Below are 72,089 nucleotides of genomic sequence, written 5' to 3'. Positions count from 1 at the left end.
CACGGTTCCCTCACATGACCATCCCTTCCCTGTCTGACAGGGACATGCTTATCAATGGCCCCTACTATCTGCTCCTTGAAAAAGTTCCACATTTCGACCGTGCCCTTCCCTGCCAGCATATGCTCCCAACTTATGCTCCTCAGTTCCTGCCTGACAGCATCATATCTACCCTTCCCCCAATTGTAAACTTGGTGTAAGTGTGGGTCTGTGTTACTGGGTATCAGTGTATGTCTTTGTTCCTTGGTGTCAGTGTCTGACTTTGTTACTTGGTGCAAATGTGTGTCTTTGTTACTGGGTGTCAGTGTTTGTCTGTGTTACTTGGTGTAAGTGTGTGTCTTTGTTACTTGGTGTCCGTGTGTGTCTGTGTTACTGGGTGTCAGTGCATGTCTTTGTTACTTGGTGTCAGTGTATGTCAAAATACTTGGTGTAAGTGTTTGTCTTTGTTGCTTGGTGTCAGTGTGTGTCTGTGTTACTGGGTATCAGTGTATGTCTTTGTGACTTGGTATCAGTGTATGACTTTGTGACTTGGTGTCAGTGTATGTCTTTGTTACTGGGTGTCACTGTGTGTCTGCGATATTTGGTGTCAGTGCATGTCTTTGTTACTGTTTATTAGTGTTTCTCTGTGTTACTGGGTGTCAGTGTGTGTTTGTTTGTGTTACTGGGTGTCAGTGTATGTCTTTGTTACTTGGTGTAAGTGTGTGTCTGTGTTACTGGGTATCAGTGTCTGTCTTTGTTACTTGGTGTAAGTGTGTGTCTTTGTTACTTGGTGTAAGTGTCTGTCTTTGTTACTTGGTGTAAGTGTGTGTCTGTGTTACTTGGTGTAGGTGTGTGTCTGTGTTCCTGGGTATCAGTGCATGTCTTTGTTACTTGGTGTCAGTGTATGTCTGTGTTACTTGGTGTAAGTGTGGGTCTGTGTTACTGGGTATCAGTGTATGTCTTTGTTCCTTGGTGTCAGTGTCTGACTTTGTTACTTGGTGCAAATGTGTGTCTTTGTTACTGGGTGTCAGTGTTTGTCTGTGTTACTTGGTGTAAGTGTGTGTCTTTGTTACTTGGTGTCCGTGTGTGTCTGTGTTACTGGGTGTCAGTGCATGTCTTTGTTACTTGGTGTCAGTGTATGTCAAAATACTTGGTGTAAGTGTTTGTCTTTGTTACTTGGTGTCAGTGTGTGTCTGTGTTACTGGGTATCAGTGTATGTCTTTGTGACTTGGTATCAGTGTATGACTTTGTGACTTGGTGTCAGTGTATGTCTTTGTTACTGGGTGTCACTGTGTGTCTGCGATATTTGGTGTCAGTGCATGTCTTTGTTACTGTTTATTAGTGTTTCTCTGTGTTACTGGGTGTCAGTGTGTGTTTGTTTGTGTTACTGGGTGTCAGTGTATGTCTTTGTTACTTGGTGTAAGTGTGTGTCTGTGTTACTGGGTATCAGTGTCTGTCTTTGTTACTTGGTGTAAGTGTGTGTCTTTGTTACTTGGTGTAAGTGTCTGTCTTTGTTACTTGGTGTAAGTGTGTGTCTGTGTTACTTGGTGTAGGTGTGTGTCTGTGTTCCTGGGTATCAGTGTATGTCTTTGTTACTTGGTGTCAGTGTATGTCTGTGTTACTTGGTGTAAGTGTGTGTCTGTGTTACTGGGTATCAGTGTATGTCTTTGTTACTTGGTGTCAGTGTGTGTCTGCGTTACTTGGTGTAAGTGTGTGTCTGTGTTCCTGGGTATCAGTGTATGTCTTTGTTACTTGGTGTCAGTGTATGTCTGTGTTACTTGGTGTAAGTGTGTGTCTTTGTTACTGGGTGTCAGTGTGTGTCTGTGTTACTTGGTGTAAGTGTGTGTCTTTGTTACTTGGTGTCCGTGCGTGTCTGTGTTACTGGGTGTCAGTGCATGTCTTTGTTACTTGGTGTCAGTGTATATCTGTGTTACTTGTTGTAAGTGTGTGTCTTTGTTACTTGATGTAATTGAATGTCTTTGTTACTTGTTGTCAGTGTATGTCTGTGTTACTTGGTGCAAGTGTATGTCTTTGTTTCTTGTTGCCAGTGTGTGTCTGTGTTACTGGGTGTCAGAGTATGTCTGTTACTTGGTGTAAGTGAGTGTCTGTGCTACTTGGTATCAGTGTATGTCTTTGTGACTTGGTGTCAGTGTATGTCTTTGGTACTGGGTGTCAGTGTGTGTCTTTGTGACTTGGTATCAGTGTATGTCTTTGTTACTTGGTGTAAGTGTGTGTCTGTGTTACTGGGTATCAGTGTATGTCTTTGTTACTTGGTGTCAGTGTATGGCAAAATAATTGGTGCAAGTGGATGTCTTTGTTACTTGGTGTAATTGTCTGTCTTTGTTACTTGGTGTAAGTGGATGTCTTTGTTACTTGGTGTCAGTGTACGTCTTTGTTACTGGGTGTCAGTGTGCGTCTGTGTTTCTGGGTATCAGTGTATGTCTTTGTGACTTGGTATCAGTGTGTGACTGTGTTACTTGGTGTCAGTGTATGTCTTTGTTACAGTTTATTAGTGTTTCTCTGTTTTACTGGGTGTCCGTGTGTGTCTTTGTTTCTTGGTGTAAGTGTGTGTCTTTGTTACTTGGTGTAATTGTATGTCTTTGATACTTGGTGTCAGTGTATGTCTGTGTTACTTGGTGTTAGTGAATGTCTTTGTTACTTGGTGCAAGTGTGTGTCTGTGTTACTTGGTGGAAGTGTGTGTCTGTGTTCCCGGGTATCAGTGTATGTCTTTGTTACTTGGTGTAAGTGTATGTCTTTGTTACTTGGTGTAAGTGTGTGGATGTGTTACTTGGTGTAAGTGTGTGTCTGTGTTCCTGGGTATCAGTGTATTTCTTTGTTACTTGGTGTCAGTGTATGTCTGTGTTACTTGATGTAAGTGTGTGTCTTTGTTACTGGGTGTCAGTGTGTGTCTGTGTTACTTGGTGTAAGTGTGTGTCTTTGTTACTTGGTGTCCGTGTGTGTCTGTGTTACTGGGTGTCAGTGCATGTCTTTGTTACTTGGTGTCAGTGTATGTCTGTGTTACTTGGTGTAAGTGTGTGTCTGTGTTACTGGGTGTCAGTGTATGTCTGTGTTACTTGGTGTAAGTGTGTGTCTGTGTTACTGGGTGTCAGTGTATGTCTGTGTTACTTGGTGTAAGTGTGTGTCTGTGCTACTGGGTATCGGTGTATGTCTTTGTGACTTGGTGTCAGTGTATGTCTTTGTTACTGGGTGTCAGTGTGTGTCTTTGTGACTTGGTGTCAGTGTATGTCTTTGTTACTTGGTGTAAGTGTGTGTCTGTGTTACTGGGTATCAGTGTATGTATTTGTTACTTGGTGTCAGTGTATGGCAAAATATTTGGTGCAAGTGGATATCTTTGTTACTTGGTGTAATTGTCTGTCTTTGTTACTTGGTGTAACTGTATGTCTTTGTTACTTGGTGTCAGTGTATGTCTTTGTTACTGGGTGTCAGTGTGTGTCTGTGTTTCTGGGTATCAGTGTATGTCTTTGTGACTTGGTATCAGTGTATGTCTTTGTGACTTGGTGTCAGTGTATGTCTTTTTTACAGGGTGCCAGTGTGTGACTGTGTTACTTGGTGTCAGTGTATGTCTTTGTTACTGTTTATTAGTGTTTCTCTGTGTTACTGGGTGTCCGTGTGTGTTTTTTTGTGTTATTGGGTGTCAGTGTATGTCTTTGTTACTTGGTGTAAGTGTGTGTCTTTGTTACTTGGGGTAATTGCATGTCTTTGATACTTGGTGTCAGTGTATGTCTGTGTTACTTGGTGTTAGTGTATGTCTTTGTTACTTGGTGCAAGTGTGTGTCTGTGTTACTTGGTGTAAGTGTGTGTCTGTGTTCCTGGGTATCAGTGTATGTCTTTGTTACTTGGTGTCAGTGTATGTCTGTGTTACTTGGTGTAAGTGTGTGTCTGTGTTCCTGGGTATCAGTGTATGTCTTTGTTACTTCTTGTCAGTGTATGTCTGTGTTACTTGTTGTAAGTGTGTGTCTGTGTTACTGGGTGTCAGTGTGTGTCTGTGTTACTTGGTGTAAGTGTGTGTCTTTGTTACTTGGTGTCCGTGTGTGTCTGTGTTACTGGGTGTCAGTGCATGTCTTTGTTACTTGGTGTCAGTGTATATCTGTGTTACTTGTTGTAAGTGAGTGTCTTTGTTACTTGGTGTAATTGTATGTCTTTGTTACTTTCTGTCAGTGTATGTCTGTGTTACTTGGTGTAAGTGTATGTCTTTGTTACTTGGTGTAAGTGTGTGTCTGTGTTACTGGCTGTCAGTGTATGTCTTTGTTACCGGGTGTCAGTGTATGTCTTTGTTACTTGGTGTAAGTGTGTGTCTGTGTTACTGGGTGTCAGTGTGTGTCTGTGTTACTTGGTGTAAGTGTGTGTCTTTGTTACTTGGTGTCCGTGCGTGTCTGTGTTACTGGGTGTCAGTGCATGTCATTGTTACTTGGTGTCAGTGTATATCTGTGTTACTTGTTGTATGTGTGTGTCTTTGTTACTTGGTGTAATTGAATGTCTTTGTTACTTGTTGTCAGTGTATGTCTGTGTTACTTGGTGTAAGTGTATGTCTTTGTTTCTTGTTGCAAGTGTGTGTCTGTGTTACTGGGTGTCAGAGTATGTCTGTTACTTGGTGTAAGTGTGTGTCTGTGCTACTTGGTATCAGTGTATGTCTTTGTGACTTGGTGTCAGTGTATGTCTTTGTTACTGGGTGTCAGTGTGTGTCTTTGTGACTTGGTGTCAGTGTATGTCTTTGTTACTTGGTGTAAGTGTGTGTCAGTGTTACTGGGTATCAGTGTATGTCTTTGTTACTTGGTGTCAGTGTATGGCAAAATATTTGGTGCAAGTGGATGTCTTTGTTACTTGGTGTAATTGTCTGTCTTTGTTACTTGGTGTAAGTGGATGTCTTTGTTACTTGGTGTCAGTGTACGTCTTTGTTACTGGGTGTCAGTGTGTATCTGTGTTTCTGGGTATCAGTGTATGTCTTTGTGACTTGGTATCAGTGTGTGACTGTGTTACTTGGTGTCAGTGTATGTCTTTGTTACTGTTTATTAGTGTTTCTCTGTTTTACTGGGTGTCCGTGTGTGTCTTTGTTTCTTGGTGTAAGTGTGTGTCTTTGTTACTTGGTGTAATTGTATGTCTTTGATACTTGGTGTCAGTGTATGTCTGTGTTACTTGGTGTTAGTGTATGTCTTTGTTACTTGGTGCAAGTGTGTGTCTGTGTTACTTGGTGGAAGTGTGTGTCTGTGTTCCCGGGTATCAGTGTATGTCTTTGTTACTTGGTGTAAGTGGATGTCTTTGTTACTTGGTGTAAGTGTGTGGCTGTGTTACTTGGTGTAAGTGTGTGTCTGTGTTCCTGGGTATCAGTGTATTTCTTTGTTACTTGGTGTCAGTGTATGTCTGTGTTACTTGGTGTAAGTGTGTGTCTTTGTTACTGGGTGTCAGTGTGTGTCTGTGTTACTTGGTGTAAGTGTGTGTCTTTGTTACTTGGTGTCCGTGTGTGTCTGTGTTACTGGGTGTCAGTGCATGTCTTTGTTACTTGGTGTCAGTGTATATCTGTGTTACTTGTTGTAAGTGTGTGTCTTTGTTACTTGGTGTAATTGAATGTCTTTGTTACTTGTTGTCAGTGTATGTCTGTGTTACTTGGTGCAAGTGTATGTCTTTGTTTCTTGGTGTAAGTGTGTGTCTGTGTTACTGGGTGACAGTGTATGTCTGTGTTACTTGGTGTAAGTGTATGTCTGTGCTACTGGTTATCAGTGTATGTCTTTGTGACTTGGTGTCAGTGTATGTCGTTGTTACTGGGTGTCAGTGTGTGTCTTTGTGACTTGGTGTCAGTGTATGTCTTTGTTACTTGGTGTAAGTGTGTGTCTGTGTTACTGGGTATCAGTGTATGTCTTTGTTACTTGGTGTCAGTGTATGGCAAAATATTTGGTGCAAGTGGATGTCTTTGTTACTTGGTGTAATTGTCTGTCTTTGTTACTTGGTGTAACTGTATGTCTTTGTTACTTGGTGTCAGTGTATGTCTCTGTTACTGGGTGTCAGTGTGTGTCTGTGTTTCTGGGTATCAGTGTATGTCTTTGTGACTTGGTATCAGTGTATGTCTTTGTGACTTGGTGTCAGTGTATGTCTTTGTTACAGGGTGCCAGTGTGTGACTGTGTTACTTGGTGTCAGTGTATGTCTTTGTTACTGTTTATTAGTGTTTCTCTGTGTTACTGGGTGTCCGTGTGTGTTTTTTTGTGTTATTGGGTGTCAGTGTATGTCTTTGTTACTTGGTGTAAGTGTGTGTCTTTGTTACTTGGGGTAATTGCATGTCTTTGATACTTGGTGTCAGTGTATGTCTGTGTTACTTGGTGTTAGTCTATGTCTTTGTTACTTGGTGCAAGTGTTTGTCTGTGTTACTTGGTGTAAGTGTGTGTCTGTGTTCCTGGGTATCAGTGTATGTCTTTGTTACTTCTTGTCAGTGTATGTCTGTGTTACTTGTTGTAAGTGTGTATCTGTGTTACTGGGTGTCAGTGTGTGTCTGTGTTACTTGGTGTAAGTGTGTGTCTTTGTTACTTGGTGTCCGTGTGTGTCTGTGTTACTGGTTGTCAGTGCATGTCTTTGTTACTTGGTGTCAGTGTATATCTGTGTTACTTGGTGTAAGTGAGTGTCTTTGTTACTTGGTGTAATTGTATGTCTTTGTTACTTGCTGTCAGTGTATGTCTGTGTTACTTGGTGTAAGTGTATGTCTTTGTTACTTGGTGTAAGTGTGTGTCTGTGTTACTGGGTGTCAGTGTATGTCTTTGTTACCGGGTGTCAGTGTATGTCTTTGTTACTTGGTGTAAGTGTGTGTCTGTGTTACTGGGTATCAGTGTCTGTCTTTGTTACTTGGTGTAAGTGTGTTTCTGTGTTACTGAGTATCAGTGTATGTCTTTGTTACTTGGTGTCAGTGTATGTCTGTGTTACTTGGTGCAAGTGTGTGTCTGTGTTACTTGGTGTAAGTGTGTGTCTGTGTTCCTGGGTATCAATGTATGTCTTTGTTACTTGGTTTAAGTGTGTGTCTGTTTTACTTGGTGTAAGTGTGTGTCTGTGTTCCTGGGTATCAGTGTATGTCTTTGTTACTTGGTGTCAGTGTATGTCTGTGTTACTTGGTGTAAGTGTGTGTCTTTGTTACTGGGTGTCAGTGTGTGTCTGTGTTACTTGGTGTTAGTGCGTGTCTTTGTTACTTGGTGTCCGTGTGTGTCTGTGTTACTGGGTGTCAGTGCATGTCTTTGTTACTTGGTGTCAGTGTATATCTGTGTTACTTGTTGTAAGTGTGTGTCTTTGTTACTTGGTGTAATAGAATGTCTTTGTTACTTGTTGTCAGTGTATGTCTGTGTTACTTGATGTCAGTGTATGTCTTTGTTTCTTGGTGTAAGTGTGTGTCTGTGTTACTGGGTGTCAGTGTATGTCTGTGTTACTTGGTGTAAGTGTGTGTCTGTGCTACTGGGTATCAGTGTATGTCTTTGTGACTTGGTGTCAGTGTCTGTCTTTGTTACTGGGTGTCAGTGTGTGTCTTTGTGACTTGGTGTCAGTGTATGTCTTTGTTACTTGGTGTAAGTGCGTGTCTGTGTTTCTGGGTATCAGTGTATGTCTTTGTGACTTGGTATCAGTGTATGTCTTTGTGACTTGGTGTCAGTGTATGTCTTTGTTACAGCGTGTCAGTGTGTGACTGTGTTACTTGGTGTCAGTGTATGTCTTTGTTACTGTTTATTAGTGTTTCTCTGTGTTACTGGGTGTCCGTGTGTGTTTTTTTGTGTTACGGGGTGTCAGTGTATGTCTTTGTGACTTGGTGTAAGTGTGAGTCTTTGTTACTTGGTGTAATTGAATGTCTTTGATACTTGGTGTCAGTGTAAGTCTGTGTTACTTGGTGTTAGTGTATGTCTTTGTTACTTGGTGCAAGTGTGTGTCTGTGTTACTTGGTGCAAGTGTGTGTCTGTGTTCCTGGGTATCAGTGTATGTCTTTGTTACTTGGTGTCAGTGTATGTCTGTGTTACTTGGTGTAAGTGTGTGTCTGTGATCCTGGTTATCAGTGTATGACTTTGTTACTTCTTGTCAGTGTATGTCTGTGTTACTTGTTTTAAGTGTGTGTCTGTGTTACTGGGTGTCAGTGTGTGTCTGTGTTACTTGGTGTAAGTGTGTGTCTTTGTTACTTGGTGTCCGTGTGTGTCTGTGTTACTGGGTGTCAGTGCATGTCTTTGTTACTTGGTGTCAGTGTATATCTGTGTTACTTGGTGTAAGTGAGTGTCTTTGTTACTTGGTGTAATTGTATGTATTTGTTACTTGCTGTCAGTGTATGTCTTTGTTACTTGGTGTAAGTGTATGTCTTTGTTACTTGGTGTAAGTGTGTGTCTGTGTTACTGGGTGTCAGTGTATGTCTTTGTTACCGGGTGTCAGTGTATGTCTTTGTTGCTTGGTGTAAGTGTGTGTCTGTGTTACTGGGTATCAGTGTCTGTCTTTGTTACTTGGTGTAAGTGTGTTTCTGTGTTACTGATTATCAGTGTATGTCTTTGTTACTTGGTGTCAGTGTATGTCTGTGTTACTTGGTGCAATTGTCTGTCTTTGTTACTTGGTGTAAGTGTATGTCTTTGTTACTTGGTGTCAGTGTATGTCTTTGTTACTTGGTTTCAGTGTGTGTCTGTGTTACTGGGTATCAGTGTATCTCTTTGTGACTTGGTATCAGTGTATGTCTTTGTGACTTGGTGTCAGTGTATGTCTTTGTTACTGGGTGTCAGTGTGTGATTGTGTTACCTGGTGTCAGTGTATGTCTTTGTTACTGTTTATTCGTGTTTCTCTGTGTTACTGGGTGTCCGTGTGTTTTTTTGTGTTACTGGGTGTCAGTGTATGTCTTTGTTACTTGGTGTAAGTTTGTGTCTGTGTTACTGGGTATCAGTGTCTGTCTTTGTTACTTGGTGTAAGTGTGTGTCTTTGTTACTTCGTGTAATTGTATGTCTTTGATACTTGGTGTCAGTGTATGTCTGCGTTACTTGGCGTTAGTGTATGTCTTTGTTACTTGGTGCAAGTGTGTGTCTGTGTTACTTGGTGTAACTGTGTGTCTGTGTTCCTGGGTATCAGTGCATGTCTTTGTTACTTGGTGTCAGTGTATGTCTGTGTTACTTGGTGTAAGTGTGTGTCTGTGTTACTGGGTATCAGTGTATGTCTTTGTTACTTGGTGTCAGTGCATGTCTGTGTTACTTGTTGTAAGTGTGTGTCTGTGTTACTGGGTGTCAGTGTGTGTCTGTGTTACCTGGTGGAAGTGTGTGTCTTTGTTACTTGCTGTCAGTGTATGTCTGTGTTACTTGGTGTAAGTGTATGTCTTTGTTACTTTGTGTAAGTGTGAGTCTGTGTTACTTGGTGTAAATGTTTGTCTGTGTTACTGGGTGTCAGTGTATGTCTTTGTTACCGGGTGTCAGTGGATGTCTTTGTTACTTGGTGTAAGTGTGTGTCTGTGTAACTGGGTGTCCGTGTCTGTCTTTGTTACTTGGTGTAAGTGTGTTTCTGTGTTACTGAGTATCAGTGTATGTCTTTGTTACTTGGTGACAGTGTATGGCTGTGTTACTTGGTGTAAGTGTGTGTCTGTGTTACTGGGTATCAGTGCATGTCTTTGTGATTTGGTATCAGTGTATGTCTTTGTTAATGGGTGTCAGAGTGTGTCTTTGTGACTTGGTGTCAGTGTATGTCTTTGTTACTTGTTGTAAGTGTGTGTCTGTGTTACTGGGTATCATTGTATGTCTTTGTTACTTGGTGTCAGTGTATGTCAAAATACTTGGTGTAAGTGTATGTCTTTGTTACTTGGTGTAATTGTCTGTCTTTGTTACTTGGTGTAATTGTATGTCTTTGTGACTTGGTGTAAGTGTGTCTCTTTCTTACTTGTTGTTAGTGTATGTCTTTGTTACTTGGTGTCAGTGTGTGTCTTTGTTACTTGGTGTCAGTGTGTGTCTGTGTTACTGGGTATCAGTGTATGTCTTTGTGACTTGGTATCAGTGTATGTCTGTGTTACTGGTTGTCAGCGTGTGTCTGTGTTACTGGGTATCAGTGTATTTCTTTGTGACTTGGTATCAGCGTATGTCTTTGTTACTGGGTGTCAGTGTGTGTCTGTGTTACTGGGTATCAGTGTATGTCTTTGTGACTTGGTATCAGAGTATGTCTTTGTTACTGGGTGTCAGTGTGTGTCTGTGTTCCTGGGTATCAGTGTATGTCTTTGTGACTTGGTGTCAGTTTATATCTTTGTTACTGGGTGTCAGTGTGTGTCTTTGTGACTTGGTGTCAGTGTATGTCTGTGTTACTGTTTATTAGTGTTTCTCTGTGTTACTGGGTGTCAGTGTGTGTTTGTTTGTGTTACTGGGTGTCAGTGTATGTCTTTGTTACTTGGTGTAAGTGTGTGTCTGTGTTTCTGGGTATCAGTGTCTGTCTTTGTTACTTGGTGTCAGTTTATGTCTGTGTTAGTTGGTGTAAGTGAATGTCTTTGTTACTTGGTGTAAGTGTGTGTCTGTGTTACTTGGTGTAAGTGTGTGTCTGTGTTCCTGGGTATCATTGTATGTCTTTGTTACTTGGTGTCAGTGTATGTCTGTGTTCCTGGGTATCAGTGTATCTCTTTGTTACTTGGTGTCAGTGTATGTCTTTGTGACTTGGTGTAAGTGTGTGTCTTTGTTACTTGGTGTAATTGTATGTCTTTGTTACTTGGTGTCAGTGTATGTCTGTGTTCCTGGGTATCAGTGTATCTCTTTGTTACTTGGTGTCAGTGTATGTCTTTGTGACTTGGTATCAGTGTATGTCATTGTTACCGGGTGTCAGTGTGTGTCTGTGTTACTTGGTGTAAGTGTATGTCTTTGTTACTTGGTGTCGGTGTGTCTGTGTTACTGGGTGTCAGTGTATGTCTTTGTTACTTGGTGTCAGTGTATGTCTTTGTTACTTGGTGTAAGTGTGTGTCTGTGTTACTGGGTATCAGTGTCTGTCTTTGTTACTTGGTGTAAGTGTGTGTCAGTGTTACAGGGTATCAGTGCATGTCTTTGTTACTTGGTGTCAGTGTATGTCTGTGTTACTTGGTGTAAGTGTGTGTCTGTGTTAATGGGTATCATGTATGTCTTTGTTACTTGGTGTCAGTGTATGTCAAAATACTTGGTGTAATTGTCTGTCTTTGTTACTTGGTGTAAGTGTATGTCTTTGTTACTTGGTGTCAGTGTATGTCTTTGTTACTTGGTGTCAGTGTGTGTCTGTGTTACTGGGTATCAGTGTATGTCTTTGTGACTTGGTATCAGTGTATGTCTTTGTGACTTGGTGTCAGTGTATGTCTTTGTTAATGGGTGTCAGTGTGTGAATGTGTTAGTTGGTGTCAGTGTATGTCTTTGTTACTGTTTATTAGTGTTTCTCGGTGTTACAGGGTGTCAGTGTGTGTTTGTTTGTGTTACTGGGTGTCAGTGTATGTCTTTGTGACTTGGTGTCAGTGCATGTCTTTGTTACTGGGTGTCAGTGTCTGTCTTTGTTACTTGGTGTCAGTGCATGTCATTGTTATTTGGTGTAAGTGTGTGTCTTTGTTACTTGGTGTAATTGTATGTCTTTGTTACTTGGTGTCAGTGTATGTCTGTGTTACTTGGTGTAAGTGTATGTCTTTGTTACTTGGTTTAAGTGTGTGTCTGTGTTCCTGGGTATCAGTGTATCTCTTTGTTACTTGGTGTCAGTGTATGTCTTTGTGACTTGGTATCAGTGTATGTCACTGTTACCGGGTGTCAGTGTGTGTCTGTGTTACTTGTTGTAAGTGTATGTCTTTGTTACTTGGTGTCCGTGTGTGTCTGTGTTACTGGGTGTCAGTGTATGTCTTTGTTACTTGGTGTCAGTGTATGTCTTTGTTACTTGGTGTAAGTGTGTGTCTGTGTTACTGGGTATCAGTGTCTGTCTTTGTTACTTGGTGTAAGTGTGTGTCAGTGTTACAGGGTATCAGTGCATGTCTTTGTTACTTGGTGTAAGTGTGTGTCTGTGTTAATGGGTATCATGTATGTCTTTGTTACTTGGTGTCAGTGTATGTCAAAATACTTGGTGTAATTGTCTGTCTTTGTTACTTGGTGTAAGTGTATGTCTTTGTGACTTGGTATCAGTGTATGTCTTTGTGACTTGGTGTCAGTGTATGTCTTTGTTAATGGGTGTCAGTGTGTGAATGTGTTAGTTGGTGTCAGTGTATGTCTTTGTTACTGTTTATTAGTGTTTCTCGGTGTTACAGGGTGTCAGTGTGTGTTTGTTTGTGTTACTGGGTGTCAGTGTATGTCTTTGTGACTTGGTGTCAGTGCATGTCTTTGTTACTGGGTGTCAGTGTCTGTCTTTGTTACTTGGTGTCAGTGCATGTCATTGTTATTTGGTATAAGTGTGTGTCTTTGTTACATGGTGTAATTGTATGTCTTTGTTACTTGGTGTCAGTGTATGTCTGTGTTACTTGGTGTAAGTGTATGTCTTTGTTACTTGGTTTAAGTGTGTGTCTGTGTTCCTGGGTATCAGTGTATCTCTTTGTTACTTGGTGTCAGTGTATGTCTTTGTGACTTGGTATCAGTGTATGTCATTGTTACCGGGTGTCAGTGTGTGTCTGTGTTACTTGGTGTAAGTGTATGTCTTTGTTACTTGGTGTCCGTGTGTGTCTGTGTTACTGGGTGTCAGTGTATGTCTTTGTTACTTGGTGTCAGTGTATGTCTTTGTTACTTGGTGTAAGTGTGTGTATGTGTTACTGGGTATCAGTGTCTGTCTTTGTTACTTGGTGTAAGTGTGTGTCAGTGTTACAGGGTATCAGTGCATGTCTTTGTTACTTGGTGTCAGTGTATGTCTGTGTTACTTGGTGTAAGTGTGTGTCTGTGTGAATGGGTATCATGTATGTCTTTGTTACTTGGTGTCAGTGTATGTCAACATACTTGGTGTAATTGTCTGTCTTTGTTACTTGTTGTAAGTGTATGTCTTTGTTACTAGGTGTCAGTGTATGTCTTTGTTACTTGGTGTCAGTGTGTGTCTGTGTTACTGGGTATCAGTGTATGTCTTTGTGACTAGGTATCAGTGTATGTCTTTGTGAATTGGTGTCAGTGTATGTCTTTGTTACTGGTTGTCAGTGTGTGAATGTGTTAGTTGGTGTCAGTGTATGTCTTTGTTACTGTTTATTACTGTTTCTCTGTGTTACAGGGTGTCAGTGTGTGTTTGTTTGTGTTACTGGGTGTCAGTGTATGTCTTTGTGACTTGGTGTCAGTGCATGTCTTTGTTACTGGATGTCAGTGTATGTCATTGTTATTTGGTGTCAGTGTGTGTCTGCGTTACTGGGTATCAGTGTATGTCTTTGTTACTTGGTGTCAGTGTATGTCATTGTTACTTGGTGTAAGTGTGTGTCTGCGTTACTGGGTATCAGTGTATGTCTTTGTTACTTGGTGTCAGTGTATGTCAAAATACTTCGTGTCAGTGTATGTCTTTGTTACTGGGTGTCAGTGTATGTCTTTGTGACTTGGTGTCAGTGCATGTCTTTGTTAATGGGTGTCAGTGTCTGTCTTTGTTACTTGGTGTCAGTGCATGTCATTGTTATTTGGTGTAAGTGTGTGTCTTTGTTACTTGGTGTAATTGTATGTCTTTGTTACTTGGTGTCAGTGCATGTCTGTGTTACTTGGTGTAAGTGTATGTCTTTGTTACTTGGTTTAAGTGTGTGTCTGTGTTCCTGGGTATCAGTGTATCTCTTTGTTACTTGGTGTCAGTGTATGTCTTTGTGACTTGGTATCAGTGTATGTCATTGTTACCGGGTGTCAGTGTGTGTCTGTGTTACTTGGTGTAAGTGTATGTCTTTGTTACTTGGTGTCCGTGTGTGTCTGTGTTACTGGGTGTCAGTGTATGTCTTTGTTACTTGGTGTCAGTGTATGTCTTTGTTACTTGGTGTAAGTGTGTGTCTGTGTTACTGGGTATCAGTGTCTGTCTTTGTTACTTGGTGTAAGTGTGTGTCAGTGTTACAGGGTATCAGTGCATGTCTTTGTTACTTGGTGTCAGTGTAAGTCTGTGTTACTTGGTGTAAGTGTGTGTCTGTGTGAATGGGTATCATGTATGTCTTTGTTACTTGGTGTCAGTGCATGTCAACATACTTGGTGTAATTGTCTGTCTTTGTTACTTGTTGTAAGTGTATGTCTTTGTTACTAGCTGTCAGTGTATGTCTTTGTTACTTGGTGTCAGTGTGTGTCTGTGTTACTGGGTATCAGTGTATGTCTTTGTGACTAGGTATCAGTGTATGTCTTTGTGACTTGGTGTCAGTGTATGTCTTTGTTACTGGTTGTCAGTGTGTGAATGTGTTAGTTGGTGTCAGTGTATGTCTTTGTTACTGTTTATTACTGTTTCTCTGTGTTACAGGGTGTCAGTGTGTGTTTGTTTGTGTTACTGGGTGTCAGTGTATGTCTTTGTGACTTGGTGTCAGTGCATGTCTTTGTTACTGGATGTCAGTGTATGTCATTGTTATTTGGTGTCAGTGTGTGTCTGCGTTACTGGGTATCAGTGTATGTCTTTGTTACTTGGTGTCAGTGTATGTCATTGTTACTTGGTGTAAGTGTGTGTCTGCGTTACTGGGTATCAGTGTATGTCTTTGTTACTTGGTGTCAGTGTATGTCAAAATACTTGGTGTAAGTGTATGTCTTTGTTACTTGGTGTAATTGTCTGTCTTTGTTACTTGGTGTAATTGTATGTCTTTGTGACTTGGTGTAAGTGTGTCTCTTTCTTACTTGTTGTAAGTGTATGTCTTTGTTACTTGGTGTCAGTGTGTGTCTTTGTTACTTGGTGTCAGTGTGTGTCTGTGTTACTGGGTATCAGTGTATGTCTTTGTGACTTGGTATCAGTGTATGTCTGTGTTACTGGTTGTCAGCGTGTGTCTGTGTTACTGGGTATCAGTGTATTTCTTTGTGACTTGGTATCAGCGTATGTCTTTGTTACTGGGTGTCAGTGTGTGTCTGTGTTACTGGGTATCAGTGTATGTCTTTGTGACTTGGTATCAGAGTATGTCTTTGTTACTGGGTGTCAGTGTGTGTCTGTGTTCCTGGGTATCAGTGTATGTCTTTGTGACTTGGTGTCAGTTTATATCTTTGTTACTGGGTGTCAGTGTGTGTCTTTGTGACTTGGTGTCAGTGTATGTCTGTGTTACTGTTTATTAGTGTTTCTCTGTGTTACTGGGTGTCAGTGTGTGTTTGTTTGTGTTACTGGGTGTCAGTGTATGTCTTTGTTACTTGGTGTAAGTGTGTGTCTGTGTTTCTGGGTATCAGTGTCTGTCTTTGTTACTTGGTGTCAGTTTATGTCTGTGTTAGTTGGTGTAAGTGAATGTCTTTGTTACTTGGTGTAAGTGTGTGTCTGTGTTACTTGGTGTAAGTGTGTGTCTGTGTTCCTGGGTATCATTGTATGTCTTTGTTACTTGGTGTCAGTGTATGTCTGTGTTCCTGGGTATCAGTGTATCTCTTTGTTACTTGGTGTCAGTGTATGTCTTTGTGACTTGGTGTAAGTGTGCGTCTTTGTTACTTGGTGTAATTGTATGTCTTTGTTACTTGGTGTCAGTGTATGTCTTTGTTCCTGGGTATCAGTGTATCTCTTTGTTACTTGGTGTCAGTGTATGTCTTTGTGACTTGGTATCAGTGTATGTCATTGTTACCGGGTGTCAGTGTGTGTCTGTGTTACTTGGTGTAAGTGTATGTCTTTGTTACTTGGTGTCGGTGTGTCTGTGTTACTGGGTGTCAGTGTATGTCTTTGTTACTTGGTGTCAGTGTATGTCTTTGTTACTTGGTGTAAGTGTGTGTCTGTGTTACTGGGTATCAGTGTCTGTCTTTGTTACTTGGTGTAAGTGTGTGTCAGTGTTACAGGGTATCAGTGCATGTCTTTGTTACTTGGTGTCAGTGTATGTCTGTGTTACTTGGTGTAAGTGTGTGTCTGTGTTAATGGGTATCATGTATGTCTTTGTTACTTGGTGTCAGTGTATGTCAAAATACTTGGTGTAATTGTCTGTCTTTGTTACTTGGTGTAAGCGTATGTCTTTGTTACTTGGTGTCAGTGTATGTCTTTGTTACTTGGTGTCAGTGTGTGTCTGTGTTACTGGGTATCAGTGTATGTCTTTGTGACTTGTTATCAGTGTATGTCTTTGTGACTTGGTGTCAGTGTATGTCTTTGTTAATGGGTGTCAGTGTGTGAATGTGTTAGTTGGTGTCAGTGTATGTCTTTGTTACTGTTTATTAGTGTTTCTCGGTGTTACAGGGTGTCAGTGTGTGTTTGTTTGTGTTACTGGGTGTCAGTGTATGTCTTTGTGACTTGGTGTCAGTGCATGTCTTTGTTACTGGGTGTCAGTGTCTGTCTTTGTTACTTGGTGTCAGTGCATGTCATTGTTATTTGGTGTAAGTGTGTGTCTTTGTTACTTGGTGTAATTGTATGTCTTTGTTACTTGGTGTCAGTGTATGTCTGTGTTACTTGGTGTAAGTGTATGTCTTTGTTACTTGGTTTAAGTGTGTGTCTGTGTTCCTGGGTATCAGTGTATCTCTTTGTTACTTGGTGTCAGTGTATGTCTTTGTGACTTGGTATCAGTGTATGTCATTGTTACCGGGTGTCAGTGTGTGTCTGTGTTACTTGGTGTAAGTGTATGTCTTTGTTACTTGGTGTCCGTGTGTGTCTGTGTTACTGGGTGTCAGTGTATGTCTTTGTTACTTGGTGTCAGTGTATGTCTTTGTTACTTGGTGTAAGTGTGTGTCTGTGTTACTGGGTATCAGTGTCTGACTTTGTTACTTGGTGTAAGTGTGTGTCAGTGTTACAGGGTATCAGTGCATGTCTTTGTTACTTGGTGTCAGTGTATGTCTGTGTTACTTGGTGTAAGTGTGTGTCTGTGTGAATGGGTATCATGTATGTCTTTGTTACTTGGTGTCAGTGTATGTCAACATACTTGGTGTAATTGTCTGTCTTTGTTACTTGTTGTAAGTGTATGTCTTTGTTACTAGGTGTCAGTGTATGTCTTTGTTACTTGGTGTCAGTCTGTGTCTGTGTTACTGGGTATCAGTGTATGTCTTTGTGACTAGGTATCAGTGTATGTCTTTGTGACTTGGTGTCAGTGTATGTCTTTGTTACTGGTTGTCAGTGTGTGAATGTGTTAGTTGGTGTCAGTGTATGTCTTTGTTACTGTTTATTACTGTTTCTCTGTGTTACAGGGTGTCAGTGTGTGTTTGTTTGTGTTACTGGGTGTCAGTGTATGTCTTTGTGACTTGGTGTCAGTGCATGTCTTTGTTACTGGATGTCAGTGTATGTCATTGTTATTTGGTGTCAGTGTGTGTCTGCGTTACAGGGTATCAGTGTATGTCTTTGTTACTTGGTGTCAGTGTATGTCATTGTTACTTGGTGTAAGTGTGTGTCTGCGTTACTGGGTATCAGTGTATGTCTTTGTTACTTGGTGTCAGTGTATGTCAAAATACTTCGTGTAAGTGTATGTCTTTGTTACTTGGTGTAATTGTCTGTCTTTTTACTTGGTGTCAGTGTATGTCTTTGTTACTTGGTGTCAGTGTGTGTCTGTGTTACTGGGTATCAGTGTATGTCTTTGTGACTTGGTATCAGTGTATGTCTTTGTGACTTGGTGTCAGTGTATGTCTTTTTTACTGGGTGTCAGTGTGTGTCTGTGTTACTTGGTGTCAGTGTATGAAAATGTTACTGTGTATCAGTGTTTCTCTGTGCTACTGGTTGTCAGTGTGTGTTTGTTTGTGTTACTGGGTGTCAGTGTATGTCTTTGTGACTTGGTGTCAGTGCATGTCTTTGTTACTGGGTGTCAGTGTCTGTCTTTGTTACTTGGTGTCAGTGTATGTCATTGTTATTTGGTGTAAGTGTGTGTCTTTGTTACTTGGTGTAATTGTATGTCTTTGTTACTTGGTGTCAGTGTATGTCTGTGTTACTTGGTGTAAGTGTATGTCTTTGTTACTTGGTGTAAGTGTGTGTCTGTGTTCCTGGGTATCAGTGTATCTCTTTGATACTTGGTGTCAGTGTATGTCTTTGTGACTTGGTGTCAGTGTATGTCATTGTTACCCGGTGTCAGTGTGTGTCTGTGTTACTTGGTGTAAGTGTATGTCTTTGTTACTTGGTGTCCGTGTGTGTCTGTGTTACTGGGTGTCAGTGTATGTCTTTGTTACTTGGTGTCAGTGTATGTCTTTGTTACTTGGTGTAAGTGTGTGTCTGTGTTACTGGGTATCAGTGTCTGTCTTTGTTACTTGGTGTAAGTGTGTGTCAGTGTTACAGGGTATCAGTGCATGTCTTTGTTACTTGGTGTCAGTGTATGTCTGTGTTACTTGGTGTAAGTGTGTGTCTGTGTTAATGGGTATCATGTATGTCTTTGTTACTTGGTGTCAGTGTATGTCAACATACTTGGTGTAATTGTCTGTCTTTGTTACTTGGTGTAAGTGTATGTCTTTGTTACTTGGTGTCAGTGTATGTCTTTGTTACTTGGTGTCAGTGTGTGTCTGTGTTACTGGGTATCAGTGTATGTCTTTGTGACTTGGTATCAGTGTATGTCTTTGTGACTTGGTGTCAGTGTATGTTTTTGTTACTGGTTGTCAGTGTGTGAATGTGTTAGTTGTTGTCAGTGTATGTCTTTGTTACTGTTTATTAGTGTTTCTCTGTGTTACAGGGTGTCAGTGTGTGTTTGTTTGTGTTACTGGGTGTCAGTGTGTGTCTTTGTGACTTGGTGTCAGTGCATGTCTTTGTTACTGGATGTCAGTGTATGTCATTGTTATTTGGTGTAAGTGTGTGTCTGCGTTACTGGGTATCAGTGTATGTCTTTGTTACTTGGTGTCAGTGTATGTCATTGTTACTTGGTGTAAGTGTGTGTCTTTGTTACTTGGTGTCAGTGTATGTCAAAATACTTCGTGTAAGTGTATGTCTTTGTTACTTGGTGTAATTGTCTGTCTTTTTACTTGGTGTCAGTGTATGTCTTTGTGACTTGGTATCAGTGTATGTCTTTGTGACTTGGTGTCAGTGTATGTCTTTTTTACTGGGTGTCAGTGTGTGTCTGTGTTACTTGGTGTCAGTGTATGTCATTGTTACTGTGTATCAGTGTTTCTCTGTGCTACTGGTTGTCAGTGTGTGTTTGTTTGTGTTACTGGGTATCAGTGTACGTCTTTGTGACTTGGTAGCAGTGTATGTCTTTGTTACTGGGTGTCAGTGTGTGTCTGTGTTACTTGGTGTCAGTGTATCAATGTTTCTCTGTGCGACTGGGTGTCAGTGTGTGTTTGTTTGTGTCACTGGGTGTCAGTGACACTAGGTGTCAGTATTTAGTTTAGTTTAGAGATACAGCACTTAAACAGCCCCTCGGCCCACCGAGTCTGTGCCGACCATCAACCACCCATTTATACTAATCCTACACTAATCCCGTATTCCTATCACATCCCCACCTATCCCTATATATTTCTGTACCACCTACCTATAGTAGGGGCAATTTATGATGGCCAATTAACATATCAACCTGCAAGTCTTTGGCATGTGGGAGGAAACCGGAGCACCCTGTGTATGGGGTTTTCACAATGTATCAGTATCCTGCCAGGTGTGCATGGGTTTCACAGTGTATCAGGATCCTGCCAGGTGTGTGGGGTTTTCACAATGTATCAGGATCCTGCCGGGTGTGTATGGTTTTTCCCAGTGGATCAGGATCCTGCCGGGTGTATGGGGTTTTCACAATGTATCAGGATCCTGCCGGGTGTGTCTGGTTTTTCCCAGTGTATCAGGATCCTGCCGGGTGTGTATGGGGTTTTCACAGTGTCTCAGGATCCTGCCAGATGTGTATGGGGTTTTCACAGTGTCTCAGGATCCTGCCGGGTGTGTATGGGTTTTCACAGTGTAACAGGATCTGCCAGGTGTGTATGGGGTTTTCACAGTGTATCAGGATCCTGCCAGGTGTGTATGGGGGTTTCACAGTGCAACAGGATCTGCCAGGTGTGAATGGGGTTTTCACAGTTAATCAGTATCCTGCCAGGTGTGTCTGGGGTTTTCACAGTGCATCAGGATCCTGCCAGGTGTGTATGGGGTTTCACAGTGTATCAGGATCCTGCCAGGTGTGTATGGGGGTTTCACAGTGTATCAGGATCAGCCAGGTGTGTATGGGGTTTCACAGTGGATCAGGATCCTGCCAGATGTGTTTGGGGGTTACACAGTGTATCAGGATCCTGCCAGGTGTTTGTGGGTGTTTCACAGTGTATCAGGATCCTGCCAGGTGTGTATGGGGGTTTCACAGTGCAACAGGATCTGCCAGGTTTGAATGGGGTGTTCACAGTGTATCAGTATCCTGCCAGGTGTGTATGGGGTTTTCACAGTGTATCAGTATCATGCCAGGTGTGTATGGGTTTTTCACAGTGTATCAGGATCCTTCCAGGTGTGTCTGGGGTTTTCACAGTGTAACAGGATCCTGCCAGGTGTGTCGGGGGTTTTCACAGTGTAACAGGATCTTCCAGGTGTGTCTGGGGTTTTCACAGTGTATCAGGATCCTGCCAGGTGTGTATGGGTTTTCACAGTGTATCAGGATCTTCCAGGTGTTTATGGGGTTTCGCAGTGGATTATGATCCTGCCAGGTGTGTATGGGGGTTTAACAGTGTATCAGGATCTGCCAGGTGTGTATGGGGTTTCACAGTGGATCATGATCCTGCCAGGTGTGTATGGGGGTTTAACAGTGTATCAGGATCTGCCAGGTGTATTTGAGGGTTTCACAGTGTATCAGGATCTGCCAGGTGTGTATGGGGTTTCACAGTGGATCAGGATCCTGCCAGGTGTGTATGGGGGTTTCACAGTGTGTCAGGATCCTGCCAGGTGTGTATGGGCTTTCACAGTGTATCAGGATCCTGCCAGGTGTGTATGGGGTTTCAGAGTGGATCTGAACATTGATCTTACTGACTGTTACTTTCATCAACAGCCTCTTCCCTCTGGCACCAGCAACTCAACATCCCATTAAGGGCCTGCTCAGGGCAACAGAGGATATTTTCTGTTCCACCGAATACACAATATCTCACCTTGATCTTTCACCTATTCCTGTGCCTCACCTGTTTCTCATCCTGTCCAGCGTTGGGTGGCTTCCTGCTCTTTGCGGTCACACTTTTGCTCAGAAACATATTCTTCACTGAATGACTGTCTCTACCCAGTTTACAGTCCCCAGTACCAGATATCTATTGCTCTGTTCTGGTGCTCAGGGTTTCCCTCCAGCTGTGTGATGCCCCTCTTCCTATTAAACCCCTGTACTGTGTGCTCTGCTTGTATGAGCTGAAGATTCTTCAAGGAGCGTAGGACCATTTGTCAGGGCAGAGTTTGTATTTGAACAGATTTGTGAACTTACCTGTGCTCAATCTCATTCTTGAAGGTGTTAGATCTGCTCCTCCACTTGGACCTTCGGCCATGGTGGTGACAGACGTTCCCAGATCCTGACGTTCTGTAATAAATACAATATTAATAAAAGGGTGGAATGGCAATATTAGAAGGAGACCGTTGCCTTGTTAAATATGGTATCAGTCCTTCGCCCTCCATCAGCACAGCAGCTGTTAGTTCTGAGGCCAAGCCTTTCCCAGGTGTTATGATCAACTCTCCACATCAGAGGCTGCTCAGTGAAATCTAGTGAACCTGCTGATCTCTGGAACCCATTTGCAGACAGGATCCCATTGGCCGAGACTCCGCACTGGGAGCATTCATTGATGAGATTTATTAACACAATGCAGCCTGAGGTAGAGAATATTCTGCAGGGAAATATGGACCTGGTCATGATAAAGATTGAGACTGGGGAATAAGGAATGGGAAGAAGGAAATGGCAGAGACTTTGAACAAATACTTTGTATCTGTCTTCACAGTGGAACACACTAAAAGCATCCCCTAATAATAGAAAGCACATACCTTCCAGGAGAGCACGAGGAGGGAGCCGATAAATACAGCCTGAGGATCGTGGCCTCGAGCACTTACCTTCCGGGAGAGCAGCGGGCCTGCGAGAAGAGCACGGAATGGGGAGCCAATAAATAGAGTCTGAGGATTGCGGCCGAGAGAACTTACCTTCCGGGAGAGCAGTGGAGAGGAGTCCAGGCACATCAGAGTTTGAAAACAAAGTGAGCAGTGACGTTGCAGGAAAGCTGCAAGGTGAGCAACTGCTGTGGGAATAACTCGAACTAGTTGGGATAGGACACTACTGTTCAGGTGTGTGTGTGTAAATAACTTAATAATAAGGAACATGTGAGTAGCTGCTTCTTTTTTTGAGTTAGGTTTATTTTAACTAGTGAATTGCATTGATTTTTAGCAGGATTTATCAGTTCTCGTAAGGTTTATTAATAATTCTAAGCTGTTATAGTATTAGCAAGGTTTTTTTTTAAGCAATAGTAAAGGGTCAACTTATAAATAAAAGGTATGGCAGGGTTGCTACAACCTCAAGAGTGCACCTCCTGTGCTATGTGGGAGCTCCATGACGGTTCCCATATCCTGGAGAAACATTTGTGCAGGAAGTCTCGTCAATTGAAGCAGCTTGAGCTCCGGGTTTTGGAACATGAGCAGCAGCTAGCGACACCGCAGTGTATTCATGAGGAAAAGATCTACGTGGATCGCACTTTTATAGATGTGGTCACCCCACAGCCATGAGTTTGCAGGGAGAGAGGGAATGGGTGACCACCAGACAGTCAAAAAGAATCAGGCAGGTAGTGCAGGAAACCCCTGAGTTCATCTCGCTCTCCAACAGGTATTCAGTTCTGAAAACTGAGGAAAGTGATGCTTCACCTGGGGAGTGCAGCCAGAATCAAGTCCATGGCACCATGGGTGGCTCAGCTGCACAGGGGGGTACAGGGAAGACTAGAAGAGCCATAGTGATAGGTGATTCAATAGTCAGGGGAACAGACCAGCGTTTCTGTGGCCGCAAACATGAATCCAGGATGGTGTGTTGCTTCCCTGGTGCTAGGGTCACTGAGAATTCTGAAGGGGGAGGGTAAACAGCCAGCAGTCATGGCCCACATCGGAAGCAACGACACAGGTAGAAAGAGGGATGTGGTCCTGCAGTCAGAATTTAGGGAGCTTGGTAAGAAATTAGCAAGCAGGACCTCAAAAGTAGTAAACCCCAGATTACTCCCAGTTCCACGTGCTAGTGAGTATAGAAATAGAAGGATAAGACAGATGAATGCGTAGCTGGAAAGATGGTGCATAAGGGAGGGCTTCAGATTCCTGGGACAATAGGACCGGCTGTGGGGGGAGATCAGACCTGTACAGGCTGGACGGGTTGCACCTGAACAGAGCCGGGACTGAGTTCCTTACGGGACGTTTTGCCAGTGCTGTTGGGGAGGGTTTAAACTAGTTTGGCAGGGGGACGGGGACCTGAGGGTGGACTCAGTTGGGACAAAATCAGAAATGAAAATGGAAGGTGACAAAATTAATGGATGGGTCTGGAAGACAGAGGAAATGAGGGTTAGAAAATAAATAAATTTGGCAGTGCTCAGGGTATCTACTTCAATGCAAGAAGTATAGCAAATAAAGCAGATGAGCTGAGGGCAGAAATAGACAAGTGGCAGTATGATATCATAGCTATTACAGAAACATGGCTTAAGGAGGGACAGGAATGGCAGCTGATCGTTACAGGCTTTTCAGATGCGATAGGGAGGGGGATAAGAAAGGAGGAGGAGTGGCATTTTAGGTCAAAGAAACTATTGTGAGGAGGGATAATATGTTGGAAGGTTCATCAAATGAGACCATATGGATTGAGCGAAAGAACAAAAAAGGGGCAATGACACTGCTAGGAGTGTACTATAGACCCCCAGTCAGAGGGAGATAGAAGAGCAGATATGTAGGCAAATCTCTGAGAAGTTCAAGATCAATAGGCCAGTAATAGTAGGCGATTTTAACTCCCCCAATATTAACCGGGATAGTTTTAATGTGAAAGGAATTGAGGGAGCAGAATTCTTTCAGGAGAACTTTTTTGCCCCGTATGTAGTAAGTCCAACAAGAGAGGGCGCAGTTTGAGACTTAGTTTTAGGAAATGAAGATGGGCAGATGGCAGGATTGGCAGTGGGAGAGAGAGCATTTTGGTGATAGTGATCATAATTCAGTCAGTTTTAACATAATTGTGGAAAAGGACATAGATAGAACAGGAGTTAGAGTTCTCAATTGGGCAAATCCAATTTGACTAAACTGAGGAGTGATTTAGTGAAAGTGGACCGAATCAGATACTTGAAGGTAAATCAGTGTCAGAACAGTGGGAGGCATTCAAAGGGGAGATTCAAGGGGTTCAGGGTAAACATGTTCCTACAAAGAAAAAGGGTGAGGCGGCCAAATCTAGAGCCCTATGGATGGCAAGGAGCCTACAGGGTAAGATAAGGCAGAAAAGGAAAGCTTATGTCCAACACCGAGAACTCAATACTACAGAAAGCCGGCAGGAGGATAAAAAGTGGAGGGGTGAAATCAAAAAGGAAATTAGAAAAGCAAACAGAGGGCATGAAAGAATATTGGCAAGCAAAATCAAGATGAACCCAAAGATGTTTTATCAATACATTAAGAGTAACTAAGGAGAGAGTAGGGCCCATAAAAGACCAAAAAGGTAACCTATGTGTAGGAGTGGAAGATATTGGTATGGTTCAGAATGAATACTTTGCGTCTGTCTTCACAAAACAGGGGGGCGTTGCAGATATTATAGTTAAGGAGGAAGAGTGTGAAGCATTGGATGAGATAAACATAGGGAGAGGGGAAGTATTAATAGGAGTAGCATCCTTGAAAGTTGATAAACCACCAGAGCCAGATGAAATGTATCCTAGACTGTTAAAAGCAGCAAGAGAGGAAATAGCAGAGGGTCTGACCATCATTTTCCAGTCCTCACTGGACACAGGTGTGGTGTCGGAGAATTGCTAACGTTGTACCTCTGTTTAAAAAGGGATCGAAGGATAGACCGAATAATTACAGGCCAGTCAGTCTAACCTCAGTAGTGGGCAAATTATTGGAATCTATTCTGAGAGACAGGGTAAACTGTCACTTAGAAAGGCACAGATGAATCATGGATAGTCAGCATGGATTTGTTAAGGGAAGATTTTGTTTGACCAACTTGATCAAATGTTTTGAAGAAGTAACAAGGAAGATAGATGGGGGTTATGCAGTTGATGTGGTATACACGGAATTTAGCAAGGCTTTTGACAAGGTCCCACATGGCAGACTGGTTAAAAAAATAAAATCCCATGGTATCTAGGGAAATGCAGCAAGGTGGATACAAAATTGGCTCAATGGCAGGAAACAAAAAGTAATTGTTGATGGGTTTGTTTGTAACTGGACGGCTGTTTCCAGTGACGTTCCACAGGGCTCAGTACTGGGTCCCCTGCTTTTTGTGGTATATATTATCGATTTGGACGTAAATGTTGGGGGCATGATTAAGAAGTTTGCAGATGACGCAAAGATTGGCTGTGTGGTAGATAGCGAGGAGGATAGATGTAGGCTACAGGAAGATACTGATGGTGTGGTCAGATGTGCAGAAAAGTGGTAAATGGAATTCAACCTGGAGAAGTGTGAGGTGATGCATTTGGGGAGGTCAAACAAGGCAAAGGAATACACGATTAATGGGAAAATACTGAGAAGTGTAGAGGAGGTGAGGGACCTTGGAGTGAATGTCCACAGATCCCTGAAGGTAGCAGGACAGGTCGGTAAGGTGGTGAAGAAGGCATATAGAATCCTTTCCTTTATTAACTGAGGTCTCGAATGCAAGAGCAGGGAGGTTCTGCTGGAACTGTATAACTCATTGGTTGGGCCACAACTTGAGTACTGTGTGTAGTTCTGGTCACCTCATTACAGAAATGATGGAATTGCACCAGAGAGGGTGCAGAGGATATTTACCAGGATGTTGTCTGGACTGGAAAATGCAGCTATGAGGAAAGATTGGATAGGCTGGGGTTGTTCTCCTTGGATCAGAGAAGGCTGAGGAGAGATCAGATTGAAATGTACAAAATTGTGAGGGACCTGGATAGAGTGGAGGTGAAGGGTCTATTCACCTTAGCAGAGAGGTCAGTGATGGGGGGAGGTGGGAGCACAGATTTAAAGTAATCGGTAGAAAGATTAGAGGTGAGATGAGGAAAAACCTTTTCACCCAGAGGATGGTGATGGTCTGAAAGTCACTGCCTGAAAAGGGGAGTTGACTGAACTGGGTCAGAATACAGGAACTGCTCCGGGATAGAAACCCCAGGGAATGGACTGAACTGGGTCAGAATACAGGGGATTGTCCGGGATAGAAACCCCAGGGAATGGACCAAACCGGGTCAGAATACAGGGGATGGTCCGGGATAGAAACCACAGGGAATGGACCAAACCGGGTCAGAATACAGGGGCTGCTCCAGGATAGTAACCCCAGGGAATGGACCGAACTGGGTCAGAATACAGGGGCTGCTCCAGGATAGTAACCCCAGGGAATGGACTGAACTGTGTCAGAATACAGGGGCTGGTCCAGGAAGGTAACCCCAGGGAATGGACCGAACTGGGTCAGAATACAGGGGCTGGTCCTGGATAGTAACCCCAGGGAATGGACCGAACTGGGTCAGAATACAGGGGCTGGTCCAGGATAGTAACCCCAGGGAATGGACTGTACTGGAACAGAAAACAGGGGCTGGACCAGGATAGTAACACCAGGGAATGGACTGAACTGGGTCAGAATACAGGGGCTGGTCAGGATAGTAACCCCAGGGAATGGACTGACCTGGATCAGAACACAGGGGCTGGTCCAGGATAGTAACCCCAGGGAATGGACTGAACTGGTTCAGAACACAGGGGCTGGTCCAGGATAGTAACCCCAGGGAATGGACTGAACTGGGTCAGAATACAGGGGCTCGTCCAGGGTAGTAACACCAGGGAATGGACTGAACTGGATCAGAATACAGGGGCGGGACCAGGATAGTAACCCCAGGGAATGGACTGAACTGGGTCAGAATACAGGGGCGGGTCCAGGATAGTAACCCCAGGGAATGGACTGTACTGGGTCAGAATACAGGGGCTGGTCCAGGATAGTAACCCCAGGGAATGGACTGAACTGGGTCAGAATACAGGGACTGGTCCAGGATAGTAACGCCAGGGAATGGACCGAACTGGGACAGAATACAGGGGCTGCTCCAGGATAGTAACCCCAGGGAATGGACCGAACTGGGTCTGAATGCAGGGGCTGGTCCAGGATAGAAACCCCAGGGAATGGACAGAACTGGGTCAGAATACAGGGGCTGGTCCTGGATAGTAACCCCAGGGAATGGACTGAACTGGGACAGAATACAGGGGCTGCTCCAGGATAGTAACCCCAGGGAATGGACCGAACTGGGTCAGAATACAGGGGCTGGTCCTGGATAGTAACCCCAGGGAATGGACCGAACTGGGTCAGAATACAGGGGCTGCTCCGGGAGAGTAACCCCAGGGAATGGACCGAACTGGATCAGAATACAGGGGCTGGTCCGGGATAGAAATCCCAGAGAATGGACCGAACTGGGTCAGAATACAGGGACTGGTCCAGGATAGTAACCCCAGGGAATGGACCAAACTGGGTCAGAATACAGGGGCTGGTCCAGGATAGTAACCCCAGGGAATGGACTGAACTGGGTCAGAATACTGGGGCTGGTCCAGGATAGTAACCCCAGGGAATGGACTGAACTGGGTCAGAATACTGGGGCTGGTCCAGGATAGTAACCCCAGGGAATGGACTGAACTGGTTCAGAATACGGGGACTGGTCCAGGATAGTAACCCCAGGGAATGGACTGAACTGAACTGCGTCAGAATACAGAGGCTGGTCCAGGATAGTAACCCCAGGGAATGGACTGAACTGAACTGGGTCAGAATACAGGGGATGGTGCAGGATAGTAACCCCAGGGAATGGACTGAACTGGGTCAGAATACAGGGGCGGGTCCAGGATAGTAACCCCAGGGAATGGACTGTACTGGGTCAGAATACAGGGACTGGTCCAGGATAGTAACCCCAGGGAATGGACTGAACTGAACTGCGTCAGAATACAGAGGCTGGTCCAGGATAGTAACCCCAGGGAATGGACTGAACTGAACTGCGTCAGAATACAGAGGCTGGTCCAGGATAGTAACCCCAGGGAATGGACTGAACTGAACTGGGTCAGAATACAGGGGATGGTCCAGGATAGTAACCCCAGGGAATGGACTGAACTGGGTCAGAATACAGGGGCGGGTCCAGGATAGTAACCCCAGGGAATGGACTGTACTGGGTCAGAATACAGGGGCTGGTCCAGGATAGTAACCCCAGGGAATGGACCGAACTGGGTCAGAATACAGGGGCTGGTCCTGGATAGTAACCCCAGGGAATGGACCGAACTGGGTCAGAATACAGGGGCTGCTCCAGGATAGTAACCCCAGGGAATGGACCGAACTGGGTCAGAATACAGGGGCTGGTCCAGGATAGTAACCCCAGGGAATGGACCGAACTGGGTCAGAATACAGGGGCTGGTCCTGGATAGTAACCCCAGGGAATGGACCGAACTGGGTCAGAATACAGGGGCTGCTCCAGGATAGTAACACCAGGGAATGGACCGAACTGGGTCAGAATACAGGGGCTGGTCCTGGATAGTAACCCCAGGGAATGGACCGAACTGGATTAGAATACAGGGGCTGGTCCGGGATAGTAATCACAGGGAATGGACCGAACTGGGTCAGAATACAGGGACTGGTCCAGGATAGTAACCCCAGGGAATGGACTGAACTGGGTCAGAATACTGGGGCTGGTCCAGGATAGTAACCCCAGGGAATGGACTGAACTGGTTCAGAATACGGGGACTGGTCCAGGATAGTAACCCCAGGGAATGGACTGAACTGAACTGCGTCAGAATACAGAGGCTGGTCCAGGATAGTAACCCCAGGGAATGGACTGAACTGAACTGGGTCAGAATACAGGGGATGATCCAGGATAGTAACCCCAGGGAATGGACTGAACTGAACTGTGTCAGAATACAGGGGCTGGTCCAGGATAGTAACCCCAGGGAATGGACTGAACTGGGTCAGAAGACAGGGGCTGGTCCAGGATCGTAACCCAAGGGAATGGACAGAACTGGGTCAAAATACAGGGGCTGGTCCAGAATAGCAATCCTTTGCAATGGACCGAACCAGGTCAGAATACAGGGGCTGGTCCAGAATAGCAACCCCAGGCAATGGACCGAACCGGGTCAGATTACAGGGTCCGGTCCAGTATACAAACCCCAGGGAATGGACTGAACTGGGTCAGAATAGAGGAACTGCTCCGGGATAGAAACCCCAGGGAATGACTGAACTGGGTCAGAATACAGGGGATTGTCCGGGTTAGAAACCCCAGGGAATGGACCAAACTGGGTTAGAATGCAGGGGATGGTCCGGAATAGAAACCCCAGGGAATTGACCAAACCGGGTCAGAATACAGGAACTGCTCCGGTATAGAAACCCCAGGGAATGGACTGAACTGGATCAGATTACAGGGGATGGTCCGGGATAGAAACCCCAGGGAATGGACTGAACTGGATCAGAATACAGGGGATGGTCCGGGATAGAAACCCCAGGGAATAGACTGAACTGGGTCAGAATACAGGGGCTGGTACGGGATAGAAACCCCAGGGAATGGACTGAACCGGATCAGAATACAGGGGATGGTCCGGGATAGAAACCCCAGGGAATGGACTGAACCGGATCAGAATACAGGGGCTGGTACGGGATAGAAACCCCAGGGAATGGATTGAACTGGATGATAATACAGGGGATTGTCCGGGTTAGAAACCCCAGGGAATGGACCAAACTGGGTTAGAATGCAGGGGATGGTCCGGGATAGAAACCCCAGGGAATGGACCAAACCGGGTCAGAATACAGGAACTGCTCCGGGATAGAAACCCCAGGGAATGGACTGAACTGGATCAGAATACAGGGGATGGTCCGGGATAGAAACCCCAGGGAATGGACTGAACTGGATCAGAATACAGGGGATGGTCCGGGATAGAAACCCCAGGGAATAGACTGAACCGGGTCAGAATACAGTGGCTGGTACGGGATAGAAACCCCAGGGAATGGACTGAACCAGATCAGAATACAGGGGATGGTCCGCGATAGAAACCCCAGGGAATGGACTGAACCGGGTCAGAATACAGGGGCTTGTACGGGATAGAAACCCCAGGGAATGGATTGAACCGGATCAGAATACGAGGGATGGTCCGGGATAGAAACCCCAGGGAATGGTCTGAACCGGGTCAGAATACAGGGGCTGGTCCGGGATAGAAACCCCAGGGAATGGACCGAACCGGGTCAGAATACAGGGGCTGCACCAGGATAGAAACCCCAGGGAACGGACCGAACTGGGTAAGAATACAGTGGATGGTCCGGGATAGAAACTCCAGCCAATGGACTGAACTGGGTCAGAATACAGAGGCTGCACCAGGATAGAAACCCCAGGGAATGGACCGAACCGGGTCAGAATACAGGGGCTGGTCTGGGATAGAAACTCCAGCGAATGGACCGAACCGGGTAAGAATACAGTCTGGGGTATTAATGGAAGCTGACACATGCCCTGGACCAGAGGGCCTGTCCCCTGCTGGATTCAAGGAGCTTGCTGCAGTGATCGTGGACACACAGGTTTTGATCTTCCAGACTTCCAACAACAACTTGTATTTTCCAGCGCCTTTAATTTCATAAAACATCCCAAGGTGTTTCACCGGAGCATTATAAAACAAAGGATAACACCAAGCCACAAAAGGAGGGTTAAATGACAAAAAGCTTGGTCAAGGAGGTAGGTTTTTTAAAAAGTGTCTTAAAAGAGCAAAGCAGAGAGTTGAAGAGATGCAGGGAGGCGCTTCCAGAGCTTGGGTCTGAGGCAACTGAAAACATAGCCAGCAATGGTGGAGCGATTAAAATCAGGGATGCATAAGAGGCCAGAATTTGGGCAGCACAGATATGTTGGAGGTTTCTGGAGCACTTGCCTTCCGGGAGAGGAGTCCAAGCACGCCAGAGTTGGAAAACAAAGTGAGCAGTGATGTAACAGGAAAGATGCAGGGTGATTGCTGAGTAAATGCTGTGGGAATAACTCCTAAATAGCCGGGTTAGTGCAGTAAAACGTTTAATAATAAGGAACAAGTGAGTAACGTTTTTTGAGTGAGATTTATGTTAACTAGTGAACTAAATTAATTTTTAGTAGGATTTATCAGCAACTTCAAAAGTAAAGGTAAGGACTTTAGATTGTAGTGGGTAATGTTTGGAGTAGAACAAGGCCCCTAGCGTGATTAGTATTTTTTAATTCAGGGATTAACTAATCAATCTGAGGGTAAGTCATGACAGGAGAGCTCAGCCCCGTGATCTGCTCCTCCTCCGCTATGTGGGAAATCAGGGACGCTTCCAGTGTCCCTGATGTCCGTGTGTGCAGGATGTGTATCCATCTGCAGCTACTGGCTACCAGCATTACGGAGCTGGAGCTCTGGGTGGTTTTACTGTGGAGCATCCGCGATGCTTAAAACGTCATGGATAGCACGTTTAGCGAGGTGGTCACTGCAGGAAAATGCTGCAAAAGCAGAAAGGAAGTGGGTGACCAGCAGGCGGAGTAGAGGAAGGCAGTTAGTGGAGGAGTCCCCTGTGGCCAACCTTTTCTCTCTAACAGATATACCGCTTTGAATACTGTTGGGGGAGATGGCTCAGGGGATAGCAGCAACGGACAAGTTCATGGCACCATGTGTGGCTCTGTCGCACAAGAGGGAAGGAAGAAGAGTGGCAGGGATTTAGTGATTGGGGATTCAATCGTAAGGGGAACAGTCAGGCGTTTCTGTGATCACAAAAGAGACTCCAGGATGGTATGTTGTCTCCCTGGTGCTAGGGTCAAGGATGTCTTGACTGCAGGGAATGCTGAGGGGGGAGCGCAAGCAGCCAGTTGTCTTGGTACATATTGGTATCAACGACATAGGTTTTTTTAAAAAGGGAATGAGGTCCTACGAGCTGAATATAGGGAGTTCGGACATAAATTTAAGAAGTCGGACCTCAAAGGTAGTAATCTCAGGTTTACAGAGTGGAATGTGGGAAACCAGCCAGGAGTGTGTTGGAATAATCAAGTCGAGAGGGAACGAAGGCAAGAATGAGGGTTTCAGCAGCAGATGTGCTGAGACGGGGGCAAAGTTGGGTGATGCTCTCGAAATGGAAATAGGTGGTCTTAGTGGTGGCGTTATGGGACACCAACGGTGTGAATAGACTGGCATAATCTTGGACTGTGACCAGGGGGAGGGTCAGTAGCTAATGAACAGAGTTTGCAACAACGGTTTCAGTGTTCCTGATATTTGATTGGAGGACATTTCTCTCATTCTGGATGTCTGAGAATGAGTTTGATAATTTCGCAACAGTGGCGGACTGGAGGGAACTGGCGAGGTAGAGCTCGGTGTCATCAGCATACGTTATGAAAACTAAAGCTATGCTTTTCGATGTCGCCGAGGGGCAGCATGCAGATTAGCATTAGGAGGGGGGCCAAGGATAGATCGGATAGACACCAGAGGTAACAGTGCAGGAGCAGGAAGAGAGCCATTATAAGTGATTCTCTGGTTGCAATGAGATAAATAAGAGTGAGAGCAGTCCCACCCATCTGGACGACAGTGGAGAGGTGTTAGAGGAGGATGGGTGCAGTCAGATCGAGATGGAGGAGGAGGGAACGTGTACCACAGTCACAGTCACAGTGGATGTCATTGTGACTTGATAGGAAGTGTTTCAGTACTATGGCGGTTGTGGAAACCTGATTGTAGGGAATAGGATCGAGGGGACAGGAGGTGGGTCTTGTAGACAAGATGAGTTCAGACTGGGCATGAGGGGAGATGGGTGTGAGTTCAGGGCGAGGGAAGGAGGCAGCGTTATAGGAAGTTTGGCCATTGGGCTAATGAGAAGAAGGAAATGGCAGGGGCAGCTGATAGGCAGGTCTTGATCTTAGTGACAAAGAAGTCTGTGAGTTGCTCACATTTATTGTCAGAGGTGAGGTTAGAGGGGTTTCAGAAGACAGTTTGTAATAGAGAAAGGAAGCCAGGGGGTATCCTTGCAATCCAGGATGAACAGTTTTTGTCGATGAGAGCAGGACCTGATGGTGTTTTAGGTTGTCCAGCTGGATGGCAAAACCAGTTGTTTGCCATGTCCATTCACGTCTGCATCCCTTAGACATAAGGCAGTGGAGATTAGGGCTGTACCAGGGGGCAGGGCCAGGGTGAGAGATTGATCTGTTTACTGGGGACAAAGGTGGAGGTGAGTTGTGCAAATCAGTAGCTACCGAAAATGTCTGAGGGCCAAAGGGTAGATCGTTGAGAATTTGAAAGTGTAGTTGTAAGTAAATAGGGGGATTGTATTTATCCAGGGATGGATACGGAAGGAGGTGGAGTTGGAGTGTGGGAAAGGGATGTGGGTGCAGAGTGAGACAAGGAAGTGATCATGAGATGGCCTTTTCTGTAACTTGTGCAGTGGGAGTAGCAAGGTCACGTGAGTCGGCAAGGTCGAGGGGGTGGCCGTGAAAATGGCCGGGTTTGGCTATTTCCGTGAAGAGCGAGATTGAGAGAGGATAAGAGGGCCATGAACTCAGGAGAGAGTGAGAAAATGATGAGCTGAGATGGAGATTGAAATCACTGAGGATGAGAATTCTTTCAGCGCAGAGGCTGAGGGAGAAAAGCAGTGAAGGTATCTCCATGATAAAACTCTTTATTGGAATTGAAGGCAGTACAGAACAATGGTTTTGATCGAGAGGTGATGGGGTGGAACAAGGTGAGATGCTCAAAGGAGGAGAAAGGGCCAGAGGAGTGGGGTGGTGGTGGTGGTTGGGGGGGGGGGGGGCGGGGAGTGTCCTTCCAAGGTGTGATCTGGCGATGAGAGCGACACAGCCACAGCGATGGTCTTAGCGGGGCAGGTGATGGACGATGTAACCAGGCGGGGAGGCTTCATTAAGTGGCGTGGTGTCATCACCCCTCAGCCAGCTTTCCTTTAAGGCCATGATGTCGACGCACAGTAAGGTCACGGATGACACGTGAACGGACATTCTGGAGGAAAATGTGTAGATGGAGTGGTGAGAACGGTCAGTCCACAGGGTCAGCACTGAGTTGAACATGGTGAAGATTGGTATGATCAGTCCCTAGTGGTCACACTGGATGGGAAGGGAGAGGAGAGTGGGATGGACACTTGGGTTGCTGCTTCTAATGAGGAAGCACCCGATGCCTCAGTGAGGTCATCAGAGGATGCCAAGAGAAGTACTGTGCTGAGCTGCCAGCTTATCGGAATGGGACTCGAGCCTGGGACGACAGGAACGTTGAGTCCTGAAGGGTTGGGGTCGGGAGTGCAGTGTGTGTGAGAGTGGGGAAGTGAAAAGAGGGATGGCAATACAAGAGCTTTTGGAGGGGTAAAGAGAAAAGAAGTTTAAGGGAAAGAGCCAAAGTGGAAATAGATTGATCGGCTTGAATTTGGATGGCAGCTAAAATGGACACCGGGAGAGCTCAAGTTAAATCAGTCTAGTTGCATGAAAACATGATAGTAACGGGGAATTAGATGGAGATATTAGGAAGGAGTTCAGAGTTAGTCTGAGAACCTGTGGTGGAATAATGATGACTTGGAATGGTTGGAATCAGCATGGAGCATCAATGAGCTGTTCTGTGAGTTTGGAGACAGATAAAGCAAGTTTGAAGATAGAGTATCAGGATGCATAGATACAGGTATTTCCTAGGAATGGAGATCCTCTGGAGGTGTACAGAGTCAGTTGCAGGATGAAAAGGTGATGGCAAAGTTGGAGGACTCCATTAAAACCCAGGTGAGTGATATTCCAGCCAACAATCCGACTGAAGCTGATAAACCAGTATAGCCAGCGACCAGCCACAGAGTCAGCAGGAGACAAGACGGACAAGAAGGAAGGACTGTGAAAGGATGGAGGGGGAGAGAGAGATTAAATGACAGATGTTATGGAACAGAATGCAAAATGAGTGCGACATAGTTGTACAAAAAGACAGCGCGAGTTCAGAGAGAGTGTTAATGGCAGAATAATGAACAGCTCTGTACAAAAGCAAAAACATGAAAAATAAGTTTGGCGAGCACATGGTTAAATATATTTATAGTTTGCATTATTTTGTTTATATATGTATATCTCAAAAAATAATGGGGCTCATGGTCTCAAATTATTGAACTCAATATTGAGTCCGGAAGGCTGTAGAGTGCCCAATCGGTAAATTAAATGCTGTTCCTCGAGCTTGCGTTGATGTCCACTGGAAAACTGCAGCAGGCTGGGGACTGAGGTCTCAATCACAGCAGTGGTGGGCGGAGGGCAGTAGACTGCGCAAAGTTACTTTAAATGTTGCAAAAGTGCGGCAAATCTGAGACAGAAGTTGGGTAAAAGTTAAAATGGTTTCCTCAGATTAGAAGGTAGCAATTGTAGCTGTGCGGAGGGGGGAAAGAGAGAATCATATGATGAGGCAAAGTAAACATGGATATTTGGAACGTACGTTATGCTTGACTAAGTTTTTTTTTGAGGGTGTCACTGGTAGGGTGGATAAGGGAGATCAGTGGATGTAGTCTAATTGGATTTTCAGAAGGTATTTGACACGATACCACACAGGAGATTGTTGTACAATATTAGGGCTTCTGGGATTAGGGAGAATATATTAGCACGGATTGAATATTGCATAACAGGCTGAAGACCAAGTAAGAGTAAGTGAAACACTTCAGGGTTGGCTGTAACTCTGGGAGCACTGCAAGGATCAGTCTTTGGGCCTCAGCTACTTACAATCTATATCAATGACTTGGACAAGAGGACCAAGTTCTGCCGATAGAAAGCCAGGTGGGAATGTAAACTGAAGAGGACGCAAAGATGCTACAAAGGAATGTAGACCCCTTAAGTGTTTGGGCAAGCAATTGTTCACTATGGGCAGAAGAATTGAAAAGCAGTCTTTTTTTTAGAGGTGAAAGACTGGTAAACATTGTAGTCTAAGGGATTGGGGGATCGAGATATACTAGCCTTAGGGGGTGGATTGAAGGTTCACTGGGTTGATTCCTGTGATGGGTGCACTGTCCTATGGGGAGTGATTGAGTAGAATAGGCCTATGCTCTTTGGTGTTTAGAAGAATGAAAGGTGATCTCGTAGAAATTTATAACATTCTCCGAGGGCTTGACAGGGTAGAAGTTGAGACTGTTTCCCCCAGCTGGAGAGTTCAGAACGAGTAGTCATAGTAGCAAGGTAAGGGGTAGTCCATTAGGACTGAGATGAGCAGAAACCTCTTCGATCCGAGTGTTGTAAATCTTTGGAACTCTCTAGCCCAGATTGCTGTGGACACTCAGTAGATGAGTTTATTCAAGACTGAGACTGTGCCACGTAATAGACTTTATCAGCAAATTTGAAGCCCATGGAATGAAAAGGACGTTGGCAGCATGGATACCAAGTTGGCTGAATGACAAACAATGAGTAATGGTGAACGATTATTTTTCAGACTGGATGAAGGTATACAGTGGTGTTCCCCAGGGGTCGGCATGAGCAGAAAGACCTGGGAGTGTATGTGAACAAATTGTTGAAGGTGACTGGGCAGGTTGAGAAAGTCATTGAATAAATATGTGGGGTTCTAGGCTTTATAAAGAGAGTCACAGAGTACAAAGCAAAGAAGTTATGATGAACCTTCTCTAAAACATTGGTTCATAAGAACTAGGAGCAGGAGTAGGCTGTCCGGCCCCTCGAGCCTACTCCGCCATTCAATAAGATCATGGCTGATCTTTTCGTGGACTCAGATCCACTTACCCGCGCTCCCACCACATCCCTTACTTCCTTTATTGTTCAAAAATATATCTACCTTAGCTTTAAAGACGTTTACTGAAGTAGCGTCAACTACTTCACTGGGCAAGGAATTCCATAGATTAACAACCCTCTGGGTGAAGAGGTTCCTTCTTAATTCAGTCCTAAATCTGCTCCCTCTAATCTGGAGGCTATGCCCTCTTGTCCTAGCTTCACCTGCCAGTGGAAACATCCTCTCTACTTGTGTCTTATCTATTCCCTTCATGATTTTATGTTTCTATAAGATCCCCCCTCATTCTTCTGAATTCCAATGAATATAATCCCAATCTACTCAGTCTCTCCTCATAAGCCAACCCCCTCAACTCCGGAATCAACCTAGTGAACCTCCTCTGCACCCGCTCCAGTGCCAGTACATCCTTTCTCAAGTAAGGAGACCAAAACTGCACACAGTACTCCAGGTGCGGCCTCACCAGTACCTTATACAGCTGCAACATAACCTCTCTGCTTTTAAACTCAATCCCTTTAGCAATGAAGGACAAAATTCCATTTGCCTTCCTAATTACTTGCTGTACTGCAGACCAACCTTCTGCGATTCATGCACAAGGACACCGAGGTCCCTCTGCATAGCAGCATGCTGCAACTTTTTACCATTCCAGTAATAATCCTTTTTCATCTTACTCCTACCGAAATGAATGACTTCACATTTATTAACATTGCATTCCATCTGCCAGACCTTTGTCCACTCACTCATTGTATCTATGTTCCTCTGCAAAGTTTCACAGTCATCTGCACACTCATCTTAGTGTCATCTGAAAACTTTGACACCCTACACGTGGCCCCCAACTCCAAATCATCTATATAAATTGTAAATAATTGCGGTCCCAACACTGATCCCTGAGGCATACCACTAGTGACTGATTGCCAACCAGAATAGCACTCATTTATCCCCACTCTCTGCTTCCTGTTAGTCAACCAATCCTCTATCCATGCTAATAACTTTACACCTGACGCCATGCATCCTTATCTTATGCAGCAGCCTCTTGTGCAGCACCTTGTCGAAGGCCTTTTGGAAATCTAGTGTACACCACATCCACTGGGTCCCCATTGTCCACCTTGCTCGTAATGTCATCATAGAATTCCAAAAGATTTGTCAAGCATGACCTGCCCTTCATGAACCCGTGCTGCGTCTGCCAAACGGGACAATTTCTATCGAGATGCCCTGCTATTTCTTCCTTGATAATAGACTCAAGCATCTTCCCCACTACAGAAGTTAAGCTAACCGGTCTATAATTCCCCATCTTTTGTCTACCTCCCTTTTTAAACAGTGGTGTCACATCTGCTGTTTTCCAATCAGCTGGGACTACCCCAGAGTCCAGCAAATTTTGGAAAATTTCCGCCAGTGCACCTGCTATTTCTCCCACCATCTCTTTTAGTACCCTGGGATGCATTCCATCAGGGCCAGGAGACTTATCAATCCTTAGCTCCATTAGCTTGCCCAACACTACTTCTTCCATAATAATGATTGTTCCCAGGTCCTCACCTACGTTCGTCTCTTTGTCAATTACTGGCTTGTTATTAATGTCCTCCACTGTGAAGACTGATACAAAATACCTGTTCAATGCCTCGGCCATTTCATCATATCCCATAACTAAATTCCTCTTCTCATCCTCTAAAGGTCCAACGTTTACTTTAGCCACTCTTTTTCGTTTTATATATTTATAGAAACTTTTGCTATCTGTCTTTATATTCTGTGCTTGATTTTTCTCATGTTCCATCTTACGTTTCTTTATAGCTCTTTTTGTAGCTTTCTGTTGACCTTTAAAGTTTTCCCAATCTTCTAGTTTCATGCTGCTTTTGGCCACTTTGTATGCCTTCTTTTTCAATTTGATAGCCTCCCTTATTTCCTTAGACACCCATGGCAGATTAACCCTTTTCTTCCAGTCCTTCCTTTTCACTGGAATATACTTTTGCTGAGCACTTTGAAAAATTGTTTTGAAAATCCTCCACTGCTCGTCAACTGTCCCACCATAAAATCTTTGTTTCCAGTCTACTTTAGCCAAGTCCTCCCTCATTCTATTGTAGTCCCCCTTGTTCAAGTGCAGGACCCTGGTATTGGATTTTACCTTCACACTCTCCATCTGTATTCTAAATTCAACCATACTGTGATCACTCCTTCCAAGAGGATCCCTAACTATGAGGTCATTAATTATTCATGTCTCATTACACAGGACTAGATCTAGGATAGCTTGCTCCCATTACATACTGTTCAAGAAATCTATCAGGGATACACTCAAAGAATTCCTTCTCAAGGCTACCCTGACTGAGCTGGTTCGACCAATCTACATGTAGATTAAAATCCCTCATGATAATTGCCATACCATTTTTACAGGCATTGGTTATTTCTTTGTTTGTTGCCCGCCCCAATGTGATATTATTTGGTGGCCTATAGACTACGCCTATCAATGACTTTTTCTTTAGAGTTTCTATTTTCCACCCGAATGGATTCAACCTCATTCTCCATAGAACCTATATCATCTCTGAGCACCGCCCTGATGTCGTCCTTGAGTATCAGAACTACACCACCTCCCTTACCTTCCTGTCTGTCCTTCCGAATAGTCTGGTACCCCTGGATATTTAACTCCCAGTCGTGACCAACCTGTAACCATGACTCCGTAATGGCTACCAAATCATATTCATTCGCGATGATTTGTGCCGTTAATTCATCAACCTTGTTACGAATGCTACGAACATTCAGGAAAGGTGCCTTTATGCTAGCTTTCTTACCCTCATGATTCCCAACATCTCTAATAATAACTCCTGAGTTATCCTTCCTTTCTGCTTCTATCATAGTCTGCCTTGAACTTAAACCCTCCTGCACACGTTAGCCTGCTGCTTACCTTTTTATTTATCATCATACACCCTGTCGTTTTCCCTTTCCCTTTCCCTTCCCCCCGAGTCGCTAGTTTAAAGTCCTAGAGACCACCCTATTTATCCGTTTCGCTAGAACACTGGTTCCAGATCTGTTCAGGTGGAGACCGTCCCATCGGTACAGATCCCCCCGGTTCCAAAACTGATGCCAATGCCCCATGAAATGGAACCCCTCTTTCTCACACCACTCCCTTCAGCCCCAATTCAGGGCATCACACTCCCGCAAGGATGTGAAGGATTTACAGAAGGTGTTGCAAAAGATTTAAATGAATGATTCCAGGGATGGCAGACTTCAGCTGCGTGGATAGATTGGAGGAGCTAAAATTGTTCTCTTTGGTGAAGAGAAAGTTTGAGAGGAGATTTGATCGAGGTGTTCAAAATCATGAGGTGTCTGGACAATGTAGATAGAGAGAAACTGTTCCCATTGGTGGAAGATCCGAGAACTAGAGGACACATGGCCACATGAAAAACTTTTACACAGCGAGTGGTTATAATCTGGAATGCACTGTCTAAAAATGTGGAGATAGATTCAATCATAGCTTTCAAAAGAGAATTGGATAAGTGCCTGAAATGGGGTTTGGGGAGGGGGGGGGAGTGAGGGAGGAATTGCAGGGGTACAGGGAACATGCAGGGGAGTGGGAGGAGCTAAATTGCTCTTGCAGAGAACTGGCACATAATGGACTGGCTGAATGGCCTCATTCTGTGCTGTCACCATTCAGTGATTCTGTGCAACAATAGATTTCCTGCTGCCAACTGCAGAGAACCATGGTGTCCATAAACTGCTTGTTCAACAGGACAGTGTGTTAAGATAAACAGGAAATATATCACTGGGATGACTGGGTGGTGTCGCTGTGAATTCAGCTCCATCTAATAAACAGCTGGCAGTTCCTGCACTGGACTTTGCAGTAAACTAACTGGTGATTTAGAGAACACAATGGGGTTTGCTGGGAACTGAGGTGCTGCTGTGGGGAGACAATGAGCACAGGACGGGCTTTGTCCTGGGGCAGAGGGAGGAAACAGCAATGTACAAATGAACAACAGGACTGTGGTGATGTGGGACACCAGTTCACAATATTTGTCAATATTTCCCTCATTTTTCACATGTCACCCTTTGTCCTTTCTTTCCTTCCCAATCTTTCCTCAATACCTTGTATCTAGGAATAGTTAGTGCCCAGTCTTGCCCTATTTTGAACCAGGTCTCCGTTATCATCTCAACGCCATATTCCCAAGTGACTGTCGACACCTGCAGCTCACTAATCATATTTACCACACTCTGTGCATTCACATCCATGCACTGTAAACCTAATTTAGATCTTACTGTATTCTCTCACACTCTGAACCCACCTAATGCCTTATTATTTCTTATGCTAGTGCTAGCTATCGCTCTCAATTCTTTGTGCACCTTGCTTTTCCTCTCTAATGTTACCTCCTGATTCCCACCACTCCCCCTCTTGTTAGTTTAAACCCTCCCGATAACACTAGCAAACTGTCCCGCAAGGACATTGGTCCCAGCTCTGTTCTGGTGCCATTAATGTGGCCTGTACAGCTCCCATCTCCCCAAGAACCTGTCCCAATGTCCCAGGAATCTAAAGCCCTCCCTCCTCTCTCTCCAGCCACACATTCATCTGCTCTATCCTCCTATTCACCAGCGCTTGGCACTGTGAGTATTCTGGAAATTTATGCATCTGAAGTCCAGCTTGTTAATTTATTTCTGAGCTCTCTCAAATCTGCCTGCAGATTTTCCTTTTTTCTTCCTGTGTTATTAGTATTTGGTCACCCCAACCCTTCTCTTTTTTTCAAAATAAGAGAACTGACATATTAATCCTTTCCTGATAGCTACAACTTCTCATTTCTGGTATTATCTTTTGTAAATCTTTCTTGCACTCTCCCTGGTGCCTCTATATCACTTTCGTAATATGGTGACCAGAACTGTGCACAGTACTCCAAGTGTGGGCAAACCAAGGTTTGATACAAGCTTCACATGACTTCCCGACTTTTCAATGATGTCTCTCTAGAAATAAACACTGGTGCATGATTTGTCTTTTTTTATCTGGCCTTATTAACTTGCATCTCTACCTTTTAGTGTATTTGTACCCCATTTAGATTCTTATTTTACAAGTAATAAGTGACTTAATATTTCTTAGTGAATGTAATAACTCACTTTTATATGTGTTGAAATTGATTTGGCAATTGTATGCCCGTTCCGCAGGTTTTGGTGCCTCTTTTGCAATTTATTATAATCACAACATTACACGAGTGTTAATATTAGTGGAACAGTGGGAAATATCCTCCGCCCCTGCAGTGTTCACTCGTCAGGTGCTGGTACAGTGAGAAATATAATAAATATATTCAAATAGATGCACTAACCAGGGCACATCTGCATGAAGATGGAGAACAGAGAAATCATACCTCTCTAGATATTGTGTTCATTGATAAAGTAGCAGAATTTTATATTAAAACTCAGCAAATCGAAATTATTTAGCGAAAGATCTGCTCATATTTTTAACGAAATTTCATGCTGAATAAAACCTGAGTGAAGAATCATTTAATTCACCAATGATTGCCCTGCTTCATGTTGCCATACTGCATATTCTCTCTTTCAGGAGTAAGTCTGGATTTGCCCTGCACTGCTTGAATAACTCTTGCCAATGGGCACTGTCCGTGTCGAGACTCAGCCAATGGGAATGCGTCCAGAACTAGGTTGTCGAGATCAGCAGGACTTGTTGCATTGCCCTGGGCAGCTGTCTGTGTTAAACCTGATGTGGAGGGTTGATCGCAGCACTTGGGAATTGCTTGATCTCCGAGCCAACAACTGTTATACTGTTGAGGGAGATGGGACTGACCACGTGCCTTACAAAGCAATGCTCTCCTTATCATATTAATATTTCCATCTAATCCTCCTATTTATTACAGAGCATCAGAATCTGAGAATGCCTGTCACCACCACAACTGAAGGTTCAAACAGGGCAGAAGATGCAACATCTTGAATAAGAAAGTGAATGGACGCAGGGACGTTAACAAAATACTTCAACATTTAATTTCTGCTCTGATCAATGTCCAGCTCTCGGTCAAGGACCTGGAGCTCACACAGAAAGAAGGTGCAGGGACAGGGGCTTAGTGGAAAGAGGGAAGTGAGTGACCATCCAGAAAGGCATCACAGTCCGAAATGGAGAGTGTCCCTGAGTATTGCAACTGTCCAATATAATCATCTAGAGCACAGAAGGCGGCCATTCTGCCCGTCCAACCCATACTAGCTCCCTCCTGCAAGAGCTATCTATCTAGTCCCACTACCCTGCCCTTTCCACCGCAGTCCAAATAGATGGCTAGTATTGGTGACAGTAAGGGGGATTGAGTGTGTCTGAGGAAAGTCACCTTGAGCAACAGTGTGGCGCTAGTAATCCAGAGGCCCAGACTCATCCCGAGACGCAGATGCCAACCCCACCACAGAAGCTGGGGAATTCAAATACAATTAATGAAATAAATCTGAAATTAACAGTTTCTCACAGTAATGGTGAATTTACCAAATTGTCCTTTTAAAAACCCATTTGCCTCAACTATCTCATCTGAGAGACTTCTACTTTGGGTCCCACGACCCCGCCCCCCGCAAGACTAGTTTAAACCCTCCCGAGTAGGACTAGCAAACCTCCCCACAAGGAAATTGGTCCCCTTCCAGTTTAGATGCAACCCGTCCCTCTTGTGCAGGTCACCTCTGCACCAGAAGAGATCCCAATGATCAAAGCAGCTGAAGCCCTCCCGCCTACACCAGCTCTTCAGCCCCGCATTCATTTGCCTTATCCTGCTATTCCTACCCTCACTGGCACGTGGCACAGGGAGTAAATCCTGAGATTCCAACCCCAGAGGTCCTGCTTTTTAACCTTCTGCCTAACTCCCTATTTTCACTTTGAGGAACCTCATCTCTCTTCCTGACAGCAAATTCGGGCACATCAAGTTCCCAGAAACTGTAATGTGATCATGAGTTTACAGGTTACTGGTCGAGGGACAACTATTGATCAGGACACGGGGAAGAAACCTTCTACTGTTTGATGAAATAGTAAATCTGTTGCACAAGACCGCCAACTCCCCAACCCCCCTCCCCCCACACTCTCCCAGTTCTATGGTGCTGCCCTCTTACCACCCACAACTACCAGGGGGGTGTTCTGGCACTTTTTAACCACAGGCCCAATTCATCTCATTGCCCCTTTATCAGGATTGGTGTAGCGTTGCCAATTCTGCGGCAGTTTGACTAGGATGTGACTGCTTAACATCCCTGTCCCTTATTTCCGTCCCCCTTGATCAGAGCACCAGCCTCCTCCAGCAATACTATCAGCACAGTCCCGGCAGCTCGCTGGCATTTGCACCAAGCTTTTGTTTTTTTTTGTTTGCTGCTCGATTCACAATCAAAGCCTTAAAAGAAAATGTCTCTGACAGGTTTTCCAGTCTGGTCGTCCTGCGAGGGAGAGGGGGGCCGCTGCTGGGCTTGTCGCCCCTCACCGTCAGAGACACCCGCTAATGATCCCTGGGGCCAGCCGCTGGCTCCGCCGGGGTGCTCGGCCCAGTCCCTCCGCGGGGGGTGGCGAAGGCAGCTCCCTCCTGCTTCTCGCCGTCAGGGTCAGCGTGCGATGCGGGAGCGATCGGGAGAGGTGCAGGTCGGGGCAACATCCGTGTCCAGTCGAGCAGCTCCGCTCTTTCCCTTCACAGACAAAGTAAAACAGAGAACAGTGAAGGAACAACACAAATGGGGATAGTATCTTTGCTCAGAGGAAGGGCTGCCAGGGGTGGACGGGAGGCGACAGAGAAACAGGTTAGCTGGGAGGGAGCGGCTTTGTAAAGTAGACAAGCAGAAAGATTAGTACTTGGTGCTTTGTGAGTGAAATGGAGCCAGTTGAAAAGGAAGGATGTAAATCAAGGGACTGAAGCAAAGGAAGCATCACAAGAACAGAGAAAACATCAACACTTTAAACTTCCCGCTGCGTTTGCTGACAACGCAACCACTAGGTGGCACAGTACTAGCACATGCGCAAATGCAGCTTCTTCCACTGAAACGTCACTGTCTGAGACGTTCCAAGCAGCTGCCAGGTTAGAATTAGAATTAGAATATTACAGCACAGTACAGGCCCTTCGGCCCTCGATGTTGCGCCGATCATCTGACCTACACTATTCCATTTACATCCATATGTCTATCCAATGACCACTTAAATGCCCTTAAAGTTGGCGAGTCTACTACTGTTGCAGGCAGGGTGTTCCACGCCCCTACTACTCTCTGCGTAAAGAAACTACCTCTGACATCTGTCCTATATCTTTCACCCCTCAACTTAAAGCTATGTCCCCTCGTGTTTGCCATCCTCATCCGAGGAAAAAGACTCTCACTATCCACCCTATCTAACCCTCTGATTATCTTGTATGTCTCTATTAAGTCACCTCTCCTCCTCCTTCTCTCTAACGAAAACAACCCCAAGTCCCTCAGCCTTTCCTCGTAAGACCTTCCTTCCATACCAGGCAACATCCTAGTAAATCTCCTCTGCACCCTTTCCAAAGCTTCGACATCCTTCCTATAATGCGGTGACCAGAACTGCACGCAATACTCCAGGTGCGGCCTCACCAGAGTTTTGTACAGCTGCATCATGACCCCGTGGCTCTGAAACTCGATCCCCCTACTAATAAAGGCTAACACACCATATGCCTTCTTAACAGCCCTATTAACCTGGGTAGCAACTTTCAGGGATTTATGTACCTGGATACCAAGATCTCTCTGCTCATCTACACTACCAAGAATCTTCCCATTAGCCCAGTACTCTGCATTGCTGTTACTCCTTCCAAAGTGAATCACCTCACACTTCTCCGCATTAAACTCCATTTGCCATCTCTCAGCCCAGCTCTGCAGCCTATCTATGTCCCTCTGTACCCTACAACACCCTTCGACACTATCCACAACTCCACCGACCTTCGTGTCATCCGCAAATTTACTAACCCACCCTTCTACACCCTCATCCAGGTCGTTTATAAAAATGACAAACAGCAGTGGCCCCAAAACAGAACCTTTCGGTACACCACTAGTAACTAAACTCCAGGATGAACATTTGCCATCAACCACCACCCTCTGTCTTCTTTCAGCTAGCCAATTTCTGATCCAAAGCTCTAAATCACCTTCAACCCCATACTTGCGTATTTTCTGCAATAGCCTACCGTGGGGAACCTTATCAAACGCCTTACTGAAATCCATATACACCACATCCACGGCTTTACCCTCATCCACCTGTTTGGTCACCTTCTCGAAAAACTCAATAAGGTTTGTGAGGCACGACCTACCTTTCACAAAACCGTGCTGACTATCGCAAATGAACTTATTCTTTTCAAGATGATTATAAATCCTGTCTCTTATAACCTTTTCCAACATTTTACCCACAACCGAAGTAAGGCTCACAGCTCTATAATTACCAGGGCTGTCTCTACTCCCCTTCTTGAACAAGGGGACAACATTTGCTATCCTCCAGTCCTCCGGCACTACTCCTGTCGACAATGACGACTTAAAGATCAACAACAACGGCTCTGCAATCTCCTCCCTGGCTTCCCAGAGAATCCTAGGATAAATCCCATCTGGCCCAGGGGACTTATCTATTTTCACTCTTTCCAAAATTGCTAACACCTCCTCCTTGTGAATCTCAATCCCATCTAGCCTAGTAGGCTGTATCTCAGTAATCTCCTCGGCAACATTTTCTTTCTCTACTGTAAATACTGATGAAAAATATTCATTTAACGCTTCCCCTATCTCCTCTGATTCCGCACACAACTTCCCACTACTATCCTTGATTGGCCCTGTTCTAACTCTTATCATTCGTTTATTCCTGATATACCTATAGAAAGCCTTAGGGTTTTCTTTGATCCTATCCGCCAATGACTTCTCGTGTCCTCTCCTTGCTCTTCTTAGCCCTCCCTTTAGATCCTTCCTGGCTAGCTTGTAACTCTCAAGCGCCCTAACTGAGCCTTCACGTCTCATCCTAACATAAGCCGCCCTCTTCCTCTTGACAAGCGCTTCAACTTCTTGAGTAAACCACGGCTCCCTTGCTCGACAACTTCCTCCCTGCCTGACCGGTACATACTTATCAAGGACACGCATTAGCTGCTCCTTGAATAAGCTCCACATTTCGTTTGTGCCCATCCCCTGCAGTTTCCTTCCCCATCCTACACATCCTAAATCTTGCCTAATCGCGTCATAATTTCCTTTCCCCCAGCTATAATTCTTGCCCTGCGGTATATACCTGTCCCTGCCCATCGCTAAGGTAAACCTAACCGAATTGTGATCACTATCGCCAAAGTGCTCACCTACATCTAAATCGAACACCTGGCCGGGTTCATTACCCAGTACCAAATCCAATGTGGCATCGCCCCTGGTTGGCCTGTCCACATACTGTGTCAGAAAACCCTCCTGCACACACTGGACAAAAACAGACCCATCTAAAGTACTCGAACTATAGTATTTCCAGTCAATATTTGGAAAGTTAAAGTCCCCCATAACCACTACCCTGTTACTCTCGCTCCTGTCGAGAATCATCTTCGCTATCCTTTCCTCTACATCTCTGGAACTATTCGGAGGTCTATAGAAAACTCCCAACAGGGTGACCTCTCCTCTCCTGTTTCTAACCTCGGCCCATACTACCTCAGTAGACGAGTCCTCAAACGTCCTTTCTGCCGCTGTAATACTTTCCTTGATTAACAATGCCACACCCCCCCCCCCCTCTTTTACCCTCTTCTCTGTTCTTTCTGAAACATCTAAATCCCGGAACCTGCAACATCCATTCCTGCCCCTGCTCTACCCATGTCTCCGAAATGGCCACAACATCAGGATCCCAGGTACCAACCCATGCTGCAAGCTCACCCACCTTATTCCGGATGCTCCTGGCGTTGAAGTAGACACACTTTAAACCAAGTTCTTGCTTGCCAGTGCCCTCTTGCGTCCCTGTAACCTTATCCCCTACCTCACTACTCTCAACAGCCTGTACACTGGCACTGCAATTTAGGTTCCCATTCCCCTGCTGATTTAGTTTAAACCCCCCCCGAAGAGCACTAACAAATCTCCCCCCCAGGATATTGGTACCCCTCTGGTTCAGGTGAAGACCATCCTGTTTGTAGAGGTCCCACCTACCCCAGAAAGAGCCCCAATTATCCAGGAAACCAAAACCCTCCCTCCTACACCATTCCTGCAGCCACGTGTTCAACTCCTCTCTCTCCCTATTCCTCTCTTCGCTAGCACGTGGCACAGGCAACAACCCAGAGATAACAACTCTGGTTGTTCTCGCTCTAAGCTTCCACCCTAGCTCCCTGAATTTCTGCCTTAAATCCCCATCTCTCTTCCTACCTATGTCGTTGGTGCCTATGTGGACCACGACTTGGGGGTGCTCCCCCTCCCCCTTAAGGATCCCAAAAACACGATCAGAGACATCACGTACCCTGGCACCTGGGAGGCAACACACCAACTGTGAGTCTCTCTCGTTCCCACAGAACCTCCTATCTGTTCCCCTAACTATGGAGTCCCCAATGACTAATGCTCTGCTCCTCTTCCCTTTTCCCTTCTGAGCAACAGGGACAGACTCTGTGCCAGAGACCTGCACCCCATTGCTTACCCCTGGTAAGTCGTCCCCTCCAACAGTATCCAAAACGGTATACCTGTTGTTGAGGGAAACGGCCACAGGGGATCCCTGCACTGCCTGCTGGTTCCCTTTCCTTCCCCTGATGGTAACCCATCTACCTACTTCTTTTACCTGAGGTGTGACTGCCTCCCTATAACTCCTGTCAATAATCCCCTCCGCCTCCCGAATGATCCGAAGTTCATCCAGCTCCAGCTCCAGTTCCCTAACGCGGTCTGCGAGGAGCTGGAGTTGGGTGCACTTCCCGCAGATGCAGTCAGCAGGGACACTCTTGGCGACCCCTACCTCCCACATTCTGCAGGAGGAACATACAACTGCCTTTACCTCCATTCCCACTATTCTAGATTCCCAATAAATCTACTGAAAAACCAAACGAAAAAAAAAGTCAAAACTTGTTCGCTTAGCAATCCGACGGACTGAAGTTTTAAATAAAAAGCTTACCTTATCAACACCCTAGAGTCCTTTTTTTTTTGGTTAGAGGAGGAGGGTGGGTGGGAGACACTACACGTGTAGTGTCTCGGGTACTGCCACTGCCCAAATAAATAGTTTTCCCCTACCCAGCAGTCCCCGGTCCTCCGAAACAAAAAAGGGATTAACTTGTAACTTACTGAAATTGACCGCTCAGCTGAAAGTCCGCTCCGCACCCCGTTCTATCAAGGCTGCTCCTCGCAAAAGACAAAGATTTTAAAACTGCCCAAATAAATATTTTTCCCCTACCCAGCAGTCCCCGGTCCTCCGAAACAAAAAAGGGATTAATTTGTAACTTACTGAAACTGACCGCTCAGCTGAAAGTCCGCTCCGCACCCCGTTCTATCAAGGCTGCTCCTCGCAAAAAAAAGGTTGAAAGATGGCGCTGCTCAATTTATCACAGGAAATGTAGCTGCTCAATTTATTTATTTGGAGATGCAGCACTGAAAAAGGCCCTTCGGCCCACCGAGTCTGTGCTGACTATTAAACCACCCATTTATACTAATCCGACATTAATCCCATATTCCATACCACATCCCCACCATTCTCCTACCACTTACCTACACTAGGGGCAATTTAGAATTAGAATTTTTTAGAATATTACAGCGCAGTACAGGCCCTTCGGCCCTCGATGTTGCGCCGATCATCTGACCTACACTATTCCATTTACATCCATATATCTATCCAATGACCACTTAAATGCCCTTAATTTTGGCGAGTCTACTACTGTTGCAGGCAGGGCGTTCCACGCCCCTACTACTCTCTGCGGAAAGAAACTACCTCTGACATCTGTCCTAAATCTTTCACCCCTCAACTTAAAGCTATGTCCCCTCGTGTTTGCCATCCTCATCCGAGGAAAAAGACTCTCACTATCCACCCTATCTAACCCTCTGATTATCTTGTATGTCTCTATTAAGTCACCTCTCCTCCTCCTTCTCTCTAACGAAAACAACCCCAAGTCCCTCAGCCTTTCCTCGTAAGACCTTCCCTCCATACCAGGCAACATCCTAGTAAATCTCCTCTGCACCCTTTCCAAAGCTTCCACATCCTTCCTATAATGCGGTCACCAGAACTGCACGCAATACTCAAGGTGCGGTCTCACCAGAGTTTTGTACAGCTGCATCATGACCTCGTGGCTCCGAAACTCGATCCCCCTACTAATAAAAGCTAACACACCATATGCCTTCTTAACAGCCCTATTAACCTGGGTAGCAACTTTCAGGGATTTATGTACCTGGACACCAAGATCTCTCTGCTCATCTACACTACCAAGAATCTTCCCATTAGCCCAGTACTCTGCATTGCTGTTACTCCTTCCAAAGTGAATCACCTCACACTTCTCCGCATTAAACTCCATTTGCCATCTCTCAGCCCAGCTTTGCAGCCTATCTATGTCCCTCTGTTGCCTACAACACCCTTCGACACTATCCACTATTCCACCGACCTTCGTGTCATCCGCAAATTTACTAACCCACCCTTCTGCACCCTCATCCAGGTCATTTATAAAAATGACAAACAGCAGTGGCCCCAAAACAGATCCTTGCGGTACACCACTAGTAACTAAACTCCAGGATGAACATTTGCCATCAACCACCACCCTCTGTCTTCTTTCAGCTAGCAATTTCTGATCCAAAGCTCAAAATCACCTTCAACCCCATACTTCCGTATTTTCTGCAATAGCCGACCGTGGGGAACCTTATCAAACGCCTTACTGAAATCCATATACACCACATCCACGGCTTTACCCTCATCCACCTGTTTGGTCACCTTGTCAAAAAACTCAATAAGGTTTGTGAGGCACGACCTACCCTTCACAAAACCGTGCTGACTATCGCTAATGAACTTATTCTTTTCAAGATGATTATAAATCCTATCTCTTACAACCTTTTCCAACATTTTACCCACAACCGAAGTAAGGCTCACAGGTCTATAATTACCATTGCTGTCTCTACTCCCCTTCTTGAACAAGGGGACAACATTTGCTATCCTCCAGTCTTCTGGCACTATTCCTGTCGACAATGACGACGTAAAGATCAAGGACAACGGCTCTGCAATCTCCTCCCTGGCTTCCCAGAGAATCCTAGGATAAATCCCATCTGGCCCAGGGGACTTATCTATTGTCACACTTACCAAAATTGATAACACCTCCTCCTTGTGAAACTCAATCCCATCTAGCCTAGTAGTCTGTATCTCAGTATTCTCCTCGACAACATTTTCTTTCTCTCCTGTAAATACTGACGAAAAATATTCATTTAACGCTTCCCCTACCTCCTCTGATTCCACACACAACTTCCCACGACTATCCTTGATTGGCCCTAATCTAACTCTAGTCATTCTTTTATTCCTGATATACCTATAGAAAGCCTTAGGTTTTTCCTTGATCCTATCCGCCAATGGCTTCTCGTGTACTCTCCTCACTCTTCTAAGCTCTCCCTTTCGATCATTCCTAGCTAGCTTGTAACTCTCAAGCGCCCTAACTGAACCTTCACGTCTCATCCTAACATAAGCCTTCTTCTTCCTCTTGACAAGCGCTTCAACTTCTTTAGTAAACCACGGCTCCCTCGCTCGAAACTTCCTCCCTGCCTCACAGGTACATACTTATCAAGGACTCGCAGTAGCAGCTCCTTGAATAAGCTCCACATTTCGATTATGCGCATCCCCTGCAGTTTCCTTCCCCATCCTACGCATCCTAAATCTTGCCTAATCGCATCATAATTTCCTTTCCCCCAGCTATAATTCTTTCCCTGCGGTATATACCTGTCCCTGCCCATCGCTAAGGTAAACCTAACCGAATTGTGATCACTGTCACCAAAGTGCTCACCTACGTCTAAATATAAAACCTGGCCGGGTTCATTACCCAGTACCAAATCCAATGTGGCATCGCCCCTGGTTGGCTTGTCCACATACTGTGTCAGAAAACCCTCCTGCACACACTGGACAAAAACAGACCCATCTAAAGTACTCGAACTATAGTATTTACAGTCAATATTTGGAAACTTAAATTCCCCCATAACGACTACCCTGTTACTTATGTACCTGGACACCAAGATCTCTCTGCTCATCTACACTACCAAGAATCTTCCCTTTAGCCCAGTATTCTGCAATCCTGTTACTCCTTCCGAAGTCAATCACCTCACACTTTTCCGCATTAAACTCCATCTGCCATCTCTCAGCCCAGCTCTGCAGCCTATCTATGTCCCTCTGTAACCTACAACATCCTTCGGCACCAGCCACAACTCCAGCGACCTTCGTGTCATCCGCACATTTACTCAACCACCCTTCTACACACTCTTCCAGGTCATTTATAAAAATGACAAACAGCAGTGGCCCCAAAACAGATCCTTGCGGTACACCACTAGAAACTATACTCCAGGATGAACATTTACCATCAACCACCACCCTCTGTCTTCTTTCAGCTAGCCAATTTCTGATCCAAAGCACTAATTCACCTTCAATCCCATACTTCTGTATTTTCTGCAATAGCCTACCGTGGGGAACTTTATCAAACGCCTTACTGAAATCCATATAGACCACATCCACGGCTTTACCCTTATCCACCTGTTTGGTCACCTTGTCAAAAAACTCAATAAGGTTTGTGAGGCACGACCAGCCCTTCACAAAACCGTGCTGACTATCTCTAATGAACTTATTCTTTTCAAGATGATTATAAATCCTATCTCTTGTAACCTTTTCCAACATTTCACCCACAACCGAAGTACGGCTCACAGGTCTATAATTACCAGGGCTGTCTCTACTCCCCTTCTTGAACAAGGGGACAACATTTGCTATCCTCCAGTCTTCCGGCACTATGCCTGTCGTCAATGACGACATAAAAATCAAGGACAAAGGCTCTGCAATCTCCTCCCTGGCTTCCCAGAGAATCCTAGGATAAATCCCATCTGGCCCAGGGGACGTATCTATTTTCACACTTTCCAAAATTGATAACTCCTCCTCCTTGTGAACCTCAATCCCATCTAGTCTAGTAGTCTGTATCTCAGTATTCTCCTCGACAACATTTTCTTTCTCCACAGTAAATACTGCGGAAAAAATATTCATTTAACACTTCCCCTATCTCCTCCGATTCCACACACAACTTCCCACTACTATCCTTGATTGGCCCTAACCTATCTCTAGTCATTCCTTTATTCCTGATACACCTATAGAAAGCCTTAGGGTTTTCTTTGATCCTATCCACCAATGACTTCTCGTGTCCTCTCCTTGCTCTTCTTATCTCTCCCTTCAGATCCTTCCTGGCTAGCTTGTAACTCTCAAGCGCCCTAACTGAGCCTTCACGTCTCATCCTAACATAAGCCTTCTTCTTCCTCTTGACAAGCGCTTCAACTTCTTTAGTAAACCACGGCTCCCTCGCTTGACAACTTCCTCCCTGCCTGACAGGTACATACTTATTAAGGACACGCAGCAGCTGCTCCTTGAATAAGCTCCACATTTCGATTGTTCCCATCCCCTGCAGTTTCCTTGCCCATCCTACGCATCCTAAATCTTGCCTAATTGCATCATAATTTCCTTTCCCCCAGCTATAATTCTTGCCCTGCTGTATATGCCTGTCCCTGCAAATTGCTAAGGTTAGCCTAACCGAATTGTGATCACTGTCACCAAAGTGCTCACCAACTTCTAAATCTAACAACTGGCCGGGTTCATTACCCAGTACCAAATCCAATGTGACATCGCCCCTGGTTGGCCTGTCTACATACTGTGTCAGAAAACCCTCCTGCACACACTGGACAAAAACAGACCCATCTAAATTACTCGAACTATAGTATTTCCAGTCAATATTTGGAAAGTTAAAGTCCCCCATAACCAGTACCCTGTTACTCTCGCTCCTGTCAAGAATCATCTTTGCTTTCCTTTCCTCTACATCTCTGGAACTATTTGGAGGTCTATAGAAAACTCCCAACAGGGTGAGCTCTCCTCTCCTGATTCTAACCTCGGCCCAGACTACCTCAGTAGACGAGTCCTCAAACGTCCTTTCTGCCACTGTAATACTTTCCTTGATTAACAATGCCACACCCACCCCCCCCCCCCCCCCTCTTTTACCATCTTCTCTGTTCTTAGTGAAACATCTAAATCCCGGAACCCGCAACATCCATTCCTGTCCCTGCTCTACCCATGTCTCTGAAATGGCCACAACACCGAGATCCCAGGTACCAACCCATGCTGCAAGCTCAACCACCTTATTCCGGATGCTCCTGGCGTTGAAGTTCTATTGGGCCTCCTTATCTGGAGAGACAATGGATACGCGCCTGGAGGTGGTCAGTGGTTTGTGAAGCAGCGCCTGGAGTGGCTATAAAGGCCAATTCTGGAGTGACAGGCTCTTCCACAGGTGCTGCAGAGAAATTTGTTTGTCGGGGCTGTTGCACAGTTGGCTCTCCCCTTGCGCCTCTGTCTTTTTTCCTGCCAACTACTAAGTCTCTTCGACTCGCCACAATTTAGCCCTGTCTTTATGGCTGCCCGCCATCTCTGGCGAATGCTGGCAACTGACTCCCTCGACTTGTGATCAATGTCACACGATTTCATGTCGCGTTTGCAGACGTCTTTATCGCGGAGACATGGACGGCCAGTGCGTCTGATACCAGTGGCGAGCTCGCTGTAAAATGTGTCTTTGGGGATCCTGCCATCTTCCATGCGGCTCACATGGCCAAGCCATCTCAAGCGCCGCTGACTCAGTAGTGTGTATAAGCTGGGGGTGTTGGCCGCTTCAAGGACTTCTGTGTTGGAGATATAGTCCTGCCACCTGATGCCAATTATTCTCCGAAGGCAGCGAAGATGGAATGAATTGAGACGTCGCTCATGGCTGGCATACGTTGTCCAGGCCTCGCTGCCGTAGAGCAAGGTACTGAGGACACAGGCCTGATACACTCGGACTTTTGTGTTCCGTGTCAGTGCGCCATTTCCCCACACTCTCTTGGCCAGTCTGGACATAGCAGTGGAAGCCTTACCCATGCGCTTGTTGATTTCTGCATCGAGAGACAGGTTACTGGTGATAGTTGAGCCTAGGTAGGTGAACTCTTGAACCACTTCCAGAGCGTGGTCGCCAATATTGATGGATGGAGCATTTCTGACGTCCTGCCCCATGATGTTCGTTTTCTTGAGGCTGATGATTAGTAGACACATTTTAAACCAAGCTCTTGCTTGCCTTTGCCCTCTTGTGTCCTTATAACGTTATCCCTGACCTCACTACTCTCAACATCCTGCACACTGGAACTACAATTTAGGTTCCCATCCCCCTTCTGAATTAGTTTAAACCCCCCCCGAAGAGCACTAGCTAAATCTCCCCCCCCCAGGATATTGGTACCCCTCTGGTTCAGGTGAAGACCATCCTGCTTGTAGAGATCCCACCTGCCCCAGAAAGAGCCCCAATTATCCAGGAAACCAAAACCCTCCCTCCTTCACCATCCCTGCAGCCACGTGTTCCACTCCTCTCTCTCCCTACTCCTCACTTCGCTACCACGTGGCACGAGCAACAACCCAGAGATAACAACTCTGTTTGTTCTCGCTCTAAGCTTCCACCATAGCTCCCTGAATTTCTGCCTGAAATCCCAATCTGTCTTCCTACCTATGTCGTTGGTGCCTATGTGGACCACGACTTGGGGCTGCTCCCCCTCCCCCTTGAGGATCCCAAAAACACGATCCGAGACATCTCGTACCCTGGCACCTGGGAGGCAACACACCAACCGCGAGTCTCTCTCGTACCCACTAAACCTCCTATCTGTTCCCCTAACTCTTGAGTCCCCAATGACTAATGCTCTGCTCCTCTTACCCCTTACCTTCTGAGCAACAGGGACAGACTCTGCGCCAGAGACCTGTATCCCATTGCCTACCCCTGGTAAGTCGTCTCCCCCAACAGTATCCAAAACGATATACCTGTTGTTGAGGGAAACGGCCACAGGGGATCCCTGCACTGCCTGCTGGTTCCCTCTCCTTCCCCTGACGGTAACCCATCTACCTTCTTCTTTTACCTGAGGTGTGACTGCCTCCCGATAACTCCTCTCAATAATCCCCTCCGCTTCCCGAATGATCCGAAGTTCCTCCAGCTCCAGCTCCAGTTCCCTAACGCGGTCCTCGAGGAGCTGAAGCTGGGTGCACTCCCCGCAGATGCAGTCAGCAGGGACACCCTTGGCGACCCTTACCTCCCACATTCTGCAGGAGGAACATTCAACTGCCTTAACCTCCATTCCCACTATTCTAAATTTCCAAGTTTTTAACCAATCACACGATAAAACAAGATGAGAAATAGAAAAAGCCTTACCTTACCTACACACAACCGAGTCATTTATTTTGGTAAGAGGAGGCGGGCGGGTGGGAGACACTACAGGAGTAGTGTCTCGGATTCAGAAACAGCCCAAATATATAGGTTTCTATTTACCCAGCAGTCCCCGCTCCACCGAAACTCCCGATGAAATTGACTTCCCAGCTGTTCACTCCTCGCTCGCAATGCTTGTGCTCGTGGAAAAGCTGCACAACGAAAAGGTAAGAGAATTTACACAGCCCAAATATATAGGTTTCTACTTACCCAGCAGTCCCTGCTCCACCGAAACTCCCGATGAAATTGACTTCCCAGCTGTTCACTCCTCGCTCGCAATGCCTGTGCTCCTGGAAAAGCTGCACAACAAAAAGGTAAGAGAATTTACACAGCCCACTTATATAGGTTTCTACTTACCCATCAGTCCCTGCTCCACCGAATCTCCCGATGAAATTGACTTCCCAGCTGTTCACTCCTCGCTCGCAATGCCTGTGCTCCTGGAAAAGCTGCACAACGAAAAGGTAAGAGAATTTACACAGCCCAAATATATAGGTTTCTACTTACCCAGCAGTCCCTACTCCACCGAAACTCCCGATGAAATTGACTTCCCAGCTGTTCACTCCTCGCTCGCAACGCCTGTGCTCCTGGAAAAGCTGCACAACGAAAAGGTAAGAGAATTTACACAGCCTGTTGGTCTCAGACAAGAGTGGAGTCGCAGGTGCTGCCGAGGTGGAAGGAGGTGATCTCTTTACCGAGGGACACATGTGTATGGAGCATAATTTGGGGACTATTCGTGCACTGAGTGGAACTCGGAGCCAGAAGCCGTCATGTGTATTGGAATTGGTGGCTGGGATAGACAGTTTGTGACTGGGATGAAAGGTAATGGATTTAATCCTGTCGATGTTTGATAGGGGAAAATTGTGACCATCCAAAACAGTATGTTGGATAAATAGTCTGATAACACAGAGGCAGTAGGGGCAGCTTTGAGAGAGAGAGAGGGATTATGGATATCATCAGTGTACAAGGAAAATCATGGCCCACACCTGCCGGTGAAAGCTCCAAAGGAAATTTATCATTGAGGATGAAGAGAAACATCAAAGGTAATGCTGATGTGGGGTGAGGGGAGATTCCATTACTGGAGATTCTGTATCTGATCAGATGGATAACTGTGAAAACAAGGAAGGAACTCCCACCGAGAGTCGAGTGTCAGAGGAATGAGGAGGTGGCAGATTGTCCGAGAGGAAGTAGAGTTGACCAATATATGTTTTATCAGTGGCTGATGGGCTGAGACAGGGCTCGAGACCGTCATTTTAGGGAGGCAGATGTAGACATCCTTTATTTTGGAAGGGATATGAGATTGGAAGCTCAAATCGGAAGGACGAACAGGGTAAAGGTTACAAAACATCATTTGCTGCCTGATACAACAACTGCGAAGGAGAATGAGGTCAGTGGTGTTTGTGGCCGAGCAAAATATGATTGGTGTTCTGTACATTGAACTGGACAAAACTACAGCTCACACAAAACTGACAGTTGTTTTCTGCTCACACAAATGCAGTGGAGGGACGAGAATGATCGTGGAGAGCTGGAGCTGTGTGTTGTCAACACACAGGTAGAAGATGACCCCGTGTCTGTCGTTGTTGCCGTTGGGAAGAATGCAGAAGTGGAAGAGGAGTTCAGCGAATGGTGATTGAACAGTGTTGGTCGTGGTAGGAATAGCCATTGCTGGAGATTCTCTGGCTATGATCAGATCAGTGAGTTAAGAACCAAGCAAGGGCAGTCCTTCCATAAGCGGCCAATGTCGGAGGGATGGAGCGATCACGGATGAGTTTTGATGCAGTTTTGCAGGAGTGTAGAGATGATGATGGCTTAGGCCATGACGGGATCTTAACTGGGAATGATAATTTTAAATGTAAGTTGTTGGGCAGATTGAGATCTAATCAGGGTCAAAGAATGCGACAGTGTTGGGCGAGCTGGATTGTTGAGGGATGGATTTGTACAGCACAGTGTTGGATGGAAGGAAGTATTAGATCGTGTTGCCAGTCAGGAGTGAACCAGAGGGATATGGTCCGGCAGTGGCACCGTTCTATTTTTACAGAAGCCGCAGTGGAATAAACTGCTAAACATGTGCAATACAAATAACAGAGAGAGGAGTACCATTCTCCAGGTGACACCTGCACTAAGTTATCAGCTGCAATCTCACACATGGATTAAATTGTTTTCTTGTAAAGTTTCTCATTTTAACTGCTTATGACCTTGGATTCAATGTATACTGAGGAGAAATCGGTGACATTTATAAATGAATCGTTACGAATGAATATTATCATTGCAATTATTTTAAACCAGTAAACTCTGCTGTGCATTATTGTAGAATCAATCTTGTATGATTAACGTTTTCAGTCTTATCCCCGGCAGAGGTCTGATGAAGATAATTTGCTGGATTTTGAGATGTTTGTTTTGTCTGCACCATTTTATTTACAATGCGGTCAAAGTTGCTGTTCAATTGACTGCCACTAACAGCAATGATCAGGGGTATAGCCCATGTCATTGGAGATTTATCCCCTGCATAAATTACTGTCTGTTAGAATGGACCAGTTCATAGTGACTGCCAGTGCTCGGATTCTCAGACCAACACAGGTCAATGCCTCACAAAGAAGCTAAATATCCAGTAATGCATATGATGGGACGTATTTGCTATCCAATTCTTTCAGCCTTTGGAGTTTCCAGTATGCCGCTTTTTCTCCAGTTGTTAATGGTGTAAATTAGCATTATTTGATTGCTGTATCTGAAAGTGCTTTACTCGCTGTATGTTTTACACAGCCGTCTGTTCACTTTGATCATTTGAATGACGGATTGTCATAAGTCTCTGTTCATTTGGTCCTGTAGCAGCTGCATAATAACGTTGATCACTGTTAGTCAATTCCTTGCATTATTACTGGTGTATCCTCTTTACTGGATGTGTTGTTGGATGATGGAATATCCTCACATTCTAAATGTTCGGACTTGTATGAGTTTCTTTATGTCTATCATGATTTTGTTAATCAAACCCTAGAGTTTTATTCGGTTAATGTCAAATCTAACTGTACTGTAATCAGATGCAAGGATTATGTATGCAAGAATATAAGCAATAGGAGAAGGCGTAGGCCATTCGGCCCCTCGAGTTTTTTCGCTTTTCTATAAGATCATTCCTGATCTGATCTTGGCCTCAAATTCCCTTTCCTGCTTCTTCGTCATCACCATCAAATCCACGATAGTTCAAAATTCTCTCCATCATAGACTGAATATAATCAATGGATCAGCCTCCACAGCTCTCTGGGCTCGAGAATTCCAACGATTCTTCACCCTTTTAGAAAACAAATTCCTCCTTATCTTTTTCTGAAATGCTCGACCTATGCCGCCTAGTTACGCATTCCCCCTCGAGGGAAAACTTCCTCTTGCCATCCACCGGTCAAGCTCCCTCAGACGTTAGCATGTTTCAATACTTCTCTCATACTTCTAAACACAAAAGAGCATCGGCCCCACCTGTTCAACCTTTCCCATCAAGACAGCCCTTCACCCCAGGACTCGAATCGTGATCCTTCTCTGAACTGCCCTCAATGCATGCATACTCTCCTTAAGGAGACCAAAACTATGCACAGCAATCTAGATGTGGTCCAAGCAATGTTTAAGAACAATTAGCAGCCCATCAGGAGCTTTTAAAAGTTTCACTTTGTTAAACAAACCTGTCTTGGAGTATCACCTCATAAAACTAATTTTGGTGATTTATAATGACACAGCTAAAAGTCTCAGTGTTACAAGGAGGCTGTAGTTTCTTCCTTCCTCAACATCGTGTCTCAGTTTAACTTGGATTTCAGTATTTTTAATGGTCATCACTGTTGTTGTATTATTTCCTTGTGTGACCGTCACGCTGCTGCAAAGTTCTTGCAGCTGAACTGAATTTGCTGCTGACACGTTGGCATCTCCTTCTCTGAATCACTGCGGATGAATTTATTTACTTCACTTGACTTCAATTTAATAGTAAAAATGTTCATTGTCTGTTGTACATTGTATTTGTTGGAATCCAGAGCCCATTTCGTTATTTGCAGAATATAAAACGCAGCGTTGTTGCGTTTTTTATTGACCCATCCCACAGACTAACTCTGGACTTCAAAGTTACAACAGAAATAATTTCAATTACTGTGAAATAAAAACAGTAAGTGCTGGGAAATACTCAACAGGTCAGGCAGCATCTGCAGAGAGAGAAGCAGAGTTAACGTTTCAGATCTGTGACCCTTCATGAGAACTGGCAAGCCTTGGAAAGGAATTAAGTTTTAAGCAAGTAAAGGAGCAGGGGTGGCTTGGTGCGGAAAATATAAAAAGGGAATGTGTGTGTTAGGGCAGAGCTCAGGAGAGATAAAATGAAAAGCTGTCCTGAGGCAACAGCAAAGAGGGTGTTAATGCTTCCATTGAAAGACAATGCATTAGTCCAGAGAGAGTGTTAATAGTAAATGTATGAGCAACTCTGTCTGCACGAAGAACAGGCACATGGTTAAAAAATACAACACAATAAAAAATATTTAAAAATATAAAGACAAAAAAGGTCAGTCATGCTCTGAAACTACTGAACTCGGTGTTCAGCCTGCAAGGCTGCAGAGTGCCTATTAAAAAGATCAGGTGCTGCTCCATCGAGCTTGCATTGATGTTCACTGGAACACTGCAGCAGGTCAAGGACCGAATGTGGGCATGAGAGCCGGTGTGGGGTGTTGAAATGGCAAGCGAGCAGAACCTCAGGATCATGCTTTTGGACTGAGTGGAAGTGTTCCACAAAGCGATCAACCAATCTCCATTCGCTCACCCAACATAGAGACAGCACCACAGCGTAGGGCAGGCGATGGTATAGTGCTATTGTCGATAAACTAATAACTCACGCACCCAGAAGCTGCTGCTTTGGGGACGTAGATTCAAATCTCCTCTCAGCAGGAAGTGGAATTTGATTTCCCAGAGTAAATTTGGAATGGAAAGCTGATTCAATAATGGCCATGAAACCATCATCGATTGTTGGAAATGCCCATTTAGCTCATTTATTGCTTTGGGGATTGAAATCTGCTGACATGTGACTCCAGACCCACGGCAGTACAGTTGACTCTGACATAGCCTAGCAAGTCACTAAGTAGTATAAAACCGCTAAAAAGTTAACAAGAATAATACTGGATGGAGGCAATGGCCATATCCAACAAGAGAGAACCTAGCAATCGACGCTTGATGTTCAATGGCATTACCAGTGCTGAATCCCCCATGATCAACATCCTGGGGGTTACCATTGACCAGGAACTGAACTGGAGTAGTCATAATGTGATATGTTTCAATACATCTTACCTTTAAAGTATCCCAGCTCAACCAGTCCATACAAAGCTGCCCCTTTACCCTGGAAATCAGCCCAATAAACCTTCTCCTAACTGCCTTCAATGCGTGTATATTGCTCGTGAAGTAAGAGGACTACAATTGGAAACAGTACTCAAGGTATGGCGCCACCAACGTTCTAAGAACATTTTCAACCTGTGGAACTAGCCTGTTCTGTAGTCGTACTTTATAAATCTAATTTTAGTGACTCAAAATGACACAGCTCACAGTCTGGCAGGCACGGATGATGGGGAAGGAGGGTTGGTAATGAATGTAGGAAGGCGGGCTTTTCGAAGGGGTGGGCTGTTCTCTGATGGTGCACTTTGTGTGCCACAGATTGCCCACGGAGGAAGACAGCCACGCCTATAGGTAGGACACTCATTTTAATGATCTTAATTCCACCAGCGGCAGGAATAGGCCCTTAAGCAGGTAATAATAGGCCTCTTAGGGCCCTCAATTGGCCTCTGGCTGGGGAAGCCTTTTTCCACTCCCAATTTATAGCAGTGCAATTGAAAGATGACGGTCCCTTCCTCCCCTTCCAGACATCGCACATCTATGGGACACACACTTCCTATTCTTTCTCTAAGAGTGTGGTGGCATTACATCCAGGCCTAGTAGTCATCAATCTTCCTCATTGGGAAAAGGAATGCCTTACTGCAGTAAGGGCTTCGTTGAAACGGTTAGAAAATACAATACGATCTTGATACTGTGAACATTTTTTTTTACAAGTAACTTATTGTGTACTGCAGAGGTGACATGCAATCATAAAACACATACTATATTTTACTAATACTATATACTATTTAGCTGACAGTAGCTGCTCGCCTCATCAAAGTTCAACTGCACTCTGGTGGGGGCTTCAAATTTGGCCTAGATGGAAAACTCTTTAGCCTCAGTCGCCTCTGTGCCAAACTTAAACTTAGACATACATGGTCTACAGTTTGTGGATGACTGCAGTGTCATTGCCCATACTGCTCCAGATTTCAAAGTCACTCTCGATCTCTTCAATTCTACACGGAAGGGACTTGAATGTCCTGTAATGTTGCCAAAAAAAAACTGTTACATCAATCTATTTGTGGTTATCCAAATATTCCATATCCGATATATGTTGAAAGAGAGACCCTGGAATGCGTTGAAAACTTCCCATAACTTGGCAGCCACCTCTCTCAAAAAGCCGCCATTGATGGAGAGATCCAACACTAGATCAGCTATGCCAGCTCAGCCATCTGCAAACTACAGCAGAGAGTGTTTGCCAGTATAGACTTCTGCAAGTTAGAAAAAGTGCCATTGTACCAACAGTTGTCATCACCGTACTCCTGTTCTGCAGTGAGACCTGAACTGTGTATTAGCGACACATAAAAGCACCAGAGAAATTTCATCAGCTATGACTCTGCTGCATCCTCCAGATTAACGGGAAGAACCATCGAAAACACACTAGTTTCACTTTTTAAACCAGCTCCACAAGCATTCACGCAAATTTCCTTGAGAAAATCAAGATACTCCATTTGGATGCTCGAAAATCGTATCCCCCGCCAGGTCTTGTTTTCCCAATTCTCAAATGTCCTCCAGGGAGGACAAAGGAAATGCTTCAAAGACACTCAGAAGCTCTCTTTGAAGCGTGGCAGCTTTGATATTGATGACTGGGAGGAATTTGCTACCAACCGTTCAAAATGGTGACAACTTGTCAATCATGCTTTGAATCCAATCGCCTTAATGATGAGGCAGAGTGGCGACAGAGCAGGAATGAAAAGGAATCAAATCCCACACTCGGGATCCCACTACCTCGTGTGAAGTCCTGTCCCACGTGCCCAAAAATCTGTGGGTCGAGAATTGGTCTTTTCAGTCACATGATGACCCATGGCAGCCAATTGTGAACCTGTGTAGACGTCGTCCTCGTATCAAGGGACAGCCGACAATTTTACTAAATTTACCAATAACAAATGTAAGATTAATAGAATTCAGACAAGTCAAAATTCTCACAATTCAGACCTTTCCTTCAGACTTGCCTCTCTTCGAACTCTGGTCAGAGCATTAGCAATGACATTGCTTTTCTCTGCAAGATGTTCAATTCCATGTGCAAATGCCTGTAACAAAATTCTTCTTGAAACAACCTGGCTTTCTTTGTTCTGCTTTTTCTGCAGAGAAGCGAGTGGTTTGTGATCGGTGTAAAGCAATATTTACCAGTGACTAGTCGTCATATCTGCATTAAGAGTGTTGTAAAGCCCGTACAAGATGACAACACTGGTTCAAATCCCAAAACCAGAGGTGGTGCAAATTTATTTCAATTCAATTAATTAATAAAATTACTTAACTAATAAAAGACAATTTGTAATTGAAGGCTATTTTCAGTAATGGTGTCATGAAAACTGACATAGGGTGTCGCAAACACCCGCCTAGTTGATCTTCAGGGAAGGAAATATGCATGTCTGCTTGACATGTGACTCCAGACCCACATCCATATTGTTAACTCTTAACTGGCTTCTGAAATGGCCTAGCAAGCCATTCAGCTGTCAAGGGCAATTACGGATGGGCAGTAAATGTTGGTTGTGCCAGGGTCACCCACTTCCCATTACGGCAACATCAATTATTATGCATTGGGAAAAGTCTACTTTGTTCTAGTCACGTCAGTGATAATCTGAAGGAGATGAATACACTTCCAAAGATTTCCCTTTAAAAAGGGTCTCCAGGAGCTTGTCTAAGATGATTTCGGCCACTCCATATTGTGGCAATAGCTTAAATTGCACAATGTAAACTTCTATTCCCTATTCACTGATTTTACATTATCAGGTTCGCCATACTTCGCCAAGTCAGAGCTACGAGGAATTTCCCCTTGGTCAATCTCATCTTTCATCTCCAAATCACGTCCTCCAGCGTGGAGTCTTCTATTCTCAATTCAAGGTTTAATGCAAATTAAACATGAACAAGAATTAAATCACATTCTATGTTTGTATATCTAAAATATTACAGGTCAATTAGTTTAGATGATAACAATATTCCGTACTAATCCTCTGAAGAGGATTATCAACACGATGGTGCCAAACAGTTCCACAGTGCAAGAAAATCACGAATTTTCTCCAATAGTTTTCCACGTCCTCACCTCCAAGATGCAGATATGGAAGTAGTGATTGATTGTTTCAGTGCCAGATGGACTAAGACAGTGCGAGTGGCTAGCGATGTTAGGGAGGTGCAAATGGGTATAGTTTATGATCGAAGGCTTATGAGATCTGAGGTTCAGATCAGGGACCAACAGAATAAACGTTGAAAAACATCGTACTGAGCCTGGCACAATAGCTAGGATGGGGAATGGTGTCAGTGAAATGAGTATGGACTCTGTGGTAGAGAGAAATATGATTGCTTTGGTATTTCATATATTTAGTTGGAGAAAACTGAAGCTCCAGCTAAACAGACATTTGTAGAATGGTCACACAGAGGCAGTGGAAGGTCGAGAGAGTTGGCGGAGAGCTGGACCATGGTGTTGCCCGCACACATATGGAAGCTGACCTCATGTCAGTCGGTGCTGTTAGTATTGGATAACATGTCGATGTGGAGAAGGAGGAGGCAAAATAGGAAGGCCAGGCACATGCTGGTGGTTGGAGGGAATCCATTGCGAGGGAAGTTGTGGCTTTTATTGTATCGGTAAGACATGAACCAAGAAATGGCAGTCCCACCAAAAGTGCCCAATGTCAGAGATATGGAGCGATCACGGGCGAGGTCTGATGCAGGTTTGGAAGAGAAGGTGGAGATAGTGAATTTGGAGACCGCGACCAGGTTTTAAGCTGAGGACCAGAATTTTAAATTTAAGCTGTTGAGCAATTTGAGATGTAATGTAGGTCAGTGAAAACCATTGCGTTGTGTGAGCTGCTGGACCTTTTGGGGGATGGAGATGTACGGTAGAGTTTTGGAGAGAAGGAAGGTGGATGTTGGGGCCCCAGTGAGGAGTGAACTGGAGGAATAGTGTCAGGAGATGGCCCACTTCTAATTTTACTAGTCTTTAGCTACTGTTTTATTTACAATTATTTTATTTGCATAAAATAGCAGCGAGAGGGTTGTCAATGGAGCACACTCAGAGTCTGCCCCTACTATCACCCATAGTAAGTTCTCAGCTGCAACCCTGAGCATGTATCTAACTGCCGTCGTGTCAAAGTTCACATTTAACTGCTTGTGTCCCTGGATTCAGTGTATACTCTGGAAAACTCTGTATCATTTATTCATGAATCATTAGGAGTGAACATTGTCATTACAATTGCATGAAGCCTGCATGTGAAGCCGCTTATTATTGTGGGATCTGTCTTGTATGCTTACATGTATCGGCCTTATCACCAAGTGAGGTCTGATTAAGATATTTTGCTGGACTTTAAGATATTCATGTTCTATGTACCATTTTATTAACATCGCAGACAAAGCTGCCGATGTAATGTGTTTGTTCTAGTGTCTGTCACGAATAGCAATAATCAGGGGAATAACCATGTCACTGGAGACTTATCCCCAATATAAATCAGGGACTGTGAATATGTATCAGCTCAGAATGACGACCAGAGCTCTGGATTTCAGAACAACACCAGTTGGTGCTTCACACAGAAATGGGATATCCAGTAATATACCAGATTGAAGATATTTACTATCCAGTTCTTGCAACCATTGGACTTCCCGGTAAGCTGCTATCTCCAGCTGTTATTGTAGCAAATCAATGTTAAATCGACTGTTGTATTTGATAATGTCTTACTTGATGAATGTTTTACGTAATTGTCTGTTCTGTTGAATGATGGGCTGTCCGATGGCTCTGAACATTTGGTGTTGTAGCAGCAGCATATTGACTGTGATGATCTATGTTCAACAAATCCTTGCATTAGTATTGGACTATTCACTGTGATAAATGTATTGCCCGTTGATAGAATTCCTCATATTCTAAATGCTCGGGCTTGTATGACATCCTTTAAGTGTAATGATTTATGTTGTTCCATCCCTGAGAATTTGCTCAGATTAATATTTGAAATTAATGTATTGGAATCAGGTGCTCGGGATAAGTGTGTAAGAATATAAGCAATAGGAACCAGCGTAGGCCATTTTGCCCCTCGATCCTGCTCCACAATACATTAAGATCATTTGTCATTTGATCTCTGCCTGAAAACTATTTTCTCCCTTATTCTCCACAATTCTTGAATAGCCTGTCGTTCAAAAATCTCTCGACCTTCTCCTTGAATATAATCAATGAGTCAGCCTCTGCGGCTCTCTGGGGTCCAGAATTCCAAAGATTCATGACTCTCACAGAAAATGAATTTCTCCTCAGCTCCACCTGAAATGTGCACCTTTTGTGCCCACCCCCCCTCCCAAGTTCTTGATTCCCCCTCAAGGGGCAACATCGTCTCACCATTCTTCCTCAGAATTTCGTATTTCAATATGTCTCCCATACTTCTAAACTCTGAAGTATATAGGCTGAAACTCTTCAACCTTCCCTCGCAAGACAGCCCCTTTTAACACACATCAGAGTCATCGGAGTGAGGCTGCTCTGAACCTCCCTCAATTTATGTGTAATCGTCCTTAAATAAGGGGAACAAAACTGTACACAGTAGTCTAGGTGTGTTCCCATCAAGGTTGTACGAGCAGTTATCAGACCATCAGGAGTTGTGGAACTAACCTGGCCTGAGATATTATTTCACAATTCTAATTTCGGTAATTTACAATGAGGCGGCTTCATGTCCTCTTTTCCCAACATCAACGGCTGGATTGTAAAGGTTCATCAACGCTGGTACCGGTGGAGGGGGTAGAGGGAAGGGAGGGGAGGGGGGATGGGGACATGAAAGACACAGCGGGGTTAGGCCCGTAACCGACCCAGCTGCTGGTCCCGTCCTGAACTCAGCGGCGGATGAGACCTCGTGGCAGCCTCCCCGCTGCTTGGCGACAGGAACTGCATTAGAATATACAAATGGATACTTCCCTTTTATTAATATGCAGGCCACAGTGATTCTGCCAGCAGGTTTGGATTTTCATCCGGCGGCGGGAATGCCGTACCTTCGAATCAGGAGGCGCCACAGCTGTGGGGAGGGGTGGAGGTGATTTTCCTAGTGTGGGAAGGGGAAGCGGGGTTTCAATGCTACGGATTGGTCGAAGGGGTAATAGGAAGGGGGAAAGGACAAAGATGCCGAAATGTAAGGGGGTGGGGGCGGTGGGAAGTTAGCAAATTAACAGTAGGTATTCCGGGGGCGGGTTGGGGGTGGGGCGGGGGCGGGTTGTAAAGGGCAGGAATAATGTGTAATGCCATTGGGGTTGGTGGGAGAGGGCATTTATTTTTTTAAACTAAATTTTATAAACGTTCAAATAAGCGTGTCTCTAAAAATTTAAACACTCATTTAGGGCTATAATCCCATTAAAAAAGACGTCGGCAACTGAGCATTGGTACTGAAAGCCCTTGCCAGGGACGGAGGGATGGCTCGCCTCTCCCTCCACGTTATCATTAGTTCGGGAACAGCCGCCTGGGCCATGTTAATAAGCCACGAATTTAGAATCACAGATGCTCTGCGACTTAGTGACGTGTGTGAGGGTCACAACAATTTCCACCCGTCACCTATTTTGGCCCCATGGAATTCACTGGAATTTCAATATTTTATTGGTTATCACTTTGATGAAGTATTTCCTTATGGGGATCTGACGCTGCTTCAGAGGTCTCGCAACTGAACTGAATTTGCTGATCACCCTATAACAGCCCCTTTTCTGATTCACTGCGGTTCAATTCATTTACTGTCAGAGGGATTCGTTGTAAATGTTGTATCAGTTTGGACTGGATTTCTTGGAATCACGAGCCATTCTAGTTAATTGCAGATTATAAATCGCAGTGTTGATGGTTTCGTTTTGGTGATTGAACAAATCCACAATCTAACTCTGGACTTCCAAATTAGAAGAGATTACATTTCAAATAGCGTGGGTTCCGGTCTGGAAGAGGTACTCAATTTTATTTGTTCTATCTATTGTAGATATATTGAACAGTGCCAGTTGTGGGAATGAGTGTCCACCTTACCTGTGTATATGAATGTCCTGGGTTATTTGTGGGATGTGTAGTTAAGGACCGAATTCTATACCGTTACATAAGCTTCTTGTGTACTTTGGTGTTTAAAGTAAATATTTGAATTGAAGTAAGAAAGCAATCCAATACAGAATGTTATTATTGGTGCCACCCAGTGATCTGGACTGAGGGCACAGCTTTTCACTGTATTGCCACATAATTTGAATTAAGGAAGCGAGGGCCATCCATCTAGGTTTGCTGACGACTGCAAGTTAAGTGACTCAGTAAATAGTGCAGATGAAAAGAAAATAGGACAAAAGGGTTGTCGATAGTTTAAATGATTTGATAAACTGTAGGATATGGAGTTTAATATGGGGAGGTTTGAGGTCATTCAATGCATCCCAAAGAATGATAAATCGAGCAGATGGGAAAGGGGTCTAACGTTCCCTCTCAGCCTTCACCTGATCTTAACGTAACAGGGTTTAATTCTAAACACACCGTGTTTAAAGCTCCCCCTTGGTGAATCCCTGTTCACTGCTTTCCAATTTTAAGGCAAGGAAACCATCCCAAAACATGTTATCTTAGGTTTAAAGAATAAAGGTTGAAATTCTACTAAACTTAACGCATAGGGATACAAGATGCGCCCACGCTCGCATGCATAAGCAACACACACATGCAGTAGAGACAGAAAAGAGCCAAAACAATGAAGTGGAATAGTTTGAAGCAGTATCTGAAGACGGATTTTTGTTCTGGTTCTTTGAGCTCGCTGCAGAATCCCTGGTTGTAGTTAGACCTAGCTTTTCGTTAGGGCCCAGTATTATTCTTAAACCTTTCTCTGTGTCGGGGACATTTCTCTCTTGGGGTTCATGTGTCTTCAGTGGAGTTGGAGATCCATGAGAAAGTGAGGGAGAGACAGTCAGGAGATGTCTTTTCAGTCCAGGAGCATTCAATCTCTCTGACTTCAAACCTTTTGTACAATTCAGAAAACCCAGGTTGCCAAGCAGGTTAGTCATGAGACTAGCTGGCTTGGCCACGTCTGTTTGTGTACTCGGCCATCTTAGCATTCAACATGGAATGTCCTTTACACACCATAACTTGGTGCTCAAAGTCCATTTTAGGATAAATGGATCAAGGAAGCAACCCTTTTGTCCCTCCAAACACAATCCATCAGTCTGCAAATGATTCTTCAGGCAAGCGTCTGGTTATTTGCTTCAACAAGTCCTTTTTTCACTCCAGTAACAGTTTTAAAATCAATGTTCATATGATAAATTTAATCTGCCCCATTCTTGGCAGTTGGGGATCTGCATGATAGTAGATTCTTAATCGTGAGAAGCTCAGAGCTGGGGACAAGCTGAGAAGTTTGCAGGTCAAATGCATATATCATTAGGGGACAAATTAAAATTAGAAAACTGAGGTTGATAGACTTTTTGAGGTAATCATAAAAAGAATTAAGGATACAACGCAAGGGAATAAATTAATAGGCATAAATGGATGTTTTGTTGTTTGAAATGCAAGGAAGGAAAAAATAAACTGGAGGTGTTGGGATTCTCCATGCAATACAAGTCAGTAAATAGAGCAGTGTTTCTTGAGAGGAACGGGTGTGGGATAGGATAAAGGCAGCAGATTTCTAGATCCACAAGTGAATCGATAGTGGAGGGGGGGTGGGGGCTGGGTCTGGCAGCCACGTGACAATTGGTACATTCGAGTCTGGATGAGACAAAGGCATGGATGTACGTTTCAATATCTGATGAACTGAGACAAGAGTGGAACCAAGAGTAGTGATGCTGTGATGTGGAAGGATGTGATGTCACGCTTTGACGTGACACATGGTGTTATGAACGTGACTCATTTTTGTTAAAAATATATATTTTAAAAAAATATTTAGTTAAGCTAAATAATGTGTCAGATTTATTTTAATCAGGAGAACTGAGGGAGCCGGATTAGAAACAGTGTTGCTGTTTGTTACATGGCTTGGGTTAACGACAGGCAGAAGCTCTGACAACAGGGGCAGAAAGGTGACAAACACTCCTTTGAATGGACAAGACCAGTGGGAACAGAGAACATCTGGGTGGGCAGAAAACTGTCAAAAGGTTTGGTTGTCAGTCACTGTGTTTGTAATATAAATATGTATATATATATATATATATGTATGTGTGTGTGTGTGTGTGGGTGTGTGTGTTTCTGTGTGTGCGTCTGTGTGTCTATGTGCACGTGCGTGAAGCGTTAAGATACCAAAGGGAACTTCAAAAAATAATGTTGGATTTTTAATAATTTGATCGATGTGATATTGTTTTAATTCATTGCTAATTATGAATTGTTCCATAATAAACAGTTAATTCTGCTGTTCAGTAAAGAAAGATGGTTAGTACATTCTATTGTGGGGAAGATAATTGTCTGGGTCCGTAATTGAGAACATTTTAAGAATGTGTTGTGACCTGTGGAAAGGTGGGAGTAAATGAACAGTGCACACCTCCAACCTCGGTCGTAACATGAGCATGAAGCATAACCTGGGGTCATATAGTGTTCTGAGGGTCATTCAAAGACAGCAGCCATCATGTGGATTAGAATGAATACCTGGGATACAGTTTCTGGATTAGAATAAAGATGATGGATTCAGTCCAGCCAATATTATGCCTAATCGCATCATAATTTCCTTTCCCCCAGCTATAATTCTTTCCCTGCGGTATATACCTGTCCCTGCCCATCGCTAAGGTAAACCTAACCGAATTCTGATCACTATCACCAAAGTGCTCACCTACATCTAAATCTAACACCTGGCCGGGTTCATTTCCCAGTACCAAATCCAATGTGCCATCGCCCCTGGTTGGCCTGTCTACATATTGTGTCAGAAAACCCTCCTGCACAAACTGGACAGAAACTGACCCATCTAAAGTACTCGAAATTTTGTATTTCCAGTCGATATTTGGAAAGTTAAAGTCCCCGATAACAACTATGATTCACTAATTTAACAATGAGATTGAGAGGGTATTTCACACCCTTCTTCAGCTCCTGTCTGAATTTAGTCTGGGTCACAGTGTAAATACATGTGTTGGTGCAGGAACTGAGAATCTGCAGAAACTTTGCTGTGTGATCTGTGATAAAGACAGGGTCAGTGTAGGAGGAATAATAACGACTATCTACAATTCTACAATAAATGTTGAACACAACCCGGGTCGCCCATAACAGTATAAAACTGCCGGATATACTGAAGAGTAAAATAATTGATTTCCTGCGATTCTCCATCTCTGGGTCCTTGTGATTCTCTGCATTGCTGTGTCGCCGGAATCCCCTGCGGACTTTACTGGAGAATAAAATCCGTCTGACAGTCAGAACATTGAGCAGCAAAATCAGAAAGACCGGGACACAAGGGGTTAAAATGAGGTCAAACAATTCAAATGCCCCCCAAATGGGGGAAGTAAAGAAGCTCGGTTTATAACTACAACCCATGGGAACATTATGAATAATGTAATATTGTTCCAATGTAAAGTAAAAGGGGAGAGACACTAAACAGCCCAGCACACTCACTGTTCCGACAACCACAGCCGCTGTGTTCTCGCTGCAATATTTTGTTTTCAGCTTCTCGCAACAAATGCCCACAAATCGATCAAAGGTGAAAGTGACTGTGAGCCAGACAGAAACAACTGTGGATGCATAATACAGAACCTTAATGAGAGAACACACAGGAGTAATTCTCAGGAATGAATATGGGAAATAAATTGAAACAATCTGGTACAATATGGGATCAGTGATAACGACCAGGAAATC

General features: G+C 44.6%; 1 protein-coding gene across 1 annotated transcript in view; it reads right to left on the bottom strand.

Annotated features, from left to right (window-relative positions):
• Positions 1-71,255: 71,255 nt before the first annotated feature.
• Positions 71,256-72,089, bottom strand: part of LOC137361136 (probable G-protein coupled receptor 139) — a 5,881-nt gene continuing 5,047 nt past the window's right edge. The window contains exon 3 of the mRNA XM_068026078.1: positions 71,256-72,089. This exon is cut by the window's right edge and continues 134 nt beyond it. Coding sequence (XP_067882179.1) covers positions 71,256-72,089 — 834 coding nt within the window.

The sequence above is a fragment of the Heterodontus francisci genome, unplaced genomic scaffold, assembly GCF_036365525.1.
Source record: "Heterodontus francisci isolate sHetFra1 unplaced genomic scaffold, sHetFra1.hap1 HAP1_SCAFFOLD_72, whole genome shotgun sequence".
Classification (NCBI taxonomy): Eukaryota; Metazoa; Chordata; class Chondrichthyes; order Heterodontiformes; family Heterodontidae; genus Heterodontus; species Heterodontus francisci.
The sequence above is the reverse complement of the archived record's forward strand: the minus strand, read 5'-3'. Positions and strand labels throughout refer to the sequence as shown.